Source organism: Aptenodytes patagonicus, chromosome 9 (assembly GCF_965638725.1).
Source record: "Aptenodytes patagonicus chromosome 9, bAptPat1.pri.cur, whole genome shotgun sequence".
NCBI classification, from domain to species: Eukaryota; Metazoa; Chordata; class Aves; order Sphenisciformes; family Spheniscidae; genus Aptenodytes; species Aptenodytes patagonicus.
In genome coordinates, this window is record NC_134957.1 from 24,128,769 (window position 1) to 24,196,315 (window position 67,547).

Below are 67,547 nucleotides of genomic sequence, written 5' to 3' on the forward strand. Positions count from 1 at the left end.
AGCCCCCAGCCCCACCGTGCGCACAGCCCACGCGTTTCCAGGACCTCCGAGCACCGCCGCGCATGCAGCCCGTCCGTGTTCAGGACGCCCCAGCCCCGCTGTGCGCACAGCCCACGCGTGACTCTGACCCACACCTAGCCCCCAGCCCCACCGCGTACACCCCACGCATGTCCAGGACCCCCATCCCCACTGCACGCGCGTGCCCAGGAGCCCCAGCCCCACGGCACGCTCACGGCCCGCGCACGTCCAGGGACGCCCGTCCCCTGGGCGAACGGCCCACGCGTGCCCAGGACCCCCGCCCCCTCGGCACGCGCTGCCCACGCGTGTCTACACACACACACACGCACACACACGCACACACACACCCCCCCCACGCAGTCCCGCGGCCCCGCTGCCCGCGCAGCCCGCCCGTGCCCAGCCCCGCCGCGCTCCCCCCCGCGCCCGTGCCCTCGCCGTCCCGCAGCCCCGCCGCGCGCGGCCCCACGCGTGTCCCCCTCCCCGTCCCGCAACCGCGCCGGGCGGACTCACCCCGCCGCCGCCGCCGCCGCCGGTCCATCCGCCCGCGGAGCGCCGAGCCCGGCCGGGGCCAGCCCCGGGGCAGCGGCCGGCCCGGAGCGGGGCTGCCTAGGGGCGGCCGGCGGCGGGCATGGGCGCGGGGCACCGCCCGGCCGGCCGGCCCCGCAACCGGGCCGTGCTCCGCGCCCCGGGGAGCGGGAGCGGGGCCGGGCCGGGCCGCCGGCGGGGGCGGCGAGGGAGAGCCCGGGAGGGCTGCCCGGCTCCGGTTTGTGAATGCAGGCTCGTCCCCGGCGCTCCTTGTGAATGGGGGCAGCGTGGAGGATGGGAGGGAGGGAGGGATTTATTGCTGCCCGTTAGCATCTCTCTCTCTCCCTCTCTCTGCCGCTCGCCTTCCCGGAGCTGGAGCTCTTAATGCTTACCTCGGTGGCGTCATCCAGCTGAAATTGAATCGGCCCATTAGCGGTCCCCATAGAGCCCTGTGCATCCGCTCCCCAGATAATGACTGCAACGGAGCCGAGAGCAGCGCCGAGGCTGCGGGATGCAGCAGGCACTATTTACACATTTCCGTCTGCCTCGGCCTCCGCTTCCCCCCCTGCGCCCACCGGGACAGCCCGCCCTGGGGCCCCGCCGCCCCCCTGGCCCGTCGTCGTCTTCCCCCCCCCCCTCCCCGGGGGGACGCCCGTGGTGGCCGCGCTGCTGGCCCCGGGCCGCAGGGTCCACGCTGCCTCAGCGTCGCGGGTATCATCCGATCCCGGCGGTGCGGGATGGGTTCGGTTCAGTCTGACGCCGCGGGCAGGTTGCGTGGGGAGCGCAGCGGGTTTGGCTGCAAAGGGCCGGGATCGACTATCGGGCTCCGTCACCTTGGGCGAATCGCTCGATCTGTGAACCGCTGTGAAATGGGCGCAGTCACCTTCTCCCCTCTCACGCGCCTCTCCGGCTCGCCTCTTCCTGCGCATCCCAGGAGGCATCAATAGGAGCCCAGATGCCGCCCACCCCCGACGCTACCAAAAAGCCTAAACTGACACCTGAATTAGCTCCTGTAATAGACGCTCAGGGCAGAGAGGCTGGAAAGGGGCTTTTCTGCAGAGATCCACAGAACCAGCCCGCACACATCCCATTCCCCCAGAGACAAAAACCTCAGACCCCAGGTCCAGATAGGACCTGGACCTTCTGTCCCAGACATTTCCCCGAGTCGCTGTGCGCTCCCCTCCTTGTCCTGCTTTCTCTAAGGCAACAACTGCTGCTCAGGAGCACCAAGGATCCTTGTGATACCCCTCGGCCCCATTCATAAATAAATTGGACCTGGTTTGACAGTCCCAAAGACACAAGGCCTCTCCCTGATGACACTGGACATTGGCTATGGAACCCACCAGAGCTCCCACCCTCTCTTTATTCCTCTCAACACTTCCAGGTTGGTCGCCCATCCTTTCTGGTAGCGTCGGCCAGATGAGCAAAACACCATTGCCAGCTCAGGGAGGGCTGAGAACCTGCCTCCAAGAAGTGAAGCTGAAGCCATCAAGCCCTCGCCCATCCCAGCCACGTCCCTAGCAGCGTGGGAACCCGCTCCCCCGGGGCGGGTAGCTGCCCGAGGCTCGGCCACGCGTTGCTGGTGTTTGCTGCCGATGGGCAAGCGCAGGGTCTGGCTGCGTGACAGCAGGCTGGGGGGCGAAGGGAGGAGAAGGAGCCTGAATAAGGGTGACAAAACCAGCTCTGCCGCTTGCTGCCCTAACAGAGGGGCGTAAACCAGGGTGATCCCACTGACCTCGGTGGCTCCCACCCAGCTGATGCCAGCAGAAGCACTGGAGTGCTCCCCAGCAGGGGCCGGTGACTCTACTCTCCCGGCACGGTACCCAGCTGAGCCTTTCCAGGCTCATTTTTAGGCATTTCTAGGCTGAGCGCTTCTCCATCTCCATAGGTTCCCACCAGAGATGCTGCTCCAGGAGGAGTTTCTCCGAGAGGAACGAGTCCCTGACAGCATCCCTCAGCCTCGGCTACAGCTCAGAGCCTTAACGCTGCATCTCTCTGCGCTCCCACGAGCCCCTCCTCTTCACCACATCGCTCTCAGCTCCGTCTTTAAAGGCGCAGAAAGGATCTGAGTTGCCCAGTTCCCAGCGACTGCCAGCCGGCTGCGAGCACCTGACTCCTAAAAGCACGTGTGATGTCCTCCCTTTCTCCCAGCCCAAATCTATCACTCCCACCTTGAGGTGCCGGTGATTCAGGCTTCCCTCCGCTGGCTCACAGCATCCCTAGCGCAGCCTGCGTCGTGCTCAGCCAGCGCTGCTTTATTCCTCACCCGCTGCCGAGGGAGGGCCAAAAAGGCATGAATGCAGAGATACCGAGACAAGTGGGAGGGTGGGAAGCGGAGGGAGAATAGCAGCCTCCTGGTGAGTTATTGACCGCAGCAGCTCTGAAGAGGAGGGCTGGGAACCCGAATGCATTTGCAAAGCAGAAAAGTTTAGAGCCGCTCCCAAAGGAAGGGTCTGGGACAGAGCCTCCGGCAGGTTTTGGGGGGGGTTTTGGCTGGTGGAAGAGGGATGTGGTCCCCTGACGGTGCACAGCCATGATATGAGCCATGTCAGAGGAAGGTGTGAGGCTCCGTTAGATTTCTGATAATCTCTCCCCACGCGGGGTCTGTGGGAGCGAGCGGCTGCCCCTGAACGGAGGATTTAACATCCCTCCCGCAGCGCTGTGACAGCTCACGCTGTGCCCCATGCACCGCTGCCTCTGCCCCTTCCCAGCCGCTACCTGCAACTGATCCCAGCTCCTCTTAACTGGTCTTTTGAATTGGTTTCACTCCTCCTCCCGGTTCAAATCCGCCACCTTTTAACCGCCTCGAACGCCCTTGGGGTCCCGTCCGAAGGGACGGGGAGAGAAGCAGCTCCCAGGAGTCCCATTCTCTGCCCTTATTTTAGAGGCTGCCAGCACATCTCCTGCCTGGGACAGCTGATAGCACCGAGATACGGGCATTGAGATGGCAGCAGCGCATCCCCGTGTTCCCAACTCCAGCTGAGCCTGCTCGGCTCGTCCTCAGCGCCTGTTGCAGATCTCTGCCTTGGGGGAACCCTCATCCCCGGCAATCCCCGCAGGTCGCCAGCAATTCCTCCCTGCTTTGCTCTTTCCGCTCCCCCCGCACATCCCCAGAAAAGGTGGGGAGTTACCCGCCTTCCTTCCCCTCCTCGGAAAGTGTTTTCTCTAGATACACACACACGTTCACAAAACCAGAAGAGCTGAATCTGGAGCCTGAAGTATTTAGTTGCAATTTTAAAACAACCGGGAGAGCTCGGCACTGTTTTCTAGGCACGTTGTCCAGCCGCCTCCAAGCCTGACCACCTCTGGTCCTGCCTGTGCAGACAGCCGAACAATTAGCCGCCGTGAATCAGTCCGGAAGCGGGCAGCGGAGAGGAGAATATCCCAGAGCAAGGCTGAAGACGTCTGATCTCTTCTGATGCTATTAGCCAAGCTTGGGCACAGGGGGAGGGCAAATTCATCTTCAGTTAAAGATGATGCGGGAGGGGGGAGAAAAAAAATGAGAGGATAAAGAGAACATGCTATTCCCCTGATTAAATCAGCCAGAAACAATGAGGTGCTGGTGCCCTCTAATTTTTAGATTCACAGATTTTAGGGCCAGAAGGGACCATGATGTTCATCTAGCCTGACAGTCTGTATTATGTAAAAGCCACTTGAAGCCAGACAGTGCCACTAGCTTTTTAGAAGCAACAGCAAGCGCTGGGGAACTTATGAAAAGACTGCGATTCTCCTGAGGTGGAGGGACATGTGGCTCCCAACACACGCTTTGGCGAGGAAGAGGCCAGGTACATCCACCCCACCGGGCTCAAGCTGAACAGACGGCAGTGCTGCGGGAAAGAAAACATTATTTTCCTTCCATATCACGCAGTTCCTTTGCCCAGCAAAGAGGGATGAGCAAGCAAGGAAAAAAAAGCAACGCCTCCCCTGCATTTTCCTTTTGAACCTTCCCTAGTCCCTGGAAAGAAAACGCCCTATGAGGATCCTGGCCCCGAGACGTCTCTCGGCTGCTTTGGTGAAAGACCCCACCGTAGCAATCGGAGCTGAGCCCGACCCGCCATGCGAGCCAGATCCTGAGCGCCTTACTCAGCCTGCAGCACCGCGGAGGTGTAGTCATTGACTGCAATGTGAGTTTTTCTCTGAAGATGGAGCCAGGCAGCATAAAACATCAATAAAGAGCTCAGGATGCGTCCCTTTAATGAGCTGAGATTGTAACACGCTGTCGGAGCTTGCCAGAAGCTGCCCATTCTGTCAGGAGGAGTAGATCCTGCTGGAGAAGTGTTAAGTGGGTCCTGCTGACTCATTGATGCAGATGGCTCTGTCCCCACGCGGACGGCAGCGAGGCAGGAGGTGCCGTCTCGGGGGAGAGCATCCCGCGCAGGGGCTGAGCGAGGCAGCGCCCGGGCTGAGCTGGTAACCCGGCATGGGAACGCAGCCGGAGGGTGAACGTGGAAGCAGATGTATTTTTTTTTCTTCCCCTCCGTGTCCCGTTGCATATAGCGAGCGCCAAGCGTTGGGCAAAGCTCAGGACATCCTGGTGCATCATCGGGCTCCCTCTGCTTCCACGGCAGCTCTTCTTCTACAGAAAACATGTTTGTCCCCACGAGTTCCCCCACCCAAATCCACATCACCCTCCCAGCAGAGAAACCAGAGCAAAGATGTGACTCAAGCAGCAAGTGTGGCTCCGAACGTGCAACACGGAGACCCCAACCCTGGGCTCCTCGGGAACCTGCGCAGGCTGGGTAAAGCTGGACGGTGCACTGGTTCTAGAGATATTGGGGGGCCTGTCAATACAAGCGTTTCCTCGCTGGGAAGTTGTTAACTCCGTCTCCCAGCTCCCTGGAAGGACTGGCAGATGCCTGGGCACGCGTTCTGCCTGCGGCACAGGCAGCCAACTCTGGAGCTGGATCCCTCGCGCCGTATCAGCCGGCCGGCTGCGTGGGGTCCTTCCTTCAGCAGACGAAGGGCGCAGAGCTGAAGGTTTCTCGTTCCCATTAGGAACAGGCCGTCTTTGGTGAGCCTGTGAGGTCTGTGTGGGGTGCCATGGGTGGGAGATGTATATTTCCCCACCCAAAACCCACTGCTACACCCACCGGGGAATCCAGTACCGAAGGGTTTGCACCCTCCGGACCCTGAATGTCCCCAGAAAGCTCATGGAGCACCGGTCCCTCTTGCCAGGCCTGACCCTGCATCCGCAGGACACATGCTTTTCCTCCAACCTGTGTCTGTATGGCACCTTCAACCCCCGGCTTGACGGGGGCGTGATGCTCCCACGACTGTCTCTTCTGTCCCCAAGCCCTCAGGGCCATCTCTCTCGCCCTGGCTTCTATGCCCCACGTTCCCTGTGATGCTTCTCCACCACACTGATCTCTTTTAGGAGCAGTCACCACCCACTGTTTCAGGTCTTCTTCAGGCTTTCCAGAGGCCCCAGTCTGAGCTCCACCACGTGTACCAGGTTATCCCTCCTGCAGATGCCCAGGTGCGCTCAGCTCTCCGCAGACCAGCTGCTCCATGCACCCAGCAGCAGATCTTCCACCTCTTGTTCCCCTCCAAGCCCAGGTACCTGACCCGAGCATCCTCCCTCGCCCGGGTACCAGACCAAGCCCTCTCATGCCCCACTGAGCAAAACTCATTCCCCAGGGATGGAGGCGGCGGGCGGGGGGGGAGGCAGCTCCCCCCAATTTCGTTGCCTTCAGCACTTTGAATTCCCGTTTCAATGTCACTTTAACTTGAGCGTGCGCGTGTGCAGGGGAGAAAGGCTTGGTATTAAATTGCCAATCTGGTCACATGTTGCCTGGGATTTGGCCGTAGCTAAGCAGCACCACCCCCGCATTCACTTTTTTGGCTGGTGACTCCTCTGCACGGCGTAAGGCAGAGCCGGCGAAGAATAGGAGAAACCGGAGGGGGAAGGAGAAAAAAAAAAATAAAAAAATAAAAAAAGGCGAGTCATTGTGAATGTCAGGAGCTCCTCGGCTGCGGGTGTGACAGCGATCCTCCCCCTCCAAACTCGCTCCGGGTGAGAGCCAAAGAGAGAGGATTTCATTAGGATCTGGTAGCAGGTTATTTTCAGAGCTGACATCCTACCCACGGCTAAAAATAGCTGGTCCCCTCCACGCAAACCAGGCTTTCTTTTCTGTTAAACTTTAATAAACCTCAGCGAGGCTCAGACCTTGCTTTCTCCCCACACTTTGCTCCCTTGCTTGCTCTGCTCCCTTCCATCATCCCTTGCTTTCCCCCTTCGCCATCCCTCGTTTCCCGCTGCCCTGGTGTCCTCTCCCATCTGGTCCTGGCTTGCAGGGACCAGAGCGGAGACGTCACCGCGGCGGGGCTGGGGGAGCAGAGGGCTGGGATCACCTCCTACCCAAAAGCAGCATCCTGCACACGGAGCCAGGGGCTCTGGGAGGCCAAGCGGGCAGCGAGGGCTTAAGACCCTCGAGCTACTGCCAGGCACAGGCAGGGAGCTTCCAGCATCCCTCCGGAGCCCAGGCCCGCTCCCGGATGCTCGTCAGAGTGCCCGAAAGGAGGGACCACCCGCTGCACCCCAGGAAGGTGCAAAAACGCAGCTGGAGCCGGGGCAGAGCCAGCCCACCTGCAGCCCCAGGGCATCTTCTCCACCAAAGGAAGATGCTTTGCTTTGGTGCCCGATGCTCCCGCGTGGGGAACCCAGGGCACACGGCCGGGCCGGACTCAGAGGGGACACAGCACGAAGGTGTCCCGCCTGTAGAGGCCAACTCCAGCACTCGGCCGCAGTCACCTCTAAGAGGGCTCTCCTAAAAACACCGCCTAGCCTAAAAACCGCGTCCCTCCCCCGGGTCCTCGGAGCCACCGCTGCTGCCGGCCCTCTTCTCTGAGGGGCTGCTCACAATTCCCTCCCTTCATTAGCACTGCCACCTCGGAGGTATTTATAGCCAGTGCACTTACCCCCTCCTCCCGGCTTTTTTAAAGACAACACAATTTTAACACCTTCCCATGCTCCTCTTGACTCCAGCCCAGCCTGGCAGCCTGAAATCCCATGGCTTGGAATAACCAACCTCTGCAGAGACCTTCCCCGCTCGGTGCATGCACCCTCCCTGTCCCAGCCCCAAATCTGCCACCCCTCTCCGGTCCCAGTACGGCCGAGCCTCAGCGGAGGCTGCAGCCGGTCTGGGCTCTGCTGCTCTTAGGATGGAGCAGAGGTTCATCAAGAGATGCCTTCTTGGCTCACCCCAGCTGCCCAAAACAGCAGGGAATGGATCCATCCCTGCCACCTCGGAGCACCCCTTGCTCTGCATCTCCAGGCAGCCTCCCACCAGGCACCCAAGGGGCACGGGCAGAGCTGGTGGGGGACAGCCTGGCACACCATGCGGACATCCAGGAGGATCAGGACCGGTCTGATCGGCTCAGCCTGGTGCCCGCCAGCACGATGGGCTCCGCTCGCCCTCTCCCTCCGCTCCGTGCCGGGTGTGCGCCGGCCTTTCGGAGGCCCTGGCCGCCGGCCAGCCAGCCATTTCCTGGTAATCTAATAGCTGCAGCAGATGAACTGAAAATGCATTTCCTGCCACCGTGCTGTAAAATTTTTATTAATGTAAGGAGAGAACGCAGCGCTGGCTCGCGCCAGCCGGGGCCACAGTGGGGCGGAGGGCAGCGGGGGCCTCGGCGGAGCAGCCGGGGCCGGGGGCCAGGGGGACGGCAGCGGCACCCCGGTGATGCTGCGGGAAGGTGGAGGTACGGGGCTGCATCCCCCACCGGCAGCATCGCAGTACGGGGAAACTGAGGCACGGGCAAGGGAAGTGCCTCGCATGGAAAGAAAATTGGGCAGCAGTCCCCCAGCTGCCTCCCCAGGGCAAGGGACCGCCGTGGGTGGGGTTTGCAAGGTGGGCTCAGCCCACCCCAACTGCTCTCTCCAGCCGCTGGACAGCTGCGTCCTTGAAAGCCACCCGAGACAGGACCACTGATGCTGCAGGTCCTTCGCCCTTGTGGTCCTCTCCCACGGTCACCCGCCTCCGCCAGGATCCCGGCCAGCGAAGGCAGCACGGAGGGGATGGAGGCAGGGTGAGAGGAGCCGGCATGCCCTGGCAGATGGGCACCACGGTGGGAGACCTGCCACACATTCCTGCCTGCCCTCCATATGGCATCTCATCCACCTCCTGCCTCCCTTTGTGGCCTGGGCTGACCCCTTCCCGGCTGGCGAAGGGACATCCCAGTTAAAGTCCCCCATTAAGGTGCTCGTGGGTGAGGAACAGCCTATAGCGACCAGTAAATAGTGACCACCAGCTGCTGAGTTTGCCCGGGGAGGGAGCAGAGATGCTTGCTAGGGAGGAGCAAGATGCTGGAGCTGGGACACGCGTGTCCTCATGTCTCTGTTTCGGCAGCAGTCACTGTGCCCGTGTACGACCCACAGCCCTCAAGGGCTTTGCAAAAGACCCGTGGGGCCAGCAGCCAGCTCAGCGTCCCCTCCACACCCCCTTCAGCATCCCCCTCCCCACTCACCCCCAGCCCCAACATCCCCACCCCCCCCCACCCCGGACCATGTCACTGCCCCAGGGCAGCCGGCGGGTGACGTCCCTGCGGCGAGGGGGAGCCGGCAGCCCTGGGGCCGCGGAGCTGGAGCCGTTTGCGCAGCCCTTTTCCCATTCAGAGCTTGCTCGCTCCTTGCGCCAAGGCAGAGCTAAATTGGAAAAACACACACAATGACCTCTTGTGGAATGTAGTATGAATATTTGATAGGTCTAATGTAATCATATCCAATCGATACAGGCAGGAATATCTCTCTCCCCCCCACGCTCTCACTCTGCCCTGTCCCTTCCTCTCTTTTCCTCTCTCTCCCTCACTCTCTCTTTCATTAATGCATTCTCCACTTTACATTATTTATTAACTTCCTTCCTTTTTTTATTTAGAAAAAAATAAATTAAATAACAGTGGTTATCTGGAGGCTTGGACCCTCCTGCCTAAGCGCTTTTGGACCAGGCAAAAACTTTGCTGACCTTCTCTCACCTCCCTGCCTTCCTCTGCTGAGACAGAGAGGCTCTGCCCCGCGGCTGTGGCCCCCTGACACCCCATCCCTCGCTGCCCCCCAGTACAGCCCATCACCCGCCTCCCTGTGGGCACCTGCTCTGGTGTGAGCCCCAAAAATCCCCCGGGCATGTCCACCCATTGCACACGGCAGAGCAGAAGACGCCCAAAGCCCGTAAGCAAGCCCCTGAGGTGCAGGCAACGCCTTGGAGGTTGAAGGTCTCCCGGTCAGGCCAGAAGGGTGGTCTGCTCCCACCTCCAGCACGGCAGGGGCCGGAGGATTTCCCTTCCCGCCCCCAGACTGAGCCCGGCTGGAGCCAGCGAAGCGGGGAGGGTGGCGGTCAGACCCACGGTGAGCTGATGCTCTGCCCCGGGGTCTTGCTAACCCGGCTCATCCGTCCCTCGCTGTGGTTCCCAGGAAAAGCATCTTCCAAGACAGGCTTCGGGGTCCCATCAGCAAGAGGGGGATGACGCCAGTGTCCCCCAGCTGCCTGCACCCCCCAAAAAAAACACCTTTCAGCAGTGGCTGGAGCTTGTCCGGCTGTGGATCCCGGCCACTGGCACTTGGAGTGGTGGGACCCCCAACCAGGAGGAACAGGGTCTGAGCACCTAACAAGGAGGGGTCTTCTCTCACACCAGCCATCGGGAGGGGACGCAGCCCTGTAGCAGGGCTCCTTCTCTTCACCCCACCACCACGCCCCAGCTCTGCCCCGCAGAGCCGGTGATGGAGAGCAGCAGAGATGCTTAAAGCCCCTTAATGGTCTTGGAAAGGTGAGGAGGAGGCTGATGCTCCCTACATGGGGCTGGGCTCTCCCCCGGCGGTTCCATGGGCTTCCCAGAGCAGCCGGACAGGTCCTGACAGTCCAGGGATGCTCCCCAGGGATGCTGCTGGTCCATGCTGCCCTACCAGGGGGGCTGAGCGCAGTGGCTCTCCTGGATGGGGATGACCATGCTGTCTGCCTTCGTGCCAAGCGCCCCTGACCCCAAGACCCCCCCAGGGCCGCTTATTAGGACAAAGAGACCGCGGGCTGGAGAGCCACATTCCTCCGCTCCTAGCCGGACCCGAGGGGCCATGGAAAGGCTGGGGCAAGGCCAGGCTCAGCTGCAGGCAGTGGGAAAGTAGGGACGGATGGGGAAAGGGGCTGTGGAGCAGCCAAAGCGGTGGCCCCGGGGTGAAGAGTATCCCTGGGGGGGGGGGTGGGGGGGGGGGGGTGAGCAGAGAGGGTGAGCCCAGGGATGCCCCGAGGGGGATGGAGCGGAGCGGGGGGAGTTAGCAGGCAGCCCTCCGAGGTCACGCTGCCTTCAATGCAGGCAGAGCTGCCCTCGCTCCAAAATACGGCGACTGGCAAAACGGGGGACCGGCAGGCACCACCCCTCTTGTCCCCTGCCTCGGAGGTGGGTGGCATCGGGATGTCCCTTGCTCGGGGACCACATCCAGCAGAGCTGGCCACCTTGCAAGGAGAGACCACGGCGTTTTGTTGGGCAGTTTTGAGCTGGGGAGCCCTGCTACAGGGCTGCGTCCCCTCCCGATGGCTGTGCCGCACCGGGGTCCCAGCGGGGTGGGAGAGGAGCCACGGCCTGAGCCCCCGGCGCCAGAGATCGGGCGCAGGGATGATGCCGGGGAGCCTGTGCAGGAGCCATGGGGCAGACCTGGGGACATGGGTCCTAGTGGGGCTCCGAGCCTCAGCTCGGACACACGGAGCCACTGACGTCCTGGATTTAATGGGCTCGGTCTCTGCGTGGCTTCCACCTGACTCATCCCACCTTCTCCCGCTCACCCCCAGGGGAGGCTGATCTCCTCCCTCCCCAAATATCTGCTCTGGGGCAGGAAGAGCATCCACCCCCAGCACAGGAGGGGAAATTTTGGCTGCATAAAGGCTCACCTTTCCCCTATCTCCATGGGGAGGCACGGGACGGTGCAGGTGCATCCATCCCTGCACCAGCACCCTGGGTGTCTGTTCCTCCAGGGACACGCCATTTTCCCAGGGGGGACAATGTGAGGCTGAAGGTTTTATTATCGTCCATGAGTGGAGGGTGTGAGAGCAGCCTGGGAGAGGACCTGCTGCTCCACAACAAACACACAGGCAATAAAATTCAAAGGAAGGACTTCTTTTTACCCACGCTGGTCAACTCCTCCCCTTCTGGAGGACATCACCAAGCACACGTTCATGGAAACCGGGAAATTAAGTCGGTTCACGGTTCCTGACTCAGTTTACCATTTCTGATAGGTGCAACGGCTTATTCTCGGTCTGCAGTAATTTGGGAAGGATCCTTCCTGCTCCCATGCGATGGGAGATGTGGAAGACCCCCAGGGCACAGCCAGAGGAGGAGGTTGGCCGCTGCTCTCCAAGACACCATGATCCAAAGCATCTTCACCGGGGGTCATGACAGAGCGGGCTGGAAGGAGGGCGATGATCCAGCCTCAATGTTGGATGTAGCTTCTCCCCCACCGCCAGTGTCCCCGGGCAGGTCAGAGGGACATGTAGGATTTCAGCTGGGAATGGGCTTGAGAAAATCACGGGCTCCCTGGGGAAAGCACGTCCGGATCCACCTGGGTCTGTTTGGAGAGAGCATATTTCTTTACTGAAAGAGTGGTGAAACATTGGAACAGGCTGCCCAGGGAAGTGGTGGAGTCCCCATCCCTGGAGGTATTTAAAAGACGTGTAGATGTGGCGCTTAGGGACATGGTTTAGTGGGCATGGTGGTGTTGGGTTGACGGTTGGACTCGATGATCTTAGAGGTCTTTTCCAACCTCAATGATGCTGTGATTCTATGAAAGGACTGTTCATCCCCAAAGCAGGGAGGGCTGAGGGTTTCCCGCTTCCCCATCAAAGGGTTTCCAGAAGGGTCCCATGGAGGACCTGCATTTCCCCACCACTGGATCTCATGAACCGGGGCTGCTCGGGACACAGGGGACGAAGAGCCACCCAGGTCTCCCAGAAAACCGGACGCAGCACTGGCGGGGACCCGGGGGACCGTGACAGCTCTCCCCAGCCAGCTCCCCCATCACCCTCGCGCCCAGCTTGCGGACGTGACAGCACTGCCATCCCATGTGTCACCACCGCCCGGCCCCGGCTCGCACTCCCCTCACGGCTGGGTTTTGCTGAACCAGGAAAATCGATAGCGGCTGTCTGCTGATGGCCAGACCGGGGCAGGGGGATCAGACGGAGGAGAGGCAGGGGCTGAGGCAAGGCGGGGAGACAGGGAAGGAGCAGGGGGACCCCAGGGGCTCTGGGAAAGGCAGCAGAGCCGCGTGGCAGGAGAAGGTTTGAACGGAGGAGACCTGCAAGGATTCGTCTCCCATCCCCGGAGGGTCTGGAGGATTCACCCTGCTGATGCAGCCTCCCCCCCCCTCCCAGCCCCCCTGGCAGAGACCCGGCTGCCGTAGACACACGGGAACCGACAGAGACTCTGCTTTAATGCGAATCATTTATTGACCCTGCAGAGCCGAGGGCGGAGGAAGATTGAAAGGAGGAAGTGTATGGAAAGAGCTCCAATTAGCAGCACCAAAGCTATATATTATCCTCTGGAACGAGCGCCCGGGCCAGCAGGCAGCAAGCCATCCCGGTGGCTGCTGCGCCGCATGGTGCTGGGGGTGACCTGGCCTCGCACAGAGCCTGGGGACACCCCCCCCCCCCCCCCAGAGCATCCCCACTCGCTCCCCAGGAAAGACCCCCGCGCCCAACGCCCTCCTCCGCAGCGAGAGGCTGCGGAGCTCGGGGTGGACGCTTTTGCCAGACGCAGCGGGTCAGGAGAAGGGAGCCGGGGAGCCTGCCAAGCGCCTGCTGGGACCGTGGAAGGGGCGGGGGACATTGTGCCGAAGGATGGGCAGAGAGAGACCTTCCTCCTCATCCCCTCGCTGAGGGTCTCCTCACTGGACCCGGATGCCCACGGTGGTGCTCTGCATCGTTTGAGCCATCCCCTCCAAGTTTCCCAAGGCACTGAGGTGCTGGAACAGGTGAGGAAATTTGCTGGGAGCCCAGGGAAAAACTGCCCCATGGCAGACGAGCCAGAGGTAGGAGAGCCGCTGGGATGTGGGGCCCAAGGCAGGAGGTTTGGGAGCCGCCGCCTGCGTTGCCTTGGCCGGGAGAAGTTGAAGTCTCCTGCATGAGGACACCAGCAGGAGCAGGGCGGTGGTGGGGAACACCCGTATTTCCTACTGTCCTTCCCTAAGGAGGGGACACCCAAAGCACCCAAAGGGTGTCTTCAGGGCCCCTCCACCGCTGCGAAGGAAAGACCACCGAGAGCAAACGCTCCATTTCTAACAGAGAGACAACCCCCTGTTGCCTTCTCGCTCCAGCATTCTCCACCTCGCCTCTCCCTCATGTATCTTCATTTACACTGCAAGGGTCCCAGGGACTCGTCTCCCGAGCCCACCCAAATGCATCTCTGACCCCAGGGATCCTGGGGGACGAGGCAGGGTCTCACCTCCCCCAGAGCCACCCCAACAATCCCGGGCAGACGCTCTTCCCAGGAGAGCTGCAGAAGTTTCCCGAGCTGATCAAGCCCCCGTTGCACGTTCCCCTTTCCTTTGAACTGCGTCCCTGCCCTCGACAGGGAGCAGGGAGCGAGAGGACCGCAAAGCCTCCAGCTCCCCCACCCATCACTCGCCCACGGCACATACCCAATACCCCGTAAATATCTGCCTCTTACAGGCCACGTTGAGCACATATTCCAGCCTGGAGGAAGGAGAGACTTTCCAACCTAATGGCTCGCGTCAGGAGCCGGGGGACGAGCTCCTGACCCATCACTCAGACCTGCGAGCACCCCCTCCTCCTCTGGGGCCTGTGATGGCCTCAGACATCACTGGACGCCCACGGTTGAGTGGGACCTGCCCGGATGAAGAGGGTGAAGGTCTGCGCGAAGAGCAGAGCTCACACCCCAGCCCAGACCCCTTGGGGGTTCTCCCCCTCCATGGTCCCAGAGCCCGGGGCGAACCGTGGGTCCCAGCCCCACCGCGGGTCAGGGGCTCAGAAGATGACGCCAGGGCAGGGCGGAGGGCACCCGGACTGCGGGGAGATGCTCTCCTCGCAGACATCCCGCCAAGGATGGTCCCGTGAGACGGTGACAAAGGCGCTGGGCAGGCAGGCGCTGCCTGTCCGAGGGGGAGCGGAGGGAGCGAAGGCAGCTGGCAGCAGGCGGCCCCCAGGCCAAGCGAATCGGAGAGAAGCCGTGATGCAAGGCCGGGGGAAGCAGGGTCCCGGCCTTTCCCAGGCTCTGCCGTGCTCCACGCTCCGGTTCCCTGCCAGTTTATTGGCCACTGGAGCGCGACCAAGGGAACATCGGGCAGGACAGAACAAACAAACATCCGAGTTTGGGCTTCCTTCCTTCCTTCGAATAACCAAGGAAAAAAAAAAAGAGAGAGAGAGAGAAAGAGGGAATCAAATTAAAAAAAAAAATACCGAAACAAGTCAGATAAATAAGCATTTGTGTTTCCATGGGGACGTGATGCATTCTTGGGAGTGGGAGCTTGGCCTCAGGGAGAAGCAACGTCGGAGCAGCGAAGCCAGCGATACCACGAGCGGCCCCGCGGGCAGCCCGCCGCTGCGCCCGGAGGAACCCGGCCCACGTCCCTCGGCTCCGATAGCCCTTGGACCAAGTGCTGCGCAGGCGGCCGCACACGGCGGTCAGGACCACAGCCGCATCAGGGGCTTTGCTTCAGGTTTCAGCTCGCTGTCTTACCACGGTTGCGTGCTCCAGGTTTTCCTGCTGGGCTCTGTTCCCTCAGTCCTCTTGAAATGGCCTCAGGTTGCGCCAGGGAAGGTTTAGATTGGACACGAGGAAAAATTTCTTTACTGAAAGAGTGGTTGAACATTGGAACAGGCTGCCCGGGGAAGTGGTGGAGTCACCATCCCTGGAGGTATTTAAGACGTGTGGATGCGGCGCTTAGGGACATGGTTTAGTGGGCATGGTGGTGTTGGGTCGACGGTTGGACTCGATGATCTTAGAGGTCTTTTCCAACCTTAACGATTCCATGATTCTATGAAATCACTGACCAATATCACTGTAAGAGACAGATGTTTAGAGGTGACTTTAGTCCTAGTGTCGTGAAAGGAGAGAGTCAGGAGGAGCAGAGAGGCTCAACCCCTTATTACGCACCAGAAACCCCCCCCCCCGGACTCTCAGGTCCCTGGCACGCAGCCACGTTTCACCAGGTCGTAGCCTACTTAGAGGGGAAGCCCTGGCGGGCAGAGGTTGTTGTGCTCTTTCTATTTCATTACAACAGCCTTGCGGCAGGGGTAGGTTAGGACCAGCCAGCAACTGGAGCTCCAGCCCGCGGACCCTCCCCTCCTTGACCTTTCTAAAAGGTCCTCTGGATTTTCCTCTGGTCTTGCCGTGTTGCGTCACCCGTGACGGGTTTTGCTGGGTTGGGTTGGGCCGGGTTGCATCGTTCACGTTGGGTTGTGTCATTCTCATTGGGTTGCGTTACGTTGGGTCGTTCGGGGTGGGGTGGGGTGGGCTGGACAGCGACATTCAGGGTGGGCTGGATGCGCATCAAAATGAAGCAGTTCCTACACCCACGTTGACGTTTTTCAGAATTTTTGTCCTACGAACCATTTCCAGGAGTACCCCCTATCTGCTCGGCCGCCTTTTCTTCTTGCTGCTCTTGCGGAAACCGCCACGTTTCCTGAAAAACGCGAATTCCCTGTCCCGACCTGCGGAAATATCCCCCAATTTTTGCCCGCGCAGAAGCCACGTGTAGAAACCCGCGTGTGCCCTGCGTGCCACAGAAAGCACCGCTCGACATCAGCGCCAGCAACGCGGCCCCCAAGAAGTCCCACGAGCGGGGAAGAGAACCCGGTTTCTTGCACGGCCCGTCAGAGGGGAACGAGCGAGCCCAGCGGAGGATGCATCTGTAGGATGCGGAGTCGCTTTCCTCCGCGCGTGGCCACGCGCCGCTGACCTCGGAGCCCCGCGGCGCTGGAGCTGCCGGCAGGGACTGGCAGGGCCTTTCCCAGGCAGAGGGCTAATTCCGTACCCTCCGGGCCGGATGCGGTATCTCGTCACCAGCGCCCATTAGAGAAGGGAAGAGCATTGTGTGGGCTGTTGCTTTTTTTAAAACCGTTTGTGACCCCGGGACTAGCATGCGAGCGAGAGCCGCTGCTGGAGGAAGGAGGGGAGAAGCGCGCGGGGCAGAAAATTCCCAAACTCTCCCTGGGAAATCCCCAGAAAGCTCCCAGGCGCTTTTCTTTCCCAGCACACGAGATCCCACGTGCCGGGGCCAAGCAGCAGGTGCGCGTCCGAAGCGCTGGGCACCTGGGGGAGGCGGCAGCCGGCCAGCGCGCCTCCGAGGGGGGGCCGGGGCTGCGGCACTGCCTGCCCCTGCCCCGCAAGACCCGGCGGGTCGGTGCCAGCAGCGCAGGCTCAGCTCCGCGGGGCACAAGAGGGACCGCAAACCCCGGTGAGCTCCAGAGACCGCGCTCCGTGCCCCGAAGGGCGGCCCGTCTAAGAAACAACCCCGCGAGCCGCGGGACATCCCGATGCCGCTGCGCTGCCCATCCCAAACGCAGCCAGCGGAGACACCACGGGAGGGGGATCATCCCTCCCCAGAGCCCCCCACTCTCCCCCAGACCCCCGATAGCAGCCCTTCAGCTGATTCACTATTTATTCGTATTTGCTGGTGCCCGTCGCTCACGTCAGGAACACGCCTGGACCCCGCAGGCACCCGGGCGAGCCCCTGCTCGGCTCAGGGGCTGCCTCAGAGGTGCTGCGAGTGCCAGGGCACGGTGGGAGAGGGGCCGGGGCTCCCCGCCAGGACCACGGTGCGCGGGAGAAGGACCAAGGGACAGGCGACGGCCACTGCCCGAGCGCGAGGAGCACGGGGCCAGCCATCGCCTGCGGCCGCGCAGCCACTGCCTCCTCCGGGGAGCCGGCACCGGGGCACGCTCACACCCCGGCAGCCCAGGAAGGGCCTGCGACAAATTCTCATGGAGGCCGAGATGCCTCTGCCGTGAGCTCACCGAGTGACTAACTTGTTTATCTCCCCTGGGAGCTGCACCGAGTTTTTGGGAAGCAGCAGATCCCCGCCAGCTCCTCTGCCTGTTCCAGGCGCCGCCCCCACCCCTTTCCTGAAAAACTCTCAGAAAACAGAAAGCTGCGGTGACACACCACCACGTCCCCTCGCCGCGAAGGCAATCACGGCGAGCGGCTGTCCTGCCTTCTCGCCAGACCGGCACACCCAGGAGCGCGATGGCAGGGAAACTGGAAGGACTCAAAAAGGCCTGAATTTCGGAAACCCGAGCGTGGAAATTACGGCACAGCACAGCTACCACGCTGGGGCCGTTTGCCTACACAGGTACCGGGGAGGCACAACCGAGACCTCATCCCGCCCCGTCTCCAGCACGCGAGGCAGGGCAGCTGCCTGCCAGGGATGCGGTCCCCCCGTCCCGGAGTGACCCAGACATGCAGCACCTCCGAGGACACCGGGGCTCAGCGCCGCTCAGGATGCGTCCGACGCGCTGGGCGGCGGCAGGGTTAGCCCGCTTTGGGAGGTTCTGCCATCCCCGCTGCCTGCCAGCACAGCTCGTCCCCAGCCGACGGGGACGTCCTGGGACACCCTCCAGGCCAGAGAGCGACCCCAGACCACCCGCGGGGAGGAGCAGGGTCCGGGCAGGGGGCTTCTCCCCAGCACCCCAGACGGGGCGCGGGCAACTCCTGATGGGACGGGCAGGGGTGCGGGGGTGGGGGCTATCCACTCCTCTACAGAAACATCACGTTTAAGCCTATGACTGAAGGGTTAAAGCTATCCACACGTAACCGCACCGCCGAGCTCCAGTGCCACCCTGTGTCGCGCATCCTCACCCCGCGCTGCCAGCCCCCCCTCCCCGGTGCCACATGCCTGCTCCCGCTTTCGGATCCGGCTCCCTCTCGATCCGTGCCCGAAGGCCGACTCCGTACCACGATCCTGCCCTGAAGACGCTTCGGGCTGGAGAAAAACCTGAAGCACCGGGGTCCGGAGCTGCCGCCCCAGGGAACCCCACGGCGTCCCCCCCCCCCCCCCGCCCCGCTCGGGGCAGGGTGACCGGCAGGTCTGCCCGGCAGAAGCCCCGCGGCACCTTCAGGGCTGGGAACGCGACCCCAGCGAGGCGGCGGGAGGGTGAAGCGGCCGGGGGGGGGGGGGGGAGGCGGCAGCCGCCACCGCCGGGACGAGGCGGCCCTCCAGCGGGCGGACCCGCCGCCTGCCTGGCTCCGCCGCCCGGCTCCGCGCCTCCCCTCAGCCTCCCACACACACGGGCTGGCGTTCCGGTGCCTTTAGACGAAAATCCGCATTTTATACCCCAAAAGGTGGCGTCTGAGCCCCCCTCCCCGCCCCCGGCCGGTGCCGGCAACTCCCGAAGGCTCGGCCCGGCCCCGCTCCCCGGGCGCAGGCCGCAGCCGGGCCGAGGGAAGCGGCGGGCCAGGACCGGGCCCGGGGACAGGGCCGCTTCCCCGGAGCTGGGCCCGGTCCCGGCTCCGGTCCCGACCCTGCGGCCACCGGCAACATGGCGGCTCCCCCCACCCCACCCCGGGCCCGTGGCCCGGCGCACTGCGCATGCGTCACCCCTTCACACGCACCCCCCGCCCCGCGACGTTCTGCGCTGCGGCGTGCCTCTCTATGGTCTCCCCCCCGGTGCGCTCTACGGTTAAGGAAGTAAAGCGCCCCTTCGCGCTCCGGGCAGCGGCGCCCACCGCGGCCCCGCCTGCTCCGTGGCGGCCCCGGTCTCTCCAGGGAGAGTCTCTATGCGCGGAGACTTTTCGCCGCTCCCGCCGTCTCTACGCTCTCAGGAGACCCGGGTCTCTATGGTGTGCGCGCGGCGCTCTATCCGCCCGCCCGGGTCTCTGTGGTGTGCGTGCGGCGCTCTGTACCGACGGCCTCCCAGCTCTTTACAGCCGCCGGGGCCGCGCTTGGTAGTGTCTGCCGTTGCCGCCCGGTGCGGGCCGTGCTTCGCCCCTCTCCCGCCGAGCGCGGTGCCGGCCCGGCCCGCGCCGCCCCCCTGCGCTCTTCATCCCGCGCCGTCTCTACGGGCGCGGGCGCTCTACCCCGCGGGTCGCTCTCTATGGCGGGCGGCGCTCTAGCCGAGCCCGCCCGCGCTCGGTGGTGCGGCCCCGCCCCGGGGCGGCCCGCGGCGGCGCTTGACGCCGCCTGAGGCGGCCCCCGGCCCCGCCGCCGCTCCCCGGCCCGGCCGCAGCCCCGCGGGCTCGGGGCCCGGTATAAGCCGCGCGGGAGGAGCCGGGGCTGAGCCGGCAGCGGGTCCGAGCTCCGGGGGAGCTGCCGAGGTGGGTCGGGGCCTGAGGCGGCGGGGCAGGGGGGGGGCCCAGCTCCTCCGCGGCGGCTGGAGCGCCCGGCTCTCGTACCGGGGGCTGGCTGCTGGGCTCGGGCCCCGGCGCTCCGCGGGTCTCGCCCTCCCCGGGTCTCGCCCTCCCCTCCCGGAGCCCGCCGCGCCGCGGCCGGGGAGGGCGCTGGCGGCGCGGGGGCCGCGGCGGGGCCGCCCCCCGCCGAGGGACCCGGAAGCTCAAAATGCGGTTCGTAACGCGGCTTTTCCTGTATGTTTTCGCCCGAAAAAGGTCGGCGAGGCCCTGACTGACGAGCCTTTGGTTCCTCCCGAGCGGCGTTCTTGCCCTGGCGGGTGCGGGGACCCGGGAGGGAAGCGGGGAAGAGCCGCGGCCGCCGGCCGAGACCCCCCCTCCGTAACTCCTTCGACGTCCGGAGCCTCCCTGCGTCTTCTCCCCCGCCTCAGCCCCGTGCCCGCACGGTCCCAGGTAACGTTGGCTGGCCCGGCGTTCAGGCGGGCAGTAAGACGTCGGATGCCGTTAGCCTGCCCGTGAAGGCTTGCGGCCGGGGGGCAGCCGGCGGGCAGAGCTGCGTTCTCGCCTGCCCTGGTAAAAGGCAACCCCCTCCCTCGTCTGGGAGAGCTGCCTGGCCCCTCTCTGCCGGGGCAGGACCCAGGGCGGGTGAACGCAGTGATTTAATAATAGGAGTTTACCGCAGGAAATATCCCTGCGGGGGGGTGTACCGCGAGGGCTGGCTGCTTTGCTGGGGGGGAAAAAAAAAAAGAATCGGAGCTTGTTTCTGTTAAGCTGTGCAGCCTGAAAAGGCTTTTGCTTGAGGTGGATGAAGAAAATGCGAAGAGGAGACTGCAATAAGGTTATGGGAAGGGGCGGGGGGGGGGGGGGGGGTCTGGAGTCGGGTTTTTGGTGTTAAACGTGGGGTGAGCAGATAATTACCTTTGCTTCTAGCAAAATGAAGTAGCTGCGAAGCTGGCAGTGTCTGGGATGTCTTTATTAGCTCCTTAATTTAATTGAAATCCCTTGCTGGGAAGGGCTGGAAGGGGAATCTGATTCCTGACAGCTGAGATCTAATATAGCTGTCTGCTGCAGCGGAGCAGTCTGCGGGGAGGGGGGGGGGCAGGAGCCCTTCTCGGCAGGGGACAGCCAATCTGCCTTTTGTTTCTTTTGTAATTAATAGGTAAGCTAGGTCAGCTCCGGCCGTTAAACCTTTAGCTCTGCTGGCAACCCGAGTGTCTGCGTCCGAGATGCCTGCCATCCCGGGGGGGGGGGTGTCTGTCACCTGGGTTAGTGTACTTTGCTCATCGGGTTCTGGCACGGCCCTCTCAAGGCAGCGGCTCTGTCTCAGCCTTTGCAGCGCTCCTCTCTTTATCCGTGTTCCCCTCGTAAAGGTTGCCTTCGCTCAAGCAGTGGCACCTTGTGGTGTTTGGGTACGTCTTCCAAAGCCAACAGAAATGTCAGATTAAATATATGTAAGCAAGAGGCCAGCAGGGGTGTGAGCCCTGTCTGAGAGCTGCAGACAGAGTGTTTCTCAGGCTGCCTTGAAAAACAATTTATTTTCTCATTCTCTCTCTTTTTGAAGTGTACGGCCTGTTGTGCTACTGAAATTTTCCTGTTTCTTACGGATCAGAAACCTTTGCTTTAGCCAGATGCTTCTAGCAGTGAGAAAGGATGCATGAGCGTAAGCGACTGAATGTTTGGAAATGTTTAATGAAAAACAGGTAATTTTTTTCAGATGCCAAATGAGCTTGAAAAACAGGCTGGACGTGCTGTCACAGAGTGATGAAACAGGTCTGTTCACAGCGCCAGCGGTTGGGGCATCAGAGCAGCTTCCCTAGCGCCAGCAGGCCGGTGTCACTGTGTTCCTGGAAGGTTTTGGCTAAAAGCTGCCTAAAGACCACAGACTTGTGTGGTTTCTCCTTCCGTATGTGTTTTCATTGCTGAAACTATTTGGTTACTAATTTTTCCAGCTCAGTATTTTTCTTCGCTCAAAATGGGAATTGTGGCTTTCTATCAAAGAGCTTAAATAACAGTATTGGTTACTTCAAACGCTTCTTGTGTCAGCAGTGAGGCAAACTGCTGAAGGGCCAGGCGGGAAGTCTCCTGGACAGACCAGCCCCTCGTGAGGCCCACTCTTCCTTCCTCCTCCTTTCACAGCGTGTCTCTTGTCTTTTCTCTCAAGAGACTTACGGTAATTCCTCAAATCGCAATATATTTGAGTTTTCTGCCTTTCCCTCCAGCTCTGTTCCTCCTGTTCACCCTGTCACTTCTAGCGTGGGTTCTGTGCATGCTCTGATTTTTCATCCACCACGTGGTGGACCCTCGGATAGGATGAGCCACGCAGAAGATACTCACGTATAATGTCTGCACAGGATTTTGTCTTGCTTGGGTAGAGGGGCAGGCTTGGTAATTGAACATCTCTCCCTTCTCAAAGTCCGCTTGCATTTATGTGCAGCGTAGTTTAATGTCTTCTTCCTCCTGCCCTTTCTTTTTGAATTTCAAGGGAAATTTTGTCTTGAAAGCTCTCAGCTGCTGCATTTCACTGCTGCCCAGGTGAGCTGCGTGTGGTCTGGACAACGTAGAGGTGAGGTAAACAGGAGGGCTGGGGGAAAGAGTTAGCTGTTCACGTAACTAATTCCAGCCAGGAGAGAGCTGTTAGCTCTGATTAAACAAGCACAAAGGCAAAATGTAAATCCTGTCTAATCATATAGATATTTTGTGTTTGTTTGTTTTCAACTCCTCTTAGATTTAGTATCTCTTGGAAAGATTTAATTTAAGGCTCCTCTGTGAGCTGTTTGTGGTGTCTGCTTCCAGCAAGAGCAGCAGAGAAGCAAGAGGTCTCATTGATTAGATTAAATATCTGGGTCACTTACCATTACCTGTGTTTATTCTCTGGTAAGTTTTGATATTGGAAGAGGACGAGATAAAAGGAACGCGTGCAGAAAGAGATAACTACGGCTGGAGCTGCCCCAGGCAGAGGCCACTTTCTAAATGGATTTGTAGATGAGCTTTTCCTATCAGTTTTGGGTCCTGTGTGAGGAGATACCAGGCATGTGCAAACAAGCTTGCTGCTTTTTTTTCCCCCCCTTCTGTTGGCTTAGTGGATATCCTTGACATCCAAAAGCCAAACTGGACAGGGTCGTCCCTCCTGTGTGTCTTCCTCAAAGAATAGTCTTGAGCTTTGTGAGTTCAGGAAGTTAAATAATTTCTTTAAGCTTTGTAAAGCCAGTAAACGTCATAGTCGACTCCTGGTTTTCTATAGCTGCAGATTTTCTTCACTTAGTTATTAAGTTTGCATATCAAATTTGGCTAATTCTTTTTCCTATACTAAATTTTCAAAGCTGGGGTGGGTTGGAAAGCATTCTCCCAGAACTTAGCATTGGCATTTCTACAAAACCTGATGTTCTGGCTGGCTGGAGACCACCAAAAGGAAAAGCGACTGTTCTGGTGTGTCTTCCGATGCCCGGTAACGCTGGCTCAGGCTGTGGAAGTTCTGCGGTGCCCCAGTTTCTCTGTCTGCAGTGAGAATGCTGGAGTCTTTCAGGATGTTGCTGCTCAGCCAGCATCTATAAAGAGCTTCACGGGCTTCGCAGCAGTGTTTAAAGTGCAAGGTCGGTGGTGTTAGCAGAGATCTTGGTTACTGCAGGTGTCAGGCAGCAAGCGAGGAGCTCCCAGTGCCTCCACTCCTGCTATGTGGAGCGAAACGTCAGCTTCTGACCTGAAACCAGCTGCTTTGCAGGACAACCTGATTCCCTGCAGCCTGCTGAGGAGTGAGTATTGCATTTTAGCAGCCGCAGAAATCGGAAACTTCTGAGCTGAAACCTTTCTGCAGCGCTAAAGCTGTCAGTGACCTGTACGCAGGCTGTGGCCAAGAACCTTGCAAAACTCGATGGCTGAAAAGCGTGCATCGTAGTCTCGAACCACATTCTGTTTATGAAAATGTTTCCACTTCTTTTCCTAGAGCTGGCTGTCTGTATTTTATTGTTTTTCCTACTTAGCAAGTTGTTGTCTGGGAATATGGCACCTCTGTTGATTTTTATTGATATTACCGACTTTTGAGATCTCTGCACTGAGTCAGCTATGAAGTGGAGAAGCAGGTTGGGCAGCCAAAGCACCAGTGCCTGTGCTTTTCAGATAAGAAAATGAAGGAAAATCAGAAGTCTAGGGTAAGAAATGCTTTCCGAGTCTGTGTCTTATCCTGTGATACCGCGTTCCTATGCGCTTCAGACCAAAGCGCTGTTAACATCCTGCTGGTTTAGACCTGATCTCCAGAACTTCATAAACGTGACAGGGCGTTTAGACCATGGCTTCACATCTTAAAACTTGTAAGGTTTTTGCCCTTACTCTTCGTATTGAAGAGTTGTTACAGACCTCCCTCTGAGAAATCCCCTTCCAATCTCTAGCCCAAGGTTAACCACGGTTGGTTTGCCTTCCACGCCGGCTGTGTCCTTCAGAGGAAATAGAGATTTTCTTCCTCCTCGTTGTTTTGCATACTTTTTCTAGAACTGACCTGATTACTGGATTCCTCTAGTTCTTGCTTCTCTCACCAAGGTCACTTCCCTCTACTTCCCTGATCCCTGTAGTTCTGTCCAGGAATGGTGAATTCAAACTGGGAAGGCCGGAGAGGGGGCAAGACCTGCAGCAGATGAGGTTTTGCCAGCGTTTTGCACAAGAGCATCGAACATGCAGCTGTCTCTTCTGGAATTGCTCTGCCTGATAAATCCTAGGATCTCATTTGCTTCTTCTCAGGACTATTTTCTGCTGTGGTTTATGGTGGTCACAAAATAAGCAAGACACCCTTGTCTCTCCTCCTTCTGTTTCCAGCTGATGTGCGGGGATTGGACTAGCTTGTTTGTTTAAAAAATTCGTTGACCCCCTAACGGTTAATTCCCTGTTGCTTCCGTTGCATGCGGTTTTTGAGGGCGGCCAGTTTTCACATGCAACTTCATGGTCTTCCTCTGGGGCGCTGGTGATGTCTGCAAAAGCATCTGCTGCTGCAGCTGGTCTAGACAAGGGTAAAGCACCCAGTTCCGTGGAGGCTGCTGCGTGGTCTGTGTGTTGTTAACAATAAGCATGGATTGTAGGCGCTGGGAAAAGCTTGGCAGCGTGCCTGATTGTGTTGTCACTGGGAGAATGCAGAAGTGATGCTGGTACTCGGACTTGGCAGCGAAGGCGTTTAATACGAGACTCTCCAAACTCTGTGTTTAGTTATTTTTTTCATGTCCAAGTGGTGCCCGGGAGGTAGGTGACTCTCTCCTCTGGCCAGGCTGCCAGTCATCATGCCCGCTTCTTTTCTTCCTCCTCAATGGACTAGTTCTCACTTGCCTCTTTTGTCAGTAAACTACAATTGTGGAGGATGATACCAGCTTTCCCAGAAGCACTTACGGTGCCTGGTGTAAGAGCGCAGAGATGGAGACGGGGACGTGGTGCAGTAGCACAGCCGAGTCACCTTGTTCTTTCCCCCCCCTCTCTCCTGGCTGCTCAGGATGTGGTGCAGGAGCCTGGCGTGTCTGTTCAAGGTGCCGTGCCAGCTGGGTGGAAGCACTAGACATCGCTCGCCGTGGCTGCCCTGTGACAGAAGGACCGTCCTCGCCACTGCGGCTCGCTGGCATCACACGGCCCCAGAGTCCCTCAAGTGTGCCTGGCAGTTACACGGTGACCATCTAGGTAGGTGTGTTGGGTGCGTGTGTACCTGCTTGTGAGTCTGTTTGGGGAGAGGAGTGAGATTTTCCTGACGCTGTTCCCCGGGAGTGATTTTTTTTTTTCTTCTGCAGTGGCCCGCGTTAGAGGGGTGCACGCTGGAGTCTGTGTTTCATGTTCCCTTTGGGAATTCCCAAAGGCAGGACGGAGCAGGTTTGTCTGCCGGTGGCAAGACTTTTATGATAAACGAGGCAATGCTAAATCAGAAATCAAATCAAGGGATTTCTGAACAATAACTGCATCTGAGCCTTGCCCTGTGAGTCACTTAATCTCTGTGTAACGCTCGGGGCTCTGACCGGCAGGTGGGATGGCTGGTTTGGTGTGTGCCCTGCTCTCTTGCCCCTACTTGTGCAGGGTTTCCTTAAAACACTGATGTGCGAAGCAGAGTTGTTAGAGCAGGTTTGCAAGCAGCCTGTCTGTTTGTGTGGCTGGATGGCATGAGCAGCAGGGGGCTGGGGGGGGGGCATAAAAGCCTTTTTGATGCAAATCATACTTCACCGCGAGACCGCTTAAAGAAAAAGCAAGGAGAGCATGTCTTAATGTGAAGTAATGCAGCAAGCCAGTTACAAATGCTGTCTGATGCTGATTTTTTGCCCTTTTGGTTTTGGAAGTGACTTGGCAACTGATGCACGTGTTTCCTCGTGGCTTGTTTGGTTTGGTCCAGCGTCCATCTGCCTGGGTGACATCTGATGAAGTAGTTAAATGTTGGTACTCTGAGTCACTTGTGCCGAGCAATTCCCTGTGCTTACTTTATCCAACACAGTGGCCCCAAGAAAGGATATTGTTGTTTTCCTACTGCAGAGTGACCTCGGATACTTGGATTTCAAAGCTGAGTAGGACTAGAGCAGGAAGGGCTCTCCTGTTGCCTGTGCTGGCTCTGAGCCCCTTCCAAAGGGCTTTGAGTGTTCCTAAGCTGTCCCAGGATGGAGCAAGGAGGAGAGGCTTTATTGTGATGCTAAATGGATATCAAAGCTTTGCGTCAAGGTCTTGATGTTGTCTGTAATGTTTGCATAGTTTGGATGCTGGTGTGATTATTTGCTCGACTCTTCTCTGTATTCCTGTGCTGGGGTCTACAACTATGCGGAGGAGGGGGGCGTTGTTATGTACGACAGCTGCTGCACAGCTCTGAATTGACCACTTACTGGAGAGAGATGACAGATGTAAGTGTGTGACCAGCACGTTTGTTAGCCATGCTCCTTCCTGTTGCAGGATGAGATTGCCTGTAGGCTTGGTAAGAAGGGAGACCACGGCGAGAACGCTGACAGCCAGGCCTTCTATGAAGATATTCTGCCTGGTCTTCCTCATGTGACAAGCTGGCTTAATTTATGTAAAGAGGGGCTAAGTCTGACAGCCTCTGCATCCCCTATAAGTGGGATCATAACCTGTGGGCTCTCGGCTTCAGTTCTTGGCTTTGTTTTTTCTCACTGTTCACACCAATGCATCTTCTGAGCCTGTCCTTCTTTGCAGAGCTCAGGTATGCGAACACACTGATGCGATTCGATTTTGTCTGGCTGCGGGACCACTGCCGCTCAGCTTCCTGCTACAACGCCAAGACGAACCAGCGCAGCTTGGACACAGCTAGCGTGGACCTGGGAATCAAACCCAAGGCTGTCCGAGTGGATGAGACCACGCTCTTCCTCACGTGTAAGTAGCAAAGTGACCGTACCCTGCGTGTTTCATGGGCCACCAGCCCTGCTTGGAGGGACCTTTGTTGATGGAGCCCATCCTTAGGTTTGCTGGGAGAGGGCGGCCTTATCTCTAAATCAGTAGCTGTTTTGGGAGGAGATTTAGCTGTAAGTGGATTTTAAACACTGCTCTTCTGAGCAGCGCTGTTACTGTAAACACACCTCAGTCTGAAATGTGTGTGTTTTTCCTCCCCCCCAGCCCTTTTTGGGTAGAGATGTGTGTATCTTCAGTGTCTGGGTATTCTATTGGTTTGTTTGAACACAGCAGCAATGCAGGTGGTGAACAGGTTGGTCAAGAAATGGTTGGTTGCCTTTTCCTTACCCTGTCCTATTTGAGCTGTTATCCCTGATCAGAATTCACATTTTCTGTCCTTTCTCCTCAGCTTCCCAGCTGCTTTCTTCCTTTCGTTGTAGCTTGCCTTTATTTATGGGCTTGTCTCCAGTGCTCTACTTCTCCTTGGAGTCCTGTCAATAGAAAACAAAACCACTGAAGTTGAAACACTTAGCTCTGAATTTGGAGTTGTTGCAGCAATGGCAATGCTTTTTAGGACTTGTGGCCTTAACCGGATAATATTTTGGGTGGCATCAGGGTGCAAAGAGCCTGTCACCAGACAAAATTAAAAGGGTGAGGACTGTCCTAGACTGATGGTTGCGCTGGCCGCGATCTCGGGCTGTTCAGTGCGATTGTGGTGACTGTGACTCTTCTCCCCTGTCAAAGGGCCGGACGGGCACGTGACGCGGTACGGGCTGGAGTGGCTGGTGAAGAACAGCTACGAGGGGCAGAAGCAGCAGGTCATGCACCCGCGGATTCTCTGGAATGCAGAAATCTACCGCCAAGCCCAGGTCCCGTCCGTCGACTGCCGGAGTTTCCTGGAGACGGACGAGGGACTGAAGGAGTTCCTGCAAAACTTCTTGTTATATGGGATTGCTTTTGTAGAGAATGTCACTCCCACCAAAGAGGACACAGAAATCTTAGCGGAAAGGATCAGCTTAATCAGGTAACTAGGGCTGCCCTGGGAAGGCCACTGACAGCTTTGTAGAAGAGCTGTGAAGGGTAGACTTTTCTTTTTGTCTGGAAAGGCGCTGCCCTCTTATCCCTATATATTGTGCAGTGTGGCCTGGTTTGCAGACAAAAGGTCTGGGTCTTCTACAGCCTCTGGCCGCTCTGCTTGAACTGAGATGGAGTATTGCACTGTGGGATCTGACCTCTTTTTAGGGGAGAGCCTGGAGTCACTAGGTTATGGAGCTGCCTCGGGAGCACATGATGACTTTTGTGATAGTGGGACTGCGCACAGAGAGGAGTGCCTGAAGGAAGTGGCCTGTCTGGGAAGACTAGAGCTTTGCAAGGAGAGACATTTCCTGTTATGACTTTGAAAGGTTAGGAGGGCAGCCCTGGCCCTGGGAGCCAGGGAGATCAAAAACAATTTGTAGCTCTCGCTAAAGAAAAATATTGGGAAATGTTTCTTCTGTGTTTGTTTAAAACACACCAACAGCATGGCAAGCCGGGGTTTGAGTTTCAAGTTTTATCCAAGCTGCAGAAACAGTTTAACTTCCCTTGGGCCATTGGAAGAGGAGGGATTTCTTTTAATGAATAGTCACTCCAAATAGAAATGAGGGGCTCCAAGGAATATCCAGCCAACTTTTTTCTTCGGGTACCCTCACCCTGTAGCCCCTGAGTACTGCTTGTCCTTGCCTTCTCTCTGTTCCCTTCCGTGCATGTTGCAGGGGGGAGGTGGGTGAAAACGCAGGATCCCAGGAACAAGAAATGGGATTATTAGGTGGGTACAAAGCCAAGGGCTAGCTGCACTCTGGCAACTCCTCATGTCACTCAGCGGCTTCCTTGATTTGACTGGGGCTGATGTTTGGTGTGGGAAGATGATCTGTATTTGTGGAGGGGAAGCGAGGCTCATTGCCATCAGTCTTTTTGGGAGGAAAGAGAGAAATTGAATACTAGAGGAAGCATTAGAAGCACCATCTCTTGACAATGTGAGTTTTGTTACGTTGTTCTGCTCTAATTTACTCTGTACATAGGATGGAGGGGAGTAACCTCAAATGCAAGAGCAGATCTGCTTTAACACCACACTGATCCCCGCAGCGCTTTGTGATAACCGCCCGCCTCTCTTGCAGGGAGACCATTTACGGTAGAATGTGGTACTTTACCTCCGACTTCTCTCGGGGAGACACCGCCTACACCAAGCTGGCTCTGGATCGCCACACCGACACAACCTACTTCCAGGAGCCCTGCGGGTAAGTGCTCTTGCTGGTTCACCGACACACAGTGCAGAAGGCAGGAGCGATTCACAGCGATGCCGTTTCCAGCGGCACAGGCTTCGTTGTTTCCAGTGCTGCTGGCGGGATGTACTTCTACTAGTCACACAGCAGTTCTGGGTCCTGTCTGATCCCTGTGGAGTGGGGTAGTCTGTAGATCAGTTTGTCCTATGCTTGAAACTTCCAGGTCTTCCAGAATGCAGGCGATGAAGGACTTGGCTGTTAGATAGCTGGCTGCTGCTTGGTATTGCTGTGGTTCAAGTAGTCTTTGTAGCCATGAAGAAGGCTCAGCGCTGTAGTCATTTCTGTGCTAGTGAAGCTTATCTGACGGTCTCTTCTGAAATCGCCCTCCTCAGTCTCCGAAGTGACACACAGCAATGAGAAAGCTGACACACAGCCTCACAGAAATGAGCAGTTGAATTGTCTTTTGGGTACATCTGGCAAGGCTCAGCTCCTCCTGCAGCAAGTGCCCCTTATCAGCTGTTGTACAAAGTTGCTGCAAAAGTTTGCTTTGACTTAATCCTGTTGACCTGGGGCAAGCCCTCCTCACCCACGTCAGCAGTCAGCACCGTTTGTTTTGCTGGCTGAGCTCGGGTTAGCGGTAGCCTGCGGGGAAGGAGGGAGAACAGCTCGCCTTGGCACAGCCTGCAGTAACTGCCTCTGCCCTCCCAAGCCGTGAGTGGTAACTGACTTACGTGCCGTGCTCACGTATGCTCTGGGCATTCGCTCTGCTTCAGTTCAAACAGGTTGGGGTCTGCGTTTTGGCAGGGGTGTGCAGCCCCGTAGGCAGTCAGAAACCAGGCTTCCCCGGCCCTTGGAAGTTCACACCTGTCTGTGCTTTTAAAAGCAGCTTGTAGCTACAGCATTGTTTCCCAAATGCTAGTTTGCAAACTGCTTTTCTGATATAGCCTCTGGGCCGTGAGTTTTATACACAGCTGGAGAAAGAAAGGCAGCAGCCCTGATCATGATTCGCAATGAAGTGGGAGAGACTTAGGCATAATTTCTAGCTTAATTTTTGTTGTCTGCTTTCATCTCAATCAAGAGGGAAATCGTCGGGAAATGGCCTGGGGGAGAACTGATGGAAGTACTGTGATCTCTTATGGAACTAGGGCTACAAAGAGAAGTTATCCAGTCCACGCCTCCTGCCCTAGGGCAGGATTAGCTCTTCCCAAGCGAGGCTGTTAACTTGCTAAACATCTTAATGGGAAAGGTCCGTGGTGCAGAGCTGTAAAAGCGGAGGAGGACTGAGGGGGGAGATCTGTTGGCTGCATGTGGATTTCAGAGCAGGCCTTCAGACCAGGAAGGGTGGTGTTACCCAGGTGGCACCCTGAGCACTGTTGTCTGTGCCCAACCAGGCGGGGAGCTCTTGAGTGGTAGCGTTCGTTCTAAAGCAGCTCGGTGTCAGGAGCAAAGTAAGTGGATTGTAGTGTGCTCTGAGGAGCTAGAAGTATACACATAAAACATGGGTCCTGCCACATACTTCAAGCCAGGTCTAGGTGCCTTCCCTGTTCTCGCTGAACAGCTGACTGCAGAACCCATGTGCTTTCACGACCTGCAGTGTTACCTGCTTGGCTGACTCATTTCAGGAGCTCGCAAAATCTTCCCCAAAATCAAATAAAAAAAGTAATCAGTAATCAGAACTTCAGCCTACCAAAGAGCTTTGATTGAACTGCTCGGTGCCAGAACTATAGCGCTCATTTGCTATTTTTATACCTTTCTTTTCCACTTGGAAGGGTTCCCTTCAGGTAGCTGTATTCTCATCTGCAGCCAGCTGAAGTGTATCAAGCAATGACAGCATGGGCTAAATCAGTCGGGCTAACTGTTAATGCTTGCAATTCTGCAAAACCATAGTTGTGCAGGAAGAACATGAATTTCTGGCTTTCCTGAGCCCCCATCTCTGCCAGAAATCCCGTCTTCCCAGACTGTTTCAGGCTTGCTTCCGAAACACTTGAAACAGTCTTTGACCTGCTTCTAAAGGAAATTATGTGTTTTTCAAGAAAGATAAGTTCGTTTGAATGCCTGCTTTCCCCTGCTGCTTTGGCTGAAATCAGCCAAATCTGTCAAGTCTCAAGTTAAATTATTGCAAAGGGTAGAGGATAGAAACTCCCCAAGCTATGGGAGAGACTGCAACCTTATCTCACTCATCAGGTACCAAAGAGCCTGCCCTCGGAAGAGGCTTTCTCAGCACCCCGAGCTGCAGGAGGAGGTTGTTGTCTTTGAGGCACAGAGTGTCCTTTGCTCCAGTGCTTGTGGACTGACTTTGTAAAATTATCCTGAAACTGTTGTGGGTAGTAAGGGTGGTGGTTAGAGCCCCCAGGTGAAAAGGTGCTGGTGAGGGTGGAGCTGGGAGGTCCCGCCACATCACTTGCTGTGGGACTGGGTTAAGAGGCCCAGAAGGGAGATCAGAAGCTAAAGGCTTTCCCAGAAGGTCACAGTTAATTTTTTGGCAAGTGAAGTTGGTACGCTGTGAAAATTGGGAGCGGGTGGCTCGAGGCAGCTCCTGGGTATTTGTTCTGAACAGTACAATGCCTACCTTGCTTGGATGAAGGGAAAGAGAAGCTTCAGAGAAGTAATAGAAGGGCAAAAGCTGAGTTGGATGGCTTCCCACTAGGGAGGGGATGTCCCTGTAGGTAGGCTTCTCGCTGGGGACTCCTCTGCTCCAGGCTTTCCAAAGGGTCTTTAATGTGCGGCCATGAAGGGCTTCTCCTGACTGCCTGTGGGAGGCCGTGATGTACGGGCCTTTGAGTGAGAGTCACCCTGGACTCCCCTTGTAGTTCCTGGAGAACTTAGCAGTACAACCGGCATTTCTTTAATTGTCCTCTTGCTCTGAGATGTTCTAGGGAAGTTAGTGTTATGCTTCTGAACCTCTGCATCCTGCTGCCTGGGTGGACTTTGAGTGACACAGGCCTGATCCTACACCACTTGAAGTCTCCCAGGCTCATGTCACTTGATTTGGGAGGCAGTGTAGGCAGTAGCCCTCTTCTTGGAAAGCGAAATGTGTGAGATTGGGCCTGAAGAAACGGCAGGTACAGCCATTTCTTGCCGGTCTGTCTCCATTCCCTGGCAGGTCTTAGCGAAATGAATTGTATTACAAATAAGTATGTCGCAACCATCAGAGAAGGGTGGTGCATCCATCTACATCTGTCTGGGTCTGCGGGGAGCGCCTTCTCTCCACAGGAAAGGCAGCCAAGGTCTTTTCTCTCGTGCTCTGGATTCTCTCGCCCATGCAGCATCCAGGTGTTTCACTGCCTGAAGCATGAGGGCACGGGTGGGCGGACGCTGCTGGTGGATGGTTTCTACGCGGCAGAGCAGGTTCTCCGGCAAGCCCCTGATCAATTTGAGCTGCTCAGCAAGGTGCCGTTGAAGCACGAGTATGTTGAGAACGTGGGAGACTGTCACAACCACATGATCGGAGTTGGGCCGGTCCTCAATGTCTATCCCTGGAACAACGAGCTTTATCTGATCAGGTAACATCAATGTGAGGCCTCTTGCTTATGGGGAGGAGAGGGGATTGTGGCAGACGGTAGTGGTTTTCCAGAAGACATCGTAAACTGAAAACCAACGTATGTTTGAGGGGCAGGGGTGAAACCACGGAAACGTCCTGCGTTTCCTCCTGGGCTGTGCACTGCTGCTTTAGAGGAAGTCTCAGAACCGCCAATGCAAAGATGAGCGTCAGTGCTGAGCTTTGATTTTTATTTTTTTTTTCGCTCCTGTCATCCTCCCTTCAGCTCCGTGCCCTCATCTCACTTCATGTGAGAGGCAGTAGAATTCAGCCCTTCTCTGAAAGAGCCTCTAGAAACTAGCCTGGCATACAGGGAAGGGGGAGAGCTCAGGCTGGTCCCCTTCCAAAGGAAATCTGGGCTGCTTTCTGAAACTCCGGCTTGGCTTAGTGCGGGAGGCTGTCCAGCACTGCTTCGCACTTTTATTCTGAACAGCTCTCAGTCTTGCCCGTTGTTGTGGCGCATCCTTCCATGGAAAAGCAGCAAGAACAGTTTTACGCTTGACAGTAAACTCCTCCTTGCTCCCGTTGTTGTGTATTCTCCTGAAAGTCCTGCGCTTGCAGCATAACCTCCCTGGTCATCTCTGTAGCCTCCCTTAAATACTGACTAATCCTACAGGCTCCTGAGGTTCCCTTTGGAAATACCTGGCTGTGCTCGTGGAGCCATGTGGGCAGTCTCTTATCTCTACTTTACTTTTAGATACAATAACTATGATCGCGCTGTCATCAACACCGTGCCTTATGATGTTGTGCATCGCTGGTACGCTGCTCACCGCACACTCACCACAGAGCTCAGGAGACCAGAAAATGAACTGTGGGTCAAACTGAAGCCGGGCAAGGTAGGACTTGGAGTTGGGAGGCTCGTGTGTGTTTGGTACAGGGAGGGTGGCAGGGTGCTCCTTCGGATGTGCAGGCTTGTTGCGACTACGGTAAAAGCTTCAGGCAAGCTCCGTATGCTGCCGTTTTCCTCTTTACAACTGTTTTAAGGTGCTCTGTATTACAGTACTGGCATCTGGGGGTGTTCCTACTGTCCTAAAAGAATATGAGCTTCCGGATAAGGCAGAAATGTTTAATTTAAACGCTGCCTCAGAGGAAAGTTGGTCCCAACTGGGGGAGAGGAGGAAGATCTTTCCAGTCACCGAAATGAGGACCCTCAGAAGCAGAGAGGCTGGGAACACTTAATGTTCAGCCTCTAACTTCTTCCAGAAGTAAATCTTACTTTGATGGAAATATAAAGGTGTGGGAAACTGAATTTACTTCTGTTCTGATGTTATATTTGAACCCTGACGTTGCCAGCGAGTCACAGGAGACCTAGGCTATCTTCACCATCCCAGAAATGCCTAAGGTGCCTTAGCACACCTTGGTACTGAAAGGAAGAAGCTCTGCCCTGTGTTTGAAAGGGTGACGCTGGATGCGGCTTTGGAGGAGCTTGAAGAGCTAGAGCCGCAGTTGCAGACTTGAAGGTGTTACGGTGCATGGCTTCTTCCTTCAGCTGTGCCTGCTTGAAAGGGTTTTATTCCCACAAGGTCTAGATTCAGCCTGAGCCCGGGGCCTCAAAAATTAAACAGTCCAGCAGGGAAGATGATCATATCGGAGCCCCTACACCTCTTTGTTCCTAAGGATGCCTGGGGGGGAGGTGACACCGTAGAGGCTGAAGATGGCCAGTTTCTGTTGCTGGTGAACTATTGCGCAACCTCTCTTAATAGAAAAGCAAAGAAACAGCCCAGAATGTATTTCTGGGCTTTGCTGGCTGTCATGTTTTAACTTGTGGTTAGCAGCAGAGCAAAACTGCTGGCTTCAGGTAAAACAGCTGTGCTAGATCACATGAAACATCTGGCTATAGTCTCATGTGCTGCCTGACAGAGTTGAACAGGAAAGGTCCTGCCCGCCGTGGCATACCCTTACTTGCTCTTCCAGTCCCTAGGGATCTCCAGCTCCAGGACCTGTCCTGTCAGAGGATCCTGGCCCTGGCTGCGGTGGCTGCCCTTCTTCTGACGGCCTTTTCTCTTCGCCTGCAGGCACTGTTCATAGACAACTGGCGCGTCCTGCATGGACGGGAAGCGTTCACAGGGTACCGCCAGCTCTGTGGCTGCTACCTGACGAGAGATGATGTGCTGAACACCGCGCGCTTACTGGGACTCCAAGCTTAGCCCAGACCACCCTCCGCGGAGAGGCAGTCAGAACTCCAGCACCACCATGCTGGTGCGTCACCACGATGAAGATATTGCACATACCTCAGACACCTCCACCCTCTCCACGCAGTTCTCGGTGCCTGCTCAGGAGAGGGAGCAGGTGGAAGCCAAAGGTTATGGGAGCTTTATGGGACCGTATTCTGCCTTTGAGCATGGTCAGCTCTTGCTGTCCGTGCACCCAGCCTGGTCTTTCCAGCCAGCCAGTCTGTCTCAGCTCTGCTGAGTGAGGGTTAATCACACCGTGGGAAGTGCTCCCAGCACCTGTTGATGTGAAGTGCTCCTCCAATCAAGTGCCTTCAGGATTTGAGATCTTTGTGTTTTTTCCCTGTTATTCAGCCTTTTGGTCAGCTGGCAGTTCTAGGGTTTTTTTAGCAGAGCAGAATGGAAATCTTTGGGGTCTTGTCTCACCCTAGACTGGACTTTACCCCTTCTAGAGAAAATGAAAATCTATGGTCCCTATTTGATGAAAATGCCACTACTCAAACTGAGGGACGTTGGCATATTTCGGTGACTACTTTCTTCTTAAACATACTACGTACCCCTATAACAGTCACTGATACAAGCCATGCTGCTTGAGAGATGACCTGGAAAGAGAACCTGGTATAGTTAGGGTATTTCTGAAAAGGTTTAGGTTAGAAGGAAAGGGGGAAGTAGCAAGATCTGCATGTTGGGAAGGAGAGATGACTGTGTTAGATGAGGAATATATTTCTCGTGTTTCCTTGACTTCCAGTGATGTAATGCTTGTTCTTTCTGCCTGTTGCACTGTGCTTGTATCAAGGGCGAAGGCCCAGCAGCTACAGTATTTGCTGACGAATTTCGCACTGTGCCTGCTCGTTCATCTTTTCTGAAGAAGGAATTTGTGTTAGGTCATCATTACACTGGCTGCTGGATGAGGCTGACTGGTTTGTTGGGTTTTTTTCCACCAGATTCTCCTGCATATGAAGGTAATGAACACAGAGGTGCCTTTCAGCTCCTGGTAGCTGGGAGGATAAATTGGAGTCTGGCACATTGAAGGGCCACAGTGTAAGGAACAAAAGCAAATCCTATCATCAGTAGAAACATTGGAATTTTAGAACCAGGAAGGTATTTTAGGATTTGTTTATTTTTCATTCTTCCATATCTTTGGGGGTGTTCACTCGGCTCTGACTAGACCTTAAAACAGGGCTGGTCCCTTTTCACTCTTGGCTTTCCTGTGCAAGCAAGATGCTCTTGTGTCCAAGGTACAAGTGCAGCGCAGATGCGTATGTGCTAAACTTGCTGCCCTCATTTAATCTAAATACTGAATATATAGATCCTAGTGTTAAGAGACACTCTTGAAAGCTTCTCTTCATGTGGACTGAGCTACCTGACGCTGTCTCTCACAGTGTTTCCCGTCTGCAGTGAGCCGCTGCTGCAGTCATCAGGAGTTGGAAGGGGTTTCTGAATGAGGGCTTGGCAGGAAGCTGTTGATCAGGGGGTATGTGAGGAATTGAAACACGAGCAATGCTGGCAGGTAATACAAGCTTGAAGTAAGCTGGCTTCTGTCAGGTGCACCTCCCGGGGCCTGTGAACGGCAGCCTCAGACGCAGGCAGGAACTTGAATTTTCCTCTAGGCTGAGCCAGTGAATTCCTTGAGCAGTCTGCAGCACATACTCTGTTACTTTCTTTATCAGGCATTTTGTTTATAGGTTCTCCTTGGGTGCCAGTTACGCCAGCACAACTTAAATGTGAAGTTTTACAAATCTTCGTTAATCATGCTGAAGTAGCAAACCACAGCGGTTACGTACGCTGTCCCTCACACAGCCCAGCTCACGTGCTGCGGGGTTGGTTTCGCCCTGTGCTGCTGGGTGAAGCCGTGGCCTGGAGCACAGGGGAAGAGGTGGTGACAAAAAACAATCTCTGTGTCGGTTGACAAAGGAGGGGACAAAGGACCCTGATCAGTAGTTGAAATACTTGAGCAGTGGAGCCCTCTTTCAAATTATTTGAGGGTATCAAGGGTTCCTGAGCTTTCTTTGCCTCCCTGCACCCCCAGGATACGAGGGAAAGCCCTTGGGTAATGTGGAAACCTTCCCTTAGTCAGTGAGATCAGCTTTACCTTCCCCTGCTCAGGGGACCTCCGTCTTTATCAGCTGCAAGCTGAAAATCTGCCGCTACCCTGAGCTGGAGCGTGCAGGACTATGGCTAGCACAAGGGAGAACCGACCGAAGTGTATTGATGACAGAGTGTCGTGACATAGGTGCCTTTCTGACAAGGAACGTGGTGACTGTAGCTCTGCCTCCCACTGCGGCTGCTGCTGCCAAGGGCTGTGGTCTTCAGACACCAACCTCCTCTTACGAGCCAACTCCAAGCCAGGACACTCCTCAAGGTAACTGTGTAATCTGTTTTGGGGAAAATTGTTCATGGTGAACGTAGAAGGAACACGTTTCCTCATAAGTGTTATTCAAATTAATTTAACCACCCCAACAATAAAATGTGGAGTGGAGAGAGCTTTGTTTAAATCTTGTGCTTCGCCTCTCCCCGCTTCCCATGAGGGCTTAATTCTTCCTAAGCAGCTTGTGAGTATCAAAACTTTATTTGAAGGAACAGGACTTCTTGGCAATTGCCACCTGTCTGATACGGGCGTTTGTTGTGCCGTGTTACGGAACGGGTCCTCTTTGCTGTAATGATACCAGACCAGTTTTTGCAATCAAGCTTTTTCAATTCTTTCAGCCAATAAATGATGAACTGCTTCGTTCTCCTTCCCACTACACTAGTGATCCACTGTGTTTTAAGACATTTTCCAAAACTAAGAAATCAAGTCTTCAAATAAATGATTTTATAAAAGTGGTCAGCTTAACAAAATATATTTCAAGCAATCATGAACTTGAAAATATGTCTGTATTACCCATCAAAGGTGGAATAAACGTGAGGAGCAGTAAACCAATGCATCTCCGTTCATTCTTTCACTGGCCACGCGGTGGCAGAAGAGGCAAGAAATTAATGTTAAAAAGTCGATGGCAAGTCCCGTCCCTGTGTGGCTTTAGGGCTAGCAGTGGTGCTGGTTCTCTTTCGTCTGCTGTGCTATATCCATTTCTCTTGAGAACCCCAGGAGTGGCTGTTCAAAAGCCTATACGGCTATGAACGTTTTTAAGGAGCTGCAGGATGTGATGTCCATCGTGCCAAAGAAGGGTTGGGGAGAGGTGTGGAGATGCACCTTGTGCACCCTGAACAAATTCCCCTGCCCCCATACGCACCTTCAGTTGCCTCCATTTGCCCTCCAGTGCCCCCGCGTCCCCCTGTTTGGTGTCTTGTCTCCCCAGGATCCCCTTGGGACCGCTCCCCTTCCTCTTGGGTGTGCAGTACAGCCCACCGTTCAGCTTCTTGGCGCTCCCCAGAGTCCTCAGTCCTTCGGTGAAACCAGAGGCCCACCCCATTTACCTGCTGGTCGCATCAGGAACCCCCATTTTTCCTCCAGAATGCCCCAGAGCTTTCTGTTTTCCTCCCAGTGTGCCCCAGAGCCCCCTGCTCACCCACAGGTCTGAGGATTGCTCTGTCTCATCTTTTGGTGCATCCCCCCTTTGCCCTTTGGTCCCCTCCGTTAGCCCCCCTGTGCAGCCAGGAGCCTTTCACTCTTCACAGGACTCGCATAAAAAAGAAATAAGCTGCTTTCCACTCAGCAAAGAATAGTTTGATAGGAAGAGAGGCTACCAAAAAAGGAAAAAGAATGCATGTATCGTTCTTGCAACCGTTTGATCCGTGCTTCCCTCAATTACAATCTACATGTAGTGATGAAAAGCCTTTTCTTACATAAAAAAAAGTTTTAATTCTGCACTTGCTGTACTGAAATTATTCTTAGCTAAGCTAAGAAGTATTTACATTTTTTGCTTTACTCGTCATTTCTTTCCTTTTTGGCTACTGGAAAACACAGAAGCTATTTTAATAGGGTCCTTCAGCTAAGTTAACTAAAAATGTGTTACCAAAAGTTAATAATTCACTTAACTAAAAACCTTAGTTCAAACCGGAACTGTCAGGATCAGAGAGACACAAACAGTTTTGCTATGGAAATGGGGCAATATGAATTTACAGAAAAACAAGGCGGAAGCAAATTAGTATGTGGCAAGTATCACAATTTCGAGGAAAGACAGATGGTGCAAACAAATTTCCTTGTGGTTAACCTGGGAGACGTGCGGGGAGGGCGGACTGCTGTTTATAGCATCTGAAATATTAAAGGTGGTGTGCAGACCACGCAGCAAACCTCACAGTAACAAACTCTCCCAGAAACTCTTCCGTACACCTCCCGCTCTTCTTAAATTCTTAAATAATCCGCAGCAACGCAGGCATCGCTGTTTTGAGCGGGGACACGTTGAGTGCTCTCTCTCCTATGCACCAAACAATTGGTACCTGCTAGTTTTACCCAGCGTCTCTTTTCTCCTCACCTTTTTCCATTTGAACTTCAAAGAATTCCTTAGTCATTAGCCAGAGAAAATTACGTGTTCATTGAGGGATGTTGCTACACTGCTAACGGGAAGTACCCGTTTCCAGTTCATTACTGTTCATTAACTGTATTGTCGTAGCACTTTGAGCCTCGGGAATGTAATGGGGATAAATACATTAGACGAGGGAGGGAAGCAAATTATTACCTAGTCCCCCTTTAATAACTTCAATAGATTCAATGAAATAAAGGGAAAACCTTAACAAACTCATAGGAGTCTGGTGATTATAGCACCAGACCGAGATTTTTTCCAAGTGATTGATTATTCTGCTGTTATTTCACACCGACCCATCTACTAGATATGTACGATTGGCTTGTGGTTAATTAATCCTTTACAGCACCTCTAAAGGGTTTAGGGCTGGGCACAGCAGCAGTGGGGCTGGGGGAGACAGGGCTGGCAGAGCACCCCCTGCTCGGCACAGCGCACGGCTCCAGCTCCCCTGCCCTCCAGCCCAAAGAGGCAAAAAAGGGGCAAAAAAAGGGGGTTTTATGTAAAAACAGCCACTAGGGCTCACCCTAAAACCTGCTGCTCAAAAGCAGTTTGATTTCTCAGAACAGCCAAACCTCAAAATGTTTTACAGGCAGGGAATTTTATTATTTTACTGAAAAAAACCTGAAGGCAAAACCAGCTTTGTTGTTCGGAAACTCCTGTTTGGACCCCCCTGGGGCAGATCCATCCCGTCTCTGCAGAGCTCCAGCATCTCGCCCCGGGGAAATACCAGCAGGGAATTCTAACTGAGAAGATTTCGATGAAGAATTTGGGCTTGAAAACACTGGGAAGGATGAAAGCAGAAGCTGTAAGAGGCAACAAGAGGTGAAAGGCTGCTACTAAGCAGAAGAGAAGATGTGAAATAAGGAGAGAATAAAGATTCCCAGAAGTCAGAGTTACATCCTGAGAAAACACTGCATGTTTAAAGAAACAATCCCCTCCAGCACCAGTTAAGGACACTTTTAAACGCGCATACATAAGCCCTGGTGAAAGGTAAGGAGACGTTTCGCTATTGACATTTGCTGGGTCAGACTTCAGTGTCAAAAAAGAGGGGGGGAAAAAAAAAAACACACACTTGTGAAAGACACAGAGCACAAGTAATCCGGCTGAACGCAGGAAAAAGAGCATTAGCCCTTTCTCCTGCATCAAAATCCTTCTGTCAAAACACCGGTTATGCAGAAAACTGATTTTTTGGGGGGAAGCATCTGTCAAGCAGCACGTTTGTCCTGGTACCTCCACAAAGCAGAGAGAGGGGGTCACACACCTGCTGATTACTGCCTGCTCTCCATCTGCGAGCATTTATTCCATTCAGAGGTTTGTATTTTGCTGATGCGCGTTATTAATGTAAAATACAGGAGTCACAGATGGTGACGCTTCATGCTCAGCAACGTGCAAGAAGGGGCAAAACTGTTCCCTGCATAAGTTTAGGGAAGGAAGAAATGGGTATATTTTGAATGACAAGATTATATATATCCAAGCCCTTGAGGACTCATAATTTAGCTCATCTGGAAAAGCTCGCGTGCTCCACTGGGATGAGCTCTCTGAACACAGCCTGAATCCACTCCGGGCACAGGGACAGCCCCTGACAAGGCTTTGCATCAGCAAGTTTGCAGCAAATCACCTGGATGAAGGATGCACGTAAGGTTTTTCCTCCAGATTTCAGGTTTAATCTTGATTTCCACAAGACTTTCATTTTATTTCTGTGTCCTTTCCAGATATTTGCAGCCATTGCGTGTGTCTTTCTGGATATTGTAAGCAAATACTTTTCCTTTAATGTGGCTCCAGGTGAAGAGGATTTGAAGGCGATTAGGTAATAAAAGGGCAGTCTCTTCCCAGGGGCGTGTTGATGAACTGTGGTCCATAAAATCAGCCCCAAAGCTTTCCCTAGGGAAGAGAAGCAAAGGGGGCTGTGGTGGTTTTCTGTGCACAAAATGAATGGGCAGTAAGCACTGCAGGAGGCGGGGGTGAAGGTGTGTCTCTGTGAGGAGCAATAACTAGCTGGGCTGTCTGATACGTGGTAGGGTGGGGGATTTTCCACTACTCCCAGAGCGTTTTTGAGGAGGAAGCCAGGAGGAGACTGCTGCGTCCCAAAATTAGGTGATCCTCGCTAGGAAAATGTACCGTTATATCTCAAATATGCTGGCTGTTTCCAGGCTCAAAGCGAAGGGAAGGAACTTTACTCTTTCCAGCTTGTCCTCCCCAAAAACTGGGTGGGTTTGGTGATGTTCAGACGTGTCGCATAGCGTGTTGTCTGGCAGAGATGCTTGCTTGAGTTGGAGATGCCCTAGCACGTACTCGGGGGATCGGTGCTAAAGAAATCGCCTAAGTGTTGCTAATCGGAAAGGGGGATGTGTTTGTCACACAGACTAACGTGGCTATCAATGAATACAGATAAATTCTTTGTGGGTGTAACTTTTCAGAAGATGTATAGCGAGAGATGAGAGCACGCTGTGGCCTGGGGTGATGTGGATGATGGTTACCTGGCAGCTGCTGCTACAGTCAGTGATGATAAGCTGATTTCCTCACCTTGAAATATAAAGTGATCATGACAGAATAGTAATTTTTTCCTTTAGCTTGAGTATTTCTCAGCTGTACTTAGGTTAGACTTCAATTTCTTTATGCTTGTAACTCTTTAAGGGGTTTGATTTAGAAGCTTTAACCCTCTTGAAGAGGAAACCGTGGCAATAGGAGCGCGGGCGCAGGGCCCCACGCACGCGCTGCCTGGGGCCGGCTGCCTGCCGGGGGAAGGCACGTCCTGCTTTGCTCTGCCCTTCTTGAGACCCAGCCGTAGAAGATGGATTCGTCCATAAAACGCTGCTGTCGGAAAACCGTCAACCTGAGTAAAGCAGTGCCTTTTTTCTCCTCTTTCCCCCTAAAGCACAAGTCTGGAGGTGCTGGCTGGTGCGTGCGCAGGGCTGGAGGCTCCCCCTGACCGGAGGAGGAGGAGGGAGTCTTAACGGCAATCCCAAAAATAACCTGGGAAAGACACATCTATGGGATTTCTTAATGAGAAGCACTACCTGAGAGAGTGTGATGCCAAACGCGCGACACTTCTGCTGTGAAAACGGACTGTTTGGACTGAAACGCTGTTATTGTTTTCCTGGTGTCTCTTGACCGATGGATGTGCCATTCCCCATGGCGACGGGCTGGTGATGACATCTGTGGTCTGTAAAGCCCTTTCAGTGGGTCCTTGCTTACCCACCACCATCAAAAAAAATATCCTGAGAGTAATTTCAGGGCACTTCAGAGAGAGAAAACAACTCCCATGCACTTTACCTGTTATGCGCTAGCAGAGGCAAACTGTATGTATTTCATATTTGTAGCTGTAAAAGGGCCAAAAAAGGAAGAAGGGCTGAAAAAGGAAGATGTTCTTCCCCAGCCAGTGTAATACTGCAGTTCTCCTTTATGGAGAAATTGTAATTAATGTGCTCATCTGCTCAAATTCTGATTTTGGGGGCAAAAGGAGAAGATCCTGAACCCTGCCTGCTTTGGGACTGCACCTCTCTGACCCTCAGGGAGCGGGGCACCAGGTTGGTAACTCATCCCTGGGCTGCGGTTGCCTTTTGGAGACCTTCAGCTTCCCCTGCGCAGGAAAAGTCCAACGGGACCGATGGAGGTGTCAAGGGCTTGTTCTGCCCACCTCGCCCTGCTGTCCCCTGAGCTGCGAGTCTCCATCCCGGGAGAGAAAAATACCCAGTGATGGCTCCCAGCTCCTTCCCGTGGCCTGCGGAGGTCCATGACCAGCAGCTTCCATCCTCGTGGTCACGACCTGGCCGTGTCCCAGGGCCAGGAGACACGGGCGCTTCCCCGTGGTGCTGGTTGCTCACCCCACCCTGCTCTTCCCCAGTAAGTCCAGGAGGGTCGGAGCCACAGGGCTGTGGGACCGAAGGGTGCCTGAGCTGGGCCAAGGGAAGGGGACGGCGTCCAGGGTGGCTCAGTTTGGAGACGACCCTCTGCAGCACCTGTGTGACCTGTGGTTTATGTCTGAGTGCTGGGGGTGTGAAAGGAGGCATCTCCAGCGGGGCTGTGGTAGGAAGAGACCTTTTCTGCTGTGCTTTCATGAAACCAAGGACCGAATTGGCATTTGTCTTTAGATATTAGAGAAACGGGTGGTTTCCCTGAGCTGGAGAAAAGATGTATTGAATTGGGCTGCGCAGAGCTCTTCCCTGAGAACGGGTCCCAGCTGCCGCTCAACTACAGCGTGGGGGGGGACGGTGTCACCTTCAGATGGCAAACCCCAACCAGGCACGTCATCTAGCCACATGCAGGCGTCTTTCCTCCAGCGATGCAGGTGGAGGCAGCGGTAATTGGGGTGACAACGGCCCCGGCCACACACATGGGCAGAAAGGAGGGGGTGGGAGCCGGGATGTGTCTTGCTCACCCGTGGGTGATGGGCTCTGCCGTGAAGCCTGGCAGTTCAGGATGTCACGGAGGCTGTTGTAAATGGTCATATTTTTAACACTTACGCACTTTTAATCCCTGTTTATTACTCTTGGTGCTTTGCAGATCCTTATTACGGTGTGGTTTCTCAAGCTCTGCTGTAGATGGAGGAATTCTTAAATTCCTAGTTTTTCACTTGCTGATTAGCCTTGTCCTGCCTTTGCTGCCGGTGCTCTGCAATGTCCCCATCTCGGTGTGAGGTGGAGGCTTCCCACGCTTCAGGCAGGTAATGCTGCTTTTGCAACGCTGAGCCCATTTTGCAGCCCTGGTGCTCTCACCTCCTGCCCTAGCGTCGCTCACGGCTCTAAAATAGCCTTTCCACGACGGTGTGCACATGGCGTAGGAGCCCCCAGATGAAAGCAAAGGTCCCACAGCTGCCGGGACGTGCAGGCAGGTCATGTGGAAATGGATGCCGAGGTATTTCTGCAGTGGATGCTTAGTGGTGTTGGGCTACATCAATTCCCGAGCGTGCACGCAGCTCTGGAAGCAAAAGAAGCCTCTGAAGAAAACACCTGTACCATTATAACTTTATTTTTAGAAATAACTACAAAGCTGTGAAAGGTAGGCAGGATGTTTCTATGTCAACACCAGAAAAGTACAAAGGAAGGGATCTTCTGCCTCTCAGGAGGCTGCTGTAGGTGTCGGAGGTGAGGGTGAGCTCATCTGCTGCAGTTGCAAACTCCATTTCTGAAAGACTTTTCAGATGAACGCCGGTGGCTGTGGCCAGCTGCAGAGGGCTGAGGTCTGCCCCTAAATCCCAGCTGTTCTCCCCAAAGCTGACCCACAGAGGTGCCGTCCCATGGCGAAGCAGAGCCGCTCAAGCAGAGAAAGGCTTTTTGAAGTGTGTGAGGACTTCTGCAACGTGACTGTTACGTCCATCAGGCCAAAACAGGCTAGAGGTAATGGACGCTGTTGAGTGCTGTGCTCAGGATTGGGTTGTCACAAGGCTTTTGCGAAGCAAGCCCCGAATTTTGTGATGCACCCCATGAGGTTGGGAGGGCCTTTGAAAAGTAAGGAGACAGTTCATGGAGGGAGGGAGGGAGAGACCCCTGCAAAGCTTCCACCTGTCCTTCATTTCATCCTTCAGGGCTCCTTGGGCTGGGTTTGTTGGCAAACTGAAGCCCTTATAGTCACAACACTTTATGCTTCTGCAGCTAAGGAGATCTCCAAGAAAACTTTGAGGCAAAATCCGCCTCAACTAAAGGCAAGTTCTGAAGTTTTCACAGGCTTCACAAAATGCTGCCTAACCCCCCTCCTCCAGTGCTGAGAGAGGGGGAGTATCTGCTTGGAGTACTCCCTGTAACCATCAAATACGAATAGGTTTTTTAATACAAAAAACCAAACCCCCCCAACGTTCAGAGCTACAGCTTGTGAAAGAGGATCAGGACCATGAATGTGCTGTAATAACAAGAAATCACTCCGACACAGAGACGGCCACGTAATACCTTACTGACCACCGGAATAAGGCTGAGCTGGCTGCTGAGAACACGTTTTTGAATGTTTACGTGTAAAGCAAGAGTTCTAGCTCAAACCTTGATCTAGTTGGGGATACACAAACACTGGGTGCTTTGTGCCTGCACCTCTCCTGGGTTTGTTCTCTGTGAACATTCAAACTAACAAATCCCCTGTTTAGTAGTGATCCTAGCTGGGTGCGAATCCACGAAGGTGACAGTCACTTTGCTAGACCTTAGAGGACAAATCCTCTTTAAAATCATGACAGCAAACAGTTCTGAACCGTGTAATCATTTGCCTCCAAGATATTGTCACTGTAGCGTAAGAAATGGTCGAACTTCCCAGATAACCGAAGAGGGATGCTGAGGACCTGCTGGGGAGCAGAGTCCTGCAAGGCTCTGTGCCTTATCGGGGATACCAGCTTGCCTAGGTGACGGTATCGGAAATACTGAATTTGGGTGTGGATGTAGCAGAACTGAGAGGAATGGAGTGAAAAGCGATGAAGGGTGGGTTGTTTATTTGGGAGGAGTCAAGGGGGAAGAACAAGCACGGCAAAGTAAAGAGGAGGGGGGATAAAAGGGGCAGTTCCCTCCTATTTTCCGTATGAGTGTGCTCTCTAGTCTGCGCCCGTACCTGATCCCATAGCAAACCCAAAGCCAGACTGGCTGGTGAATAGGACAAGGGGGCTGGGACCATGTACGAGAGGGACAGCAGGCCTGGGGCTGGGCGCAGGAGAGGACGCAGGTCTGGGCCAGCTGCTGGAGGGATGTTTGTGTGATGTGAACGAGCGCGAGACCTGCGAGTGAGCTGTGAGCCCCATCAGCTGGAGAGCAAGAGCAGGATCAGGCCCTTCGCGTCCGTCACGTCCCTGTGAGTGCTGTGTGTGGGTATGGGGGTGCTGGTAAAAGCGCGGCTCGCTGTCTGCGCCGGTCTGCCGGCGGCTGGCTGCACAGAGAGCTGCACATGCTCTGTCTCGTTGCTGCCTGGGCTTGGGAACGGGACCCACTTTGGCTTTAGTGGACCGGGACCGCTCCCTGGGCTCACGAAACCCACCTGGTTCAGCTCCCCTTAACATAAAGCTTGATTATTGAGCACCAATATGATTTATAGTCACTTAAAAAGCAATGCCCTATACAAACATACATATTCAGATGGCGTTTCCCAGCTCTAAGCTCGTTAAAAGAATGAGCAATAACATCTGCAGGCTTTATTCAAGTTGCTTTTCCTTTTGCACATCTCGGCTCTGCGTTGATGGGGCAGGTTCTGGTTTAGATTTCAGAGGTGGGAGAGAAGGCAGCGGGAGATACTGCAGCACCAACCCAGAGCCCGAGCTAAGCCTGGCCTCAGGCAGAGCTGGCAGAGGAGGGGGGGCAGGAGAGAGCATGACAGAGCACGGCTGGAGTGGGTTAGTTGCACGTGGAGGGGACTGAGATGGGTGTCCCGTACCTGGGGCCGTGAGGGCAGACTAGAGAGGGTCTTGGGAAGGAGAGCAGCCTTGGGGAAAGAGGCAAAAACATCGAGTAAAACGCCGTCCTCTCACATTTTCCTTTGTTCCCAAATCCTTATAGACTTTTTCCGCCCTCCAGAAACCGCTGCTCTTTCCCTGACCATCACTAACCTCTGCAGCTCCTTCATCGACCTCCTGTTACTGCCCCCCATCCTGTTCACCCACCTGCTTTGACACTAACCCTCCAGCCTTCCCGCTGGAGATTTCTGATCCAGCCTCATCAGTCCGGCACCTCCCTGAGCCCTCCCCTGGGCTGGCTGCACCCCACCACCCCAGTCCTCGTGTGTCGTGACAGCAGGTATCATCCTTTTGAGCTGAAGAGTGATTGCGGAGGCAACGACGTGCAGCCAGACTTCACCAGGGCTGTCTCAAGTAGTTAAAAGTCAATCGCCCAGAGCTGCTGGCCACTGACCGCCTACCTGAGACATGTCTTCATGCAGATTTTGAGGTCAGCACAGATGCTCAGCTTCTCACGATTGTGCCTTTGCTGCACCTCCAAGGCAAGCAAGGCAGGATCTCCCTTCAGGGATGCTGCACCCTCTGCTCCGTCCTGATGCTCATCAGTAAGTCTGGGATGGGGCAGGCAGAGAGCGACTCGGGGGATGTAAAAGCTGGGACTGGGATAATGCTGAGCTGACATGATAAGGGGAAGCAACTGGTGTTGGTCATGAAGTGTTCTCCTGAACCACAGGAAGCTAGAAATTTTGGAGGGGGAGTGTCACAAGATGGTTCATATAATCACTGCCCAGCATCTGCCAAGGTGTCACCCCTGAGAGCAGCGGTCCAGCTGGACCCAGCACAGCCATTCACTGCGCTCCCGTTCACTGCTTCTACTGCTGTATTATTTACCGCTGGTAATCTCTGGACAGCCCATGAAGGGTGGTAACGGCAGGATGGCTGTAACTTCAGAGGATCTCTTCTGCTTTCATCTATGTGATGATAATATACCTGTGAAAAGGCTTTCTCTGGTTTTAGGTGTGGGTTGGAAATCACCCTGAGAGGGCATTCACCACAGCTGGCCCACCCCTGGCTGTGCCCTTTCCTGCAAGGGAAGAAAAAATCTCTCAGGTTGATCGACTGGTGTTTCTCAGCTCCCTGCAAGCCCTGGAGAGGCAGAGCCCTTCACTGCCAGGGCTCGGGTCCTCCGTAATATCATCCCCCAAAATACAGATGCAGCCGCGGCACGTTGCCGAGAACCGGCTTCTGTGCTTGGAGCTGCAGCAAACGGGGTGGTGGGGCGAGGTGTGCTGTGAACGCCCGCACGGGGCTGCGCTTGAAGAGGGGAAGGGGCAGCGGGTCCAGCCCGTGCTCTCATGCCGTGGGGTGAAACGTGTCGCTGATCTGCCCCTTCCACTTCTCTGCAGGGGGAAACCTGGGTGTCCTCATCGAAATCCATCAGGATTTGGTCAATGGCACCGTGGGTCAGTCCGTGCTCCTGCCTGTCTCCTACAGATTCGGCGGTGCCCCTCGCTTCCCAGTGTCGATTGTCTGGACGTTCACCAACAGCCTGAGCACACTCATTGCCTGCACGCTGCTGAACTGCTCCGTGGGTGCCAGGGGGGATCCCAGCGGCTGCTCTGCAAAATGTTTCCCCGACCCCGCGTACCCTGGCCGCACTGAGCAGACCCATCACAAGGCCCATGACCCACCGGTGAGCGGTGCCAGAGAGACACAGCAGATCCGTAGGACAGGGGATGTGGTCGGCCCCAGTCTCTTCTTTCACAGCTGCAGCCTGACAGTTTTTTGCTGATCGTTCCCCGAGGGTGAAAAGGTGGGCACCCCTCGCCATTCTCGGTGCGCTGTAAACCATGCTTGGGTTTCCACTGAGTGTGACCAGGTGAGAGGAGGTGACCCCACACACGTCTTGCAGTGTTGTTGCAGCCGAGAGGGCTGGGGAGGTTCGTAGCCCCGTCCCCGCTGCTGCCGTGCTCCCCCAGCACCGACCCACGTCCCACGGTTGTGGCCACGAAGCCATAGTCATCTCTGAATAGCAGCAACCAAGATAAAGTTAAAATAGGCAGATGGGGCTCCGCTTCTGCTCCGGCTGCATCTTGGAGGGGGTGGCTGCGTGCGAGAGGGTCCAGACCCACCGCCCTGCTCCCGCCCTCGCAAATGGGGCCCTGGCAGTCATTAACCTGGGGGGGACAGAGGGGGAGCCGGAGCTGCGGAGAAGTGCAGCCCCGAGGAGCTGGCACAGGGTGCTGGCGGCTCCCTGTGTCAGAGCTGTCCCCTCGCACCCACGTTTGCAGCTCACACTTCTCCTTCCCAGGCTCAGGTCCCTGCGTCCACAGCAGCAGCTCCCTGGCACAAGCACTGCCACGTCTTGCGCTTCCCCCATGGCCCTGCTCGCGGGGGAAGCACTTCCCTCTGTGCAGCCCTGGAGCCTGCTCTCATCTCTGCCTGCTGGGACCTGCCTGCAGCCCTGCCTGCCCGCCTGCCTGCCCAGGGAGGGCTTAGGCAGCTCCGACGTCCTGCACTGAACCTGCCTGCCTGTGGGTTTGCACCTCTGGCTGGGAGCTTTGCAAACCCTTTTGCCTGGGCGAGGACCAGCAGCGAGCAGGGCAGGGGAGCGGAGCCGGCTGTTCCCTGGGACCCCACGGGCCAAGCTGGGCTGGTCTCCGGCTGGGACCCCCCTCTTCCCCGGGTCCCGCCGCCAGCGCTTGTAGCAGCCTGCGAGCTGTGATTGCCGAGCACAGGAAGAAAGCCTGGGCTTGCACACTCGCAGATAAACCCTGCAGCACGCGAAGGGCTGAGGAAGAGTCACCAACTTCCTCCCGTGCCGAGGTGACAACTCAGAGATGCTCGCTGGCAGCCTCGGTGCCGAGCCTGGTGGGTCCAGCCCCGTGCCGGAGGCGTGGTGACCAGCCAGCCAGCGCTCCCACTTCAGTTCCTCTGCTCTGGTCGGGGCTGGCCCCCAGCACCCAGAGGAGATGTCCTCCGGCTGGCGCCGCTGGAGCCTCGGCTCCCTCCTGCTGCTCCTCGGTGAGTCTGGGCTGAGCTGGGGGTCCCGGGGGACAGGGTGCACCGCCAGAAGCAGCCCAATGGAGGGGTGCCACGGAGGGTGATGCAGGTGTAGCCCCTTGGCTGGGTGGCAGTGACAGCTCGCCGGTGGCCCCAGGACCATCGTCCCCATGACATGTGCCACTAGGGACCTGCGCTGGCGTCAGTGCCAGGCAGGGTCGTGGTGGCAGGGGCTGCCCCATCCACCGGCAGGTGAAGAGCAGGAGGGTGCTGTGCCTTTGCCTCCCCCTCTCCTATCGGGGCACGAGGACTGAGAGCTGCTTCAGGTGTAGGTGGCCAGAGAGGCAAACCGGCCGTGAACTGGCGCAGTGTGCTGAAGTGCCAAGGGACAAATAACGCTGAGGGTGCTGGATGTTTGGAGCCCATCTCTCAGCCCTCTCTGGGGCTGCTGCGCTGCCTTACGGGCAGGCTCAGCCCATGCAGCTCCCTGCAAGCCCTGGAGAGGCAGAGCCCTTCACTGCCAGGGCTCGGGTCCTCTGTAATATCATCCCCCAAAATACAGATGCAGCCGCGGCACGTTGCCGAGAACCGGCTTCTGTGCTTGGAGCTGCAGCAAACGGGGTGGTGGGGCGAGGTGTGCTGTGAACGCCCGCACGGGGCTGCGCTTGAAGAGGGGAAGGGGCAGCGGGTCCAGCCCGTGCTCTCATGCCGTGGGGTGAAGCGTGTCGCTGATCTGCCCCTTCCACTTCTCTGCAGGGGGAAACCTGGGTGTTGTCATCGAAATCCATCAGGATTTGGTCAATGGCACCGTGGGTCAGTCCGTGCTCCTGCCTGTCTCCTACAGATTCGATGGTGCCCCTCCCTTCCCAGTGTCAATTGTCTGGACGTTCACCAACAGCCTGAGCACACTCATTGCCTGCACGCTGCTGAACTGCTCCGTGGGTGCCGGGGGGGATCCCAGCGGCTGCTCTGCAAAATGTTTCCCCCACCTCACGTACCGTGGCCGCGCTGAGCTCTTCCCCGAGAACGGGTCCCTGCTGCTGCGGGACCTGAAGCTCAGCGACAGCGGGGTTTACAGTGTTGCCTTCAGACCGCCACACCAAACCCGGCACGTCACCCTGACCGTGCACGAGCAGCGTTTCACCCCTGACCACGCAGGTGAATGTAAGTGTGAGTGTGCCGAGCACAGATGTCTCCTGTGCCGCCCCGGCCACATGCGCGGGAAGGAGCGGGCACCGGCAGAGTATCTGTCCCTCCTCTCGAAGGGATGAGCTGCTGCGGCGTAGAGAGGATTTCCCGGGATGTCTTATATGGTGCTTTATGTCTCTTCATTTTAAGGCAGGAAACCCATCCTGTCCTGCACTGCTAGCTTAATCAAAGCACAAGGGCTTCCTGTGCAGCTGGTTGTCTCTACACGAGAAACGCTCTTTTTCCAGCCTTGCGTTTATTCAAGGTGAATGGTTACAGACGAGAGAGAGGGGCTGAGAAACCTAAGCGCTGGTTTTGGGTCCCGTACTGGAGAAAATCTAGTATTCACTGGGGAGAATAGGGTGCTCAGGGATAAATCTGTGGCTTCGTGGGCTAAGGAGAATGCACCAAATGATTGCTATTTATGCCTGTGCAAGAGGCGTGTATCACGGGGCAGGGGCAGTCAGTTAAGCTGGCAGCCTCGGTCCCTTTGGCAGGATGGGCTCCTTCTTTAACCCACCTGTCTGGCGTGTTTGTTCACACTGCCACGCAGTCCTGACGATGTGCCTCACACCCGTCTCTCTCCCTCTCAGTGTTTGTTTCTTGCTGTTCCCTGGCCTGGTTTACCACCCTCCACGGTGAACACAGGGGTTTTGAAGTCCTAACTTTGCATTCAGTAAATTCCCAATTCCCTCCCTGGGTTTTGCCTTCTCTGCTGGATCTCTGCCATCTCCCAAGGCACGAAACAGAGCACGCTTCCTTCATACCAGTGACTCTTCCACAACCCTGCTGCCACTCTGCGTACAAAGTACGTGAAATAATCTCCATGGCAGTATCTGGCATGGTTCAGTACAAATCGTTGTATGTAGCGCCTGAACGCCTGTGCCTTCTGTGCTAGGACTGGCGAGCTCCTTCCCTATCCACTCCGGCAGTGCCGTGAGACGCACACATGACTCGTTCTCTCTCCAGGGTAGAAATATCTCTGAGAATATTTTCTGGGCTGACCTACAAATTCCAGCCTCTGGCCAGCACGGGGTGAAGCTGTCAGCCGTCTTCCCGGCAGTGCCGACAGGGAACCCTCCTGCACAGCCTCTGCACTTCCACGTGGCTTTGGGGGCTGGGGGAAGATGTCCGTCACAAACCCCAGGGACCGGTTATGAGTCTGAGCCCTGCCTGGCTCCATGCCGAGCACCTGCAGCTCCCGGGTCTGGCACCTCCAAGAGCTGCGATGTTAGAGTCGCAGCAACCCCCACGGCACAGTGCGTGCAGCCCACGGGGCGCGCACAGCACGGGCAGACGTGCAGGCAGACCAGCACAGGAAAGGAAACTCAAATACTTGAGCTGTAGATGTGGGTGGGCTTTTTGCAATGCAATATTTCCTTTGACCTGTCTGTCCGTAGTGCTGCTGTCCAGCTCCTTGTGCTGCGCTCTGATCCCGAGGAGAGTGCTGTAATCAGCAGGAATGCTCTAGAAAATGTGATGAAACCACTGCAATTACTTGTTTAGAAAACACTTACACCACCTGTTTTATTTCGAACAGCAGATGCCGTGGAGCAAGACCACATCCATTACTGTGTAATTGGAATTTGTTCTTCAGTCTCCCTCCTGCTACTCCTGCTCTTCTGCTGCATACGGTGGCGGGGTGAGTGGATCTGCTCCTGCTTTTTACCCTTCCAGGTTGCATCCTCCAGCTTGCCCAGGCATATTCTTGGGTGTTAAAGGTAGTGGAGGGCTCAGGAGTTGCCTGGGTTCTGCTCTTCACACCAAAATTATTCCTTCTGTAAGAGCACCTCTCAAATGTGCCACCTCCTTCCAGCCATAAGAGTTGCTGAATGCATTTCAAGTTCGTAACGCAGCTTAACGAAGCAGAAGCACAGCTCGGGTCTGTTGCAATGGTCTTCTGGAGAACTCGTACCTTTTGGTGCCGAGACCAGAATCAAGATACTGCAACATATCTGGTCTGTAAAAGAGGTACAATTTCATGGACTCTGAAATGCATTTTCTAAATGTGGCCATGACTATTCTGTTGTAGTTACTTTAAAACTCCAGCTGGGGAGAATACCTTGGGGTGTTTCCACTTTAAAATAAGCCAACAAGGTGCATATCTCCACAGCTTCCATCAGCGATGTCTTCAAAACCTTCATCCCTGAGGATGCCTCTGTCAGGAAACAAATTCATTTCTTTCCAAGGGGGAGGTTTTGCCTGCACTTAGAGAGAGTAGTTACAGAAATCTCCATCTTAAAGGCAAAATCCACATCCCCCCCTGGTGAAAGTGCCAATAGAGTGATCCTGGTTCTCCAGCGCTGGGAGAGAGGAAGGTGCAGGCCATCAGCGTGTCCGCCAGATAATAAAACTCTCTTTTTCCTAGGTGCGGCTCAGCAGAAGAAGAGGAGAATCATCAAACAACAGCAGGTACAGGGGAAAATCTGAAAGCTCTTGGGCACAGGCAGCTGGGTGCACTGCTAACCACTGGCTTGAATAAGATGTACTGAGCTAGAAGAATCGGGTGCTGGATATAAAATTAAGAAGTGAATTCATTACTGTAAGGGAAGGAAGGCTGCAAAGCGCCTGCCCTTTCCCCAGCTGCGCTGCAGCTGCACGCTTCCCCTCCACCTCCCTCCCAGTCAGACCCCAAACCAACAGGAACCCCAAGCCTTCATGGCTGGGAAGCCTTGGGACAGCTTTGGCCAGCAGCAGCAGCAAGGAAAGTGCAGAACAGTTAAATGCAGAGAAATGTGCAGATAACCACCCCTCCCTGCTTCCTAGTCCCATGAATTTACGTTAAAGCACTTCTTCAGGGATCGGTGTGGATGGTCTAGGGGCTCATCTCACCCAGAGTTTTACCTGTGAAAAACAAATAAAGCAGAGAGAAAGAGGCAAAGAAACCTAAGAAGGAGACGTGAGAGCAAGGTGGCTCGAGTCATTTCTCTGCCCACCACGTAGTGCTGGGGAAGGTGACTCCGTGGGGGTGGCAGGCGTCCCAGAAGTACTAGAGTACTCCAGAGAGCACATCTTGCAGATCCTACCGGCCTATGGTTGTTTCCACACAAAGAGAGCAAAGAGGGGTTTGTGATTATTTTTTTCCGGTGAAAATAGCCAAGGTCGAGGGTAGGTTCCCCGCCCTGTGCCCTCTGCTCTGGAAACCATGACAAAACTTCAGCGAAGGTTTTCATCCTTGTTTCCAGTGTCCATCGAGCTCTCCCATCTGCTCTCCAGGCTGTGTCTGTTTTGTCTGAGAGGTCCTGGGGCAAAGTAGATGTCACCCTCCGATGTACCTGATGGGCTGAGCCAGTTTTGCATCCATGGGGTAGGGGAGCTGGGACCAACGTTCCCCCACCGCTGTTGTGGGTAAAGCCATCTGGGCTTTACGTAGCTCCTGCCTCTGCCAGCTCCTCACTGCGTGCAGGCGGTCGGTAGCTCTGGACCCCTCCTGATCCCAACACAGCCTCTGGAGAAGGCTTTCACCTTTGGTGTTTTCTTTGTGCTTCTCTAGGTCTCGAGCGTGGAGGAGTCCCCCATGGAAAGCACTGCGGTGAGGGACATGGCAACCGTTTATGCCAGAGTTGGAGACCACTTTGAACAGTCGCAGCCGAGACCGACACCAGAGGTCGTGTACATATCCGTAACTTCTCCTGGTCCGCCAGGACTGGACGCTGGACCCTACCATCTCCCGGTTTGACTGTGGGAGCTGCCTCGAGCGGGAGCTTTGCAGAAGGTGGTCGTGCCTTAAAGCGAAGAGGATGTTTTTGTCACTGATGCTGTCTCTGCTGATGCTGTACCCTCGGTGCCCCCCCTCCAGCAGCTCTGCACACTGAACCTAGGCTGTAAAGGATTTGGAGCAACAGAGTAGGGAAGTGCATTAGTTTGCCTTGAACCGCTCTCTCTCTTGAATTTGAGGGATGAGCTGATTTTAGTTTCTCCTTGAGACTTCCTGAGCGTACAACGACACCTGGTGTAAGAGAAAGGTGCCTAAGGCAAAGGCAAACCAACAGTTCGTCCGTGGGAAGCTTGCTTCCATAGACTCACCTTAATTTGAGGGGTAATGGAGAGCATTAAGTGGATCTTAATCATGTGTCCCAGGTTCACTACCAATAGTCTTGTCACATTAAAAGAATATATGAAGAACCTTTGTTACCTGAAAAGTTGTCCTTTATTTTTATAAGTATGCCAAGTAATTGTTGAGCAAACTCTTCCTACAATGAAATTTGCCTGGCCTCGGGATCCCAGGGCAACAGCTTCCTCCACTGTTGTTTCGAAATGTCCCTTGGAAGCGCAAGGAGATGGGGCTTTCTGTACAATGGATTTCCTGGCACCTAATGCCATTTCCTCAAAACTGTATGCCTGGGTGGAAGAAGGCTGAGCTGTATAATTCTAGTTTAAAATTAAAAGGCCATGTGTCCCCCAGCAGTGCCAGCATTTTCAGGCACTTTTAAAATGCAGTGAGGGCATAAATTGGTTTTGTTTCCCTCTGGGTTTCACGGAAAGCCAGTTAGTATGTACCAAAACATGGGGCCCCATCAGTAATAAATGGATGCTACAAAAGGAGGAGAGCCCTTGGCATCTCCCCGCCGCAGCCGCTGTCGGCGCGTGTGGTGATGGCCAGGCTGCAGGGCAGGACTCCCTTGGACAGAGCGTGGAAACTGCTGCTGCCGCCTCTCTCCCTTTTCGGGTGCTCCTCTGTCAGCTGGGATGATGTTCAAGAGGGATGATGCTGAAGACGGTGTTCAAAGCACAAGGAGTCTGCTCGCACCGGTGCTGCGCCTTCCCTCCTGCCCTCTTCCCTCCAGGCAGGACGGGAAGAGCACCCAGCACCTCCAGCAGCACTGGAGGCCGCCTCCAACGGTCCTGTCTGCTGTTTGCGAGGGAAGAAACCCTTTTTTTCTGGAGAGAGGTATGCAGTGGCACGCGCAGCTTTTGCTTTCTTCTCGCCTGCATCTCCAGCTGAGTGTCCTCCAGCCCCTCTCCCGGCAGCGGGTGGAAGACCCGCCTCGTGGCCTGGCCGCTCCGCTCTTGGAAAGCCCTGCCGGCATTCGTGATGGCAGAGCTTTTTTCCAGAAAGCAGAAGGGTTTTGTGGTTCAATGAAGCCACAAAAGCTGAAAACTTGCATTAGGTGAAGACAGATCTACTGCTGTGGTTAATGTGAGGCCTTAAGTAGCAGGAGAGATGAAAGTACTAAAAAAGTGAAGAAGCAGCAAATAAGTACACAGGAAATATGGCTTTCGCTCCTTAGGCTAAAGCGCATATGGTCACTGCCTTACTGCCAGTCCTCCCGGCAGAGCTGGGGGTCTGTCTCTGCCCCACTACTGACGGACTTTGGAAACGCCGTCCCTGGGGAGCATGCAAGGGCAAGGGAGGACACAAACCAGGACATGCTCAGGACACAGGCCTGGTTTGAACGTTTTCTTGAGCTACAGAAATGAGGTAAGCTATGACCGACAGTCTTCCTTAACAGTGAGTTCAGCTAAGAGAAACTTTTGACACTTCGTGTGACAGGCTGCTGGGAGTATAAAAATGGGATATGGGTTAAGCAACTGGCTAGGTGATAGCAACTTCCCTCTTAGAATGAAATTGTACTTCGGTGACCAGCGGAAGGACAGATCTCTCCCTAATTATGCCTGAGATAGGCTGAAAACAGCAGAAAGTGAAGTTTTGCAAGAGCTTGCAGAATTTTGCTTTATCCTTCTGCTTTTTGGTAAGGTTGGGAGGTAGAGGGGAAGAGGAACCACGTATGTTTGACACAGACCAACTGCTGCGGCTCTGTGAGAAAATATATAGGCATGTGACGGGTCAGACAGATAAAGGAGCACAGCCTGGGAGATTACCCCACCGCCCAGCTGCTGTGCCAAACTGGCAGGTCAGTTTGGTACGGGTTTTATTTTGGGCTTGGAAAACGGAGCGATCTAGCAAAATTCGGCTGATGGGCTGGCGTGTTTCTGTATATGAAGTGCTTGTGGTACAAGGCTTAACTCTGAGCAGGATGCTGGTGTGGGGCTTGGCGAGTCGTAGCATGAAGGCGTACCGGGTTTCTTGTGGCTCACTGATCCCACTCAGCCTCATTAGAGCCACTCCTGTGAAAGACCCTTTCCCCAGGGGTGAAATCTGCTGTCTCTTTAGGTTTGTTCCCCATCGATAACTAGCATCAGCTTTTGAAAGAGGCCTCTCTGGGGCTGGAGTCATTGGCGTGGAGGGTGAGGAGCGCTGCCCTGGCGGGCAGGAGCCGTGCGGCGGGGCTGGCCCCTCTCTGGCCGGGTGAGCTGGCGGTGGCGTGGAGAGGAAGGCAGCGGAGGGGCCTCAGTGGGCTCATCTAGAGCCAAAGGGCAATTGCAGCAGCTTCCTGGACGTTTCACAGAAGATCTGCAGGTTTCATTTTTGCTTTAACGTGCCCGTAGGAAGACCGAGCTTAGTTTCTTTCTGGAAACTCACTTGCTTTTTTCCCCCCTCTTGTTTTGAGCCAAAACTCAATTCTGCCATGCTCAGCCTGCCTCAGGCATGATTAGGGGGAAGGCCGTCTTTCGGCTGGGCTGGAGGTCCAGGATTTGGGGTGATGGGTTTAACAGGAACTTCAGCGCCTGATTCTGGAAGTGAGGTGCCGCTTGCGCTCTTTGGTTGGGTTTTTTTTTGTCAGTTGTGTAATGTGCATGTCATCTGCCAAATGTGTCAACCAGGAAAAACAGGCTCTTCTACGACGTGCCTGCTCTGGGGCTCCCAGGCTTTGGTATATTCGCTTTAGCCCATGCATCCCTGCCACCAGCGGCTGCTCTTCCCATCAGACCGCTGAGCTGGGTGGCAGTACATCCATGCACCTCCGGAGAGAGGCAAGCGTCTGCTGGTGGCTGGCAAGATGCTGCGTTAGTACTAATTACAGGCAGTTTTGTGGTGATGAGGCTTGCCTAGACCTGCCCTCGGTGCTGGCTAATATGCTAATGGGATAACTGCATTATTGGCATCGTGCTGTTGAAACTCCGCACTTCTTTGGTAGACTGCAGGTTTAGCCTGGTGGAGGAGAAAGCAGGCCCTATGCTTGCCTCGCGCAGCTGAGTGGCTGTGAGGTCCTCGCAGCAAACCCACAGCTCCAGAGACCGAGCGCCTGCAGGGTCTCACCTCTGCAGGAGGGAGAGCACGCTGCGTGCAAAACGGAGAGGAAACTGCAGAAATTAAGGGGGGGGGGGAAAGTGAGGGGAGACAAAGCTGGCCGCACTTCCTCCATGGTGCTCTTCAGGCTTCCCTGTTTGTACCTTCTCCTCTCCACCTCTTTGCTCACCCTGAGCTCCCACCACAGAAGAAATTTGGTATCCATCTACGCTGTGTCTCCCGTCCCTGTCTCTAACCCACGCCGCAGACTTACCAGCTGCCTCCGCCTTTGCATTTCCTTCTCTGAGCAGCTTCTTCACAGGGCTTTGCCCCTCAGGCTCTTCTTTGTTTGCTCTTTGAAGCTGTTAAAGGTCAGTGTGGCTTTCAATGTGGCTGCAAATGGCTTGGTGCTTGCAGACCTCAGGCGCTCGCTGGCTGCGTCTCAGAGCAAGCTTCTTCCCGCTGGATGCACGTAGCCTTGTATTTTAAAGACTTCAAGTGGCACGCTGGTCCTCTCAACAGCCTTGCTGCTCGTTATAATTTATTCTTCCACGTTTCAATCCATCCCAGGCCTATGTGGCTGAATATCGTCCTTTGAGACCGCTGCTGAGTGGGTGGGGGACCTGGTGACAAAGGCACCCAATGCCTTCTCCACCTCGGTTTTTACCAGTAAGACTTGGCCTTCAGCAATCCAAGGGCCTGGAGGAAGTCCACAGCAAGGACTCCCCCCTCAGTGGGAGAGGATCGGGTTAGGCAGCACTTAAGCAAAGTGGACATGCCAATGGGCCCTGAGAGGATGCACCCATGAGTCCTGAGGGAGCTGGCTGACAGCATTGCGAGACCTCTCTTGATGAAAGGTTGTGGCAACTGAGAGAGGTTTCTGAAGACTGGAGGAGAGCTCCTATCCTCAGAAAGGGGCAAGAAGGAGGACCCAGGGAACTACAGGGCAGTCAGCCGCATCTCGATCCCTGGGCAGGTGATGGAGCAGCTAATCCCGGGAACCATCTCCCAGCACATGAAGGGCAAGAAGGTGATCGGGAGGAGTCAGCATGGATTTATGAATAAGAAATCCTGCTTAACCAACCTGACAGCCTTCTGCAATGAGGTGACTGGCTTGGTGGACAAGGGGAGAGCAGTGGGTGTTGTCTACTTTGACTTTAGTAAGGTTTTTGATACCATCTCCCGTAGCACCCTCATAGAGAAGCTGACAAAGTATGGGTTAGATAAGTGGATTTATCAGTTTCATGGGTTGAAAACTGGCTGAACAACTGGACCCGGACACGGTCCTGGGCAACCTGCTCTAGGTGACCCTGCGTGAACAGGGGCTTGGACTAGTTCATCTCCAGAGGCGCCTGCCAACCTCAGCTATTCTGTCGGTCTGGGATTCGGCCACACTATTTGTTCAGAGGGAAAAAGCGTCACATCTGTCTCTTGCGCAGAGCCTATGGGATGCATATCATGGCTACCTGAGCTGATTTAAAGTGACGAACGCGGCACAGTCAAGATTACAGTTGCCTGCCAAGGCTTCAAGCTGCACCTCTTTGCGTGCGGGCCGGCTGGAAGAGCTTGCTGTCAGCTGGTTTCCCAGAGCTGGGTCTCCAGACAACACCTTCTTCACTGGGACTGATCAGGTGAATCTGACTCCTTTTTACCGATTGCTTTTCTTCTCTCATTTAATCCTAGGCGGAGACTTTCGGGACACCCCCCCCCCCCATGTGCAAAGCTCTGCGCAGACACCTCTGCTGAGCACCCACATGAATATTGGTGACGGCCAGGAGCACACTGGCCACAGCAAAGCCCTCTCCTTGCCCAGACTGCCCCAGCATGCTACTGTCCAGCTAAGCAGTTTTGTGGGCAGGACTCGTGAGTCTTTCCCCATTGCTCTTGACTGTAGGGGGGTGGCAGTTTGTCTCCTCCAGCCTGGGGACCACAGAAAGGGCTGAGCAGCCATCAGCTGCTCCACGCACATGCCTGCTGCATCCTGCTGGGGGTGGAGGGGTCTCCGACTGCTGCCTGCAACAGGGATGCTGAGGTTGACCAGAAAATGCAATTTACTTTTGCATCCACACACTTCTGATTTCTAGCAGAGGCCGACGGTCGTCCCTTCATGACTTTGGGGTTGCAGGAGCATGGGAGTGGGAAGAGAGGAGGACCTGGGTTTGTGCTTTCAGACAGTCTGTGGCATGAGTTTCACGTCTGCTGGTGGTTGCCTGCTCTTCTTATCTCTCCAACCACAATAAGCTGCACTGGCCCGAAGCGGCAGGTGTGCAAACTCTTCCTCGCAGCCAATATTTACAGGTTTGTTCTGCTGTATTTGCTGTTTGGTCTCTCCCAGCCCCTCAAAAGGTGCAAGGTGCAACGCAAGTGCTGGAGAAGCTTTCAAAATACTTGTGAAAGGTGTTAAGTGCTAGCAGAAACCTGCCTCGGTTTTTCATTTAGTTTATCTAAGATTAAGTGGAGAATATGCTTTTAAAGTTTCCTTCCAGCAGCCTGGAAGGATTAATGTGGCCAGAGTGGCATGACTGATAAAAATTACCCTTTGGAGCAGTTAAATGAAGAGGTGGATATGGATGACGGGGACGTGGTGGGAGCGGCGAGTGGGCAACACTCATCCGCGGCAGTTCATCCTTCCCGCAAACAAATGAGATATCTGCCTGGAGAACGAAAGCTTCAGCCTTCAGTGTCTTTCTGAAGACACCGTCAGGTGAATGGTCGCCCCAAACGTTGCTGTTGCACATTGATGCATCCATTGCAGCTGCCAAGGGCTACCCAAGAAATGTGCTGCTCCAGGGAGGGAACGTCCCTGGGGAAAGGACAGAGCTCTTGTTCCTTATGACAAATTGCATTTTCCTGCTTGTGTCTCGCGCCCATGCCTTTGCACTGCTGCCAGTTGCTTTTAGCTTCTCAGACGTCCCAAGCTCATGTAAACTGCATGCAGAACGCAGCAGCCCTTCGCTGCAATGACAAAATGCCAATGGACATGTGATATGACCCCGCAAATACCTGACCCTGCACTGAGGAACCAAGTGGTTGGGAACAGAGAACCTGCACTCTGCTGGGCACGGGGAGAAAGAGAAGTTAAACTAAAAATGAAAATGCACAGTTGGCCACAAAACAATATGCAAGGCAGAATCTGAGTGGGAGCAGCCTCCCCTTTAACACAAAAAAAAAACCCCAAAAAACAAAAAGTCTTGCTTGGCATACAGTTTGTACTGAGCTAGCTGCAAGCTCTGCTTGTCTTAAAGGTCATTGCCCTTCCGATCCAAAAATGTCTGTCCTGCCTGCTGGGGCTGCAGGTAAATGACGCAGTCGCTGCCTAGGCTCTAGCCTAAGGCTAAGCAGCCTGGCCAGGGCATAGAAAACTGCTGAAATCAGTGGATGTGACAGATTACAGCGTGAGGAGCATCAAAACTCAGAGCTGGTGCGCAAGGTGCAGCTGGGTTTCACGGTGGCCGAGGGGGGAATGAGAAACAACTGAACTTCTCAGATAACCGTAGGGAGCACTGGGGGCCTCTTGGGGAGCAGACTTGCAAGGCCAGTATTGCCTGGGTAAAACCAATTTGGCAATAGCAGCTAAAGCTGAGATTGCCTAGGTAATGGTGTCAGGAATACTCAATTTGGGGATGGATGTAGCAAAATGAGGACCAACGGGGGAAAAGTAATACAGGCATATTTATTTGGAAGGAGACCGGTAGAGAAAGAAAGGGTCAAGAAATGGGAAAAGGGATGGCAAGGTCAGCATCGGGCTAACCACGGCGTACGGGTCGGATGTGCTTTGGCAGGCAGGAGGGGCAGGCTGGGTGCTCTCCCTGGCTGGCAGGAGGGAGCACGCAGACAGGGCTGATGGAGCCGACGGGTATCACCGTGTTGGTGCTCTGGACCCGATGACATCTGCATCCACCCACCTTTTCTTAATGCTTTACACGCAGCTGTCCTGTCCCAGCATCCATCTCGCTCTGGTTTTGGTGGTCCGTGGGAGTCAGGCAGGGCCAGCCGCGCTCAGCAGGGCAGGAAAGCTTTCCCCAGTGCTCTGGGGCAGAGCTCAAACCTTCCCAAGTCTCTCATCCCTCTGCTTTTCAGTCTAGAGCATGAAACTTGGTCCCCAGGTGCTCCTCTGATCCCAGGAGTGTCTCTCCCCTAAACCGAAATTCCCTTTGCAGAAAGCTTGTGGAACATGGATGATCCCAGCCCACATCTGCCTTGGTGGAGGAAAAAGCTACCTGCAGTGGGACAAGTGTCTCAGAGCCCGCTTGAGCCCCTGGCCACCACTAGAAACAGGCTGGAGGATGAGTTCAACCTCTGCTCTGCTCAGGGAGCTGGGCTCCTCTCCCGGGGGCAGGATGGAAGATGACTGAGCTGCAAGAAAGGGACCGGGATGGATTATCGCTGCAAGAACTGAAGTAGGAAACCCCTCCTAGAAGCAGAGTCAGGCAGGTTATTCTCCCTGGTTTGCCCTGGCAACCAAGCTCAACGTTTCTTGCAATGGGGCCACTTCTGGGGTGCATTGCAGCTCTGCCCACGTGCCCCTGTGGGGCTGCAGGGAGCCATCAGGCAGCTCTGCCCTCCTGTGCTGCCCGCTCGCAGCGCCGGGGAGCGGCCGGTTCCTGCTGGCGTCGCTGCCGGCATCAGAGAGCGCGGGGGCGAGAGCGGGGAGCTGCCACCGGCAAGGCTCCCGGGAAGGGTCCCCCGGCAGGGGGGCAGGAGAGGAGGCGGCAAGGAAGGAGAGGAGCAATCGGCAGGAAAACAGCGAGTCTGGAGCCAGGCTGGGAGTATCCGCGGCACTGCCCTCACGAGCATCGGAAATCCAGTCCTCAGGACTGCAAAAACTCCTCACACGGTACAGCCTGACCTGTTGTTCTCCTTACAGCGTGGACTTTTAAGGGGCTATTTTAAAAGCGTGGCAATTTTTTGAGCCATTTTCCCTTGACAGATGCTGATGTGCCATCCCGCAGAGCTGCTGAGGACCAGCTGGGTGCTCCTTGCAGGTAAATTGTCCCCAGGCTGGGCCAGGTGCCGATGCCACCCAGTGGGCTCCGGGCCAGATCCTCGCCTGTTGCAAACCCGCAGAGAGCCTGAGGCTCCAGCGGAGCTTTGCAATTGTGCATGGGGATCTCCGGTCCGTGTAAGTTAGACTTTTTAGGTGGGGCAAAATGCCTAACCTGAAAGGGAAAGGTGTCACTGCTTCGCTGTCCAAAGACAGAGGAGGTAGAAGCAGCTCAGGATCTAGGCATGGTGCGAAGGCTAAAAGTCTACTGCAGAAAGATTTATACTGGGGCTGATATATGTAATAACACAAAATTTATTGCAGTTACACTCGTGTGAGCAATCTCACTGTGGCCCTTATGTATGCACTGGCTGCCTTGAGGCACGAATGTACGAAGATTTTCAGGGCGAGCATCTAAACTAGAAAAGAAACCCATTACAATATACCCAGATTTTCAGATGCCGTGATGGTAGTGAGCTCTGTTTGAGTGTCTATAGAACGAGCTTTGGGTATTGCAGTTGTAAAAAGATGCCTGCGATGAAGTATTTTCTCTTACCTTCTGCTAGTCGTGCTGCATGTTCTGTATAAATAGTGTTCTCCTAGAGCAAGGGGATTTTTGGTCATAAGTTTGTTTCTTCTCCCTGCACATCTTACAGTTTGGGGGGCATGAAGGCACAAAAATAAAAACCGATAGCTGTTTCTCAAGGTCACGAGAGTGAGAAATGAGAATCGTCAGATGAGCTCGATTTGCTTGGATTGCTATGCCTATTTTCTTTCCCACCTGTGCTGCAAAATTACTAAGAGAAAAGACCGGTCAGAGCATAAGGGACAGCTTTCAGGATTGTTTGCAGAGACGGCAGGCGGCAGTGTAAATGCATGCGAACATCTGCTTATCGGGGCAGGAACTGAGAAATGGTGGAGAGAGAAGAGCAAACACAGCCTGTGCAGCTGGTGGGTCTGCGCCGGGAGCAGCTGGCTGCCCGAGGCGCACGCATCCTGCCTGCCCAGCACCCCTCCACCTTGCTGCAGGCAGCCGGCTGTTCGGGGCCGCCTGTGCTGGAAAGGTGTTTTCACGACACCTCTTTTGTTGGGAAGCGTGGCTGCGGTTGCTCGGTGGCGGGCGACTGGGGATGGGCTGGGATCGCTGCCGCCGGCCCCCGTCTCGGGGGGGTCTCAGACCTGACACTCCCGTGCAAGGGCTAGACTGGCAGCTTTGGCGAGGAGAAGAGGAGCTTTAGCAGAAAACCTGGTGCCTCCTTCAGAGCAGCCTCTTAGGAGTACTAGGATTGCCACTGGCAATTAACTGGACCTCTGCCTGGGTAGATAAATACCCTTTCTTTTGTTTCCTCTGCCTAGGGCTGGCTCCTTGCTTTAAACCCTTTAACCTCACCTTTTTTTTTTTTTAAAGCATCCACTTTACAAGATAGGACTGTACTAGTGATTTCTGCCTGGCTTTCCTAGAAAGCTCTTTTTTTTCGGGGCTGGGAGCTGTGACCTACCCACAGTGGCTCCTCTTGAAGTCCTCGAGCACCTGTTAGAGCCCGAGTCATGACAAGCCCAGAAATTGCCATGTGTTTTGGAGACACAGCTGCGTCCCTCTCTGCTGGGAGCGCGTGGACACTTTCAGCCCCAAACAAGACCGGGAATTGGGAAGGAGCCATGGAAATTAGGTCAGGATTAGAAAGTCCCTTCTGGGTACAGACTGGGAGGAAATGCCACCCAAATGCACACAAAACTCAAGTAGAAAAAGCTCGCAACCCCGCAGCCAGGTATCTCCGAGCACCCCGTGCTGTATTTAGGCACCTGTATCAGCTCCGGCTGGGATGTCTCCCTGCCTGGCAGCATGACGGGCGATGGCAATGGCTTTGTGAGAGGCTGCGACCAACCGCTCCAGGTACCACGTGTGTGTCCTTGGCACAGGGGGTACCAAAGCCTCTCCCAAGCCATGCCGACTTGCTCTGTCTCCCCAGCTCATCTTCCCTTCCCCTGCCACCCAGGGCTGCTGGTGCCTTTGCAACAGGCTGCAGAAGCAGCGAGACCCCTCGAGAGAAAAGCCGCCGCTGTGGGATCCTCGGTCCTGCTTCCTGGGCCGGATAACGTCGCGCACATCTACTCCACGCGGTGGGAATACCGCAATGGCACCAGCTCCTGCACCATCCTGCAGTACTACAGGGGGTCTCACAACCCAGCCATCCACACGCCCTACACAGGACGAGCCATTTTCCATCCATCCAATGGATCTCTCGTGCTGGAGGACGTCCAGGAAAGCGACAGTGGCATCTACGAAGCGACTGTCAACGCGGGAGACAGGGAAAGCCTGAAAATCCTGCTGGAAGTCCTCAGTAAGTGGTGGGCATGGGAGGGAGGAGCGGGATGATGGATGCAAGCAGAGCAGTGGTATTATTTGACTGTATATGGACCATCATCCAAACAAAGGGATTTGGAGAAGAGATTTGTGCTAAGTTTAATGGGCCAACTGGTTTGTTTGAACCCACCATGCGTGGAGACATCACCAGGGAGACTTTGGGAAGAGGTTCCCAACTTGCCCTAGGGGAGAAGGTCTGGTGGTGCTGCCCAGGGAGACCTTCTATGGTGCCTGGCTGTGACAGAGGGCTGGGCTCCATCCTGGAAAGGCAATTCCCTCCCTTGTTTTCTACTCTCAGTGCAGGGATGGAGGGACCGGTGGGATTCCGTGTACCCACTGCCACCTGTGGAGAGTACCTCTGACACATTCGCGAGGGGGACCTGGCAGAGCCGATGGAGCTAAGCCCAGCAGGGTGGGCTTTATGGAGAAGTCACGAAAAAATTCTCCCCCTCAGACCATACTGACTCACAGTCTGTTTGCAGTTTGCAGGCACCAGGCGCTGTCACAGAGATAAGAGTACACTTTAAATAACACAGAAATTTCTCCTCGATATCGCTCTCAGCAATTCCCTTAATTTGCTTTGGCGTTACCCTTTCTCTGCTATAATAATGTCGCTGACGTAATGCTACCACAGCCCTTCACCACACATTTCTCCTTTCTACCACACGTAAGTCTGAATGGGATCTGCATCCTTTTCCTCTTTTTTCTCATTTCCTGACATATTTTAAAATGCCCTGTATTTTCCCAAATGCAATTAAAGAAATGACTCAGCTAGAAAGAAAAAACAAACAAACAAAAACCAAACACGGAAAGCACAGCAGCCCCATGCAGCACAGGACTTTCCAAGGGAAAGGCACCTGCGATTGCACCGTTGCAGACTCAAGGACGCTGCAGTGACAACTGCAGCCCAGATCCCCATCACAGATGCTCCAAATCATGTCTGAGAGAAGTGCTGGTGTTTCTGTCCCCTTTCCAGAGCCCGTGTCTCGCCCTCGGCTCCGGAGCCGTGCTCTCGTGGCCCAGGCCACCGGTGAGGTGCTCTGTGACGTGGCGGAGGGCAGGGTGGACACCATCGCCTGGAAGAAGGATGGGCAGCCCCTTCCCCCAGACAGAGGTTTCCACCTCTCTGACAGCCTCAGCGTTTTGTACCTGAGGCCAGCGAAGAAGTCGGACTGCGGCTCCTACTCCTGCAACGTCAGCAATGGGATAAGCTGGCAAGAAACCTCCCTGAACGTCACCATTGCAGGTGATCGCTGCTGGGGTTTCACCTCCCACCGCTCTTCCTGCTCTCCACCCTTCCCTGGGGATCCCTGGGTCGTTTCATCCCATCCCTCTGCCTCCATCCCCCAAGGTCTGCCCGCCCTCCCTTGAGGTTGTGGCCCACATGCTGTTGACAGGAGCTCCCCATCATAGGATGATCAGCAGCAATTCCTGGTCTCTGATACCCCCAAGGCACAGTCCTTGGCAGAATGGGCAGCAGGAGATTGGCTGTTCCCTCTTGGAGAAGGTCCCAAGTGATGGCCCTCGGCCGAGGTGATGGTGAGCAGGACATGGGCAGCGGGGCGGTGGCCAGGAAGCCTGTGGGCAGCAACACGTCCCAGGTTGGACATTTCATGGACCACAGCCTGCAGCAGAAAGCGCTGATTTGGCCACCAGGTGGCATTGAACCTGTCCTGGTGATGGAGGAGCCCCATGGCCCACCAGAGCCATCCATGCTGGTCCTGCCAGTGGCCTGACTCCTGGCTCCTCGGGGTTTTTTTTTCCAGGTCTCTCCCCTCCCTTGCAGGATGTGCTGAGGATTGCGGTGGTTGCTGTGGTCTTTGCTGCCGTCTCGGGGTGGGGATTAATTTTTCCCGTCTGCCAGTCTGAAAAGCTAAGAATAAGTGAGTCTGCAGTTGGGGGGCAACCGAACCCTCACTTCCCTTGTCTGGTGGAGGAGAGCAAGGACCGTTGCTGTGGGAAGAGCTGGTAATCAGCTAGTTCCCTTTCCAGCTGACT

The 67,547-nt window shown here is 55.2% G+C and overlaps 4 protein-coding genes and 1 long non-coding RNA gene across 9 annotated transcripts in view; 3 read left to right on the forward strand and 2 right to left on the reverse strand.

Annotated features, from left to right (window-relative positions):
- SPRY3 (sprouty RTK signaling antagonist 3) overlaps window positions 1–2,739 on the reverse strand; it is a 13,183-nt gene extending 10,444 nt beyond the window's left edge. The window contains exon 1 of one of the 3 annotated variants that reach the window (XM_076347520.1): window positions 2,715–2,739. The gene's annotated coding sequence lies outside the window, so the exon portion shown is untranslated. Of the gene's footprint in view, window positions 1–528; window positions 562–935; window positions 997–2,714 lie in introns of those variants that run through there. The other 2 variants (XM_076347517.1, XM_076347519.1) reach the window with 2 other exon arrangements.
- An 8,789-nt stretch (window positions 2,740–11,528) lies between these two features.
- Window positions 11,529–18,618, reverse strand: LOC143164650 (uncharacterized). Its single transcript, XR_012996111.1, has 2 exons — window positions 18,371–18,618; window positions 11,529–12,088 (listed from the first exon to the last, which is right to left on the reverse strand). It is a non-coding gene; the product is annotated as an uncharacterized LOC143164650 (long non-coding RNA).
- A 1,047-nt stretch (window positions 18,619–19,665) lies between these two features.
- TMLHE (trimethyllysine hydroxylase, epsilon) lies at window positions 19,666–38,039 on the forward strand. 2 transcript variants are annotated; one of them, XM_076347522.1, is made up of 10 exons: window positions 19,666–19,788; window positions 20,077–20,271; window positions 21,533–21,588; window positions 25,283–25,464; window positions 26,965–27,141; window positions 27,901–28,180; window positions 29,310–29,429; window positions 32,681–32,917; window positions 33,650–33,788; window positions 34,968–38,039. In XM_076347522.1, exons 4-10 carry the CDS (start codon window positions 25,284–25,286, stop codon window positions 35,097–35,099), a joined length of 1,266 nt encoding a protein of 421 aa, XP_076203637.1. In that variant the 5' UTR covers window positions 19,666–19,788; window positions 20,077–20,271; window positions 21,533–21,588; window position 25,283; the 3' UTR covers window positions 35,100–38,039. The 2 variants fall into 2 exon arrangements, with proteins under 2 accessions (XP_076203637.1, XP_076203636.1); XM_076347521.1 differs by lacking the exon at window positions 21,533–21,588.
- Window positions 38,040–49,822: 11,783 nt separating this feature from the next.
- LOC143164759 (uncharacterized) lies at window positions 49,823–55,260 on the forward strand. Of its 2 annotated transcripts, none has more exons than XM_076347681.1 (5): window positions 49,823–49,961; window positions 50,697–51,104; window positions 52,669–52,770; window positions 53,497–53,540; window positions 54,622–55,260. In XM_076347681.1, the coding sequence occupies exons 1-5, from the start codon at window positions 49,910–49,912 to the stop codon at window positions 54,805–54,807; spliced, it is 792 nt and encodes a 263-aa protein (XP_076203796.1). In that variant the 5' UTR covers window positions 49,823–49,909; the 3' UTR covers window positions 54,808–55,260. The 2 variants fall into 2 exon arrangements, with proteins under 2 accessions (XP_076203796.1, XP_076203798.1); XM_076347683.1 differs by having other exon boundaries at window positions 50,697–51,098.
- Window positions 55,261–62,837: 7,577 nt separating this feature from the next.
- LOC143164701 (uncharacterized) overlaps window positions 62,838–67,547 on the forward strand; it is an 8,321-nt gene continuing 3,611 nt past the window's right edge. Inside the window, exons 1-5 of the mRNA XM_076347622.1 lie at window positions 62,838–63,037; window positions 63,131–63,185; window positions 65,182–65,526; window positions 66,526–66,795; window positions 67,316–67,432. Coding sequence (XP_076203737.1) covers window positions 63,131–63,185; window positions 65,182–65,526; window positions 66,526–66,795; window positions 67,316–67,432 — 787 coding nt within the window. The 5' untranslated portion in view covers window positions 62,838–63,037. The remainder of the gene's footprint in view (window positions 63,038–63,130; window positions 63,186–65,181; window positions 65,527–66,525; window positions 66,796–67,315; window positions 67,433–67,547) is intronic.

Bases quoted from the DNA above. Each gene is read 5' to 3' on its own strand.
- TMLHE (XM_076347522.1), top strand. From the start codon at position 25,284: ATGTGGTGCAGGAGCCTGGCGTGTCTGTTCAAGGTGCCGTGCCAGCTG. The intron at 25,465-26,964 runs GTAGGTGTGTTG...CCTTCTTTGCAG, and splicing joins GTTACACGGTGACCATCTAG to AGCTCAGGTATGCGAACACA. The intron at 28,181-29,309 runs GTAACTAGGGCT...CCTCTCTTGCAG, and splicing joins GAAAGGATCAGCTTAATCAG to GGAGACCATTTACGGTAGAA.
- LOC143164759 (XM_076347681.1), top strand. From the start codon at position 49,910: ATGTCCTCCGGCTGGCGCCGCTGGAGCCTCGGCTCCCTCCTGCTGCTC. The intron at 51,105-52,668 runs GTAAGTGTGAGT...TATTTCGAACAG, and splicing joins CCCTGACCACGCAGGTGAAT to CAGATGCCGTGGAGCAAGAC. The intron at 52,771-53,496 runs GTGAGTGGATCT...TCTTTTTCCTAG, and splicing joins CTGCTGCATACGGTGGCGGG to GTGCGGCTCAGCAGAAGAAG.